This window comes from Salvelinus fontinalis, unplaced genomic scaffold (genome assembly GCF_029448725.1).
Source record: "Salvelinus fontinalis isolate EN_2023a unplaced genomic scaffold, ASM2944872v1 scaffold_0056, whole genome shotgun sequence".
In the NCBI taxonomy this organism is placed as follows: domain Eukaryota; kingdom Metazoa; phylum Chordata; class Actinopteri; order Salmoniformes; family Salmonidae; genus Salvelinus; species Salvelinus fontinalis.
In genome coordinates this window covers 567650-639738 of record NW_026600265.1, presented here as the reverse complement: position 1 = coordinate 639738, position 72089 = coordinate 567650, and the positions used below count along the sequence as shown (strand labels likewise).

At 43.4% G+C, this 72089-nt stretch overlaps 2 protein-coding genes and 1 long non-coding RNA gene across 4 annotated transcripts in view; all 3 read right to left on the bottom strand.

Annotated features, from left to right (window-relative positions):
- Positions 1-23573: 23573 nt before the first annotated feature.
- Positions 23574-28830, bottom strand: LOC129842607 (uncharacterized). The gene is made up of 2 exons (XR_008757643.1): positions 26634-28830; positions 23574-26501 (listed from the first exon to the last, which is right to left on the bottom strand). It is a non-coding gene; the product is annotated as an uncharacterized LOC129842607 (long non-coding RNA).
- A 2312-nt stretch (positions 28831-31142) lies between these two features.
- On the bottom strand, positions 31143-49448 carry LOC129842606 (protein NLRC3-like). 2 transcript variants are annotated; one of them, XM_055911236.1, is made up of 17 exons: positions 49295-49448; positions 47866-49166; positions 47192-47745; positions 46935-47108; positions 46682-46855; positions 46339-46512; positions 45293-45339; positions 44601-45156; positions 43104-43435; positions 40881-40918; positions 39986-40050; positions 39639-39853; positions 39191-39450; positions 38910-39035; positions 38550-38682; positions 38071-38100; positions 31143-35881 (listed from the first exon to the last, which is right to left on the bottom strand). In XM_055911236.1, exons 1-17 carry the CDS (start codon positions 49413-49415, stop codon positions 35547-35549), a joined length of 4635 nt encoding a protein of 1544 aa, XP_055767211.1. In that variant the 5' UTR covers positions 49416-49448; the 3' UTR covers positions 31143-35546. The 2 variants fall into 2 exon arrangements, with proteins under 2 accessions (XP_055767211.1, XP_055767210.1); XM_055911235.1 differs by lacking the exons at positions 31143-35881; positions 38071-38100; positions 38550-38682; ... (4 more) ...; positions 40881-40918; positions 43104-43435 and having other exon boundaries at positions 44597-45156; positions 47192-47699; positions 47859-49166.
- Positions 49449-57604: 8156 nt separating this feature from the next.
- Positions 57605-72089, bottom strand: part of LOC129842603 (NACHT, LRR and PYD domains-containing protein 3-like) — a 14674-nt gene continuing 189 nt past the window's right edge. Inside the window, exons 2-9 of the mRNA XM_055911233.1 lie at positions 70669-72062; positions 69995-70479; positions 69738-69911; positions 69485-69658; positions 66102-66275; positions 65864-65901; positions 60722-61268; positions 57605-60291 (exon numbers count right to left, since the gene is read on the bottom strand). Of these exons, the coding sequence (XP_055767208.1) occupies positions 60183-60291; positions 60722-61268; positions 65864-65901; positions 66102-66275; positions 69485-69658; positions 69738-69911; positions 69995-70479; positions 70669-72062 (3095 nt within the window). The 3' untranslated portion in view covers positions 57605-60182. The remainder of the gene's footprint in view (positions 60292-60721; positions 61269-65863; positions 65902-66101; positions 66276-69484; positions 69659-69737; positions 69912-69994; positions 70480-70668; positions 72063-72089) is intronic.

The window sequence follows — 72089 nt, the reverse complement described above, 5'->3', positions numbered from 1 at the left end:
TTGACAGGGATACTGGACATCAATAAATCCTTCTGTAAATGTACCAGATTATTCCACATAGACACACTCTATGTGTTGTAATCAAATCAACTATAGGTCTGTGCACTGAGCTTGTCTGATGCTTTAAGCGCACTGTTCAATAAAACAATTAAGACACTAATGACTCAAGAGGGAGCCAGAGATCAAGATAATCAGAAGAAAAGCTGTCATCAAGGAGAAGATTGGCTACTTTGAAGAATCTAAAATCTAAAACATATTTTGATTTGTTTAACACTTTTTCGGTTACTACATGATTCCATATGTGTTATTTCATAGTTTTGTCTTCACTACTATTCTACAATGTAGAAAATAGCAAAAAATAAAGAAAAACTGACTAACTAAATGACTAACGTTTGACTGGGACTGTATATAATTCATATTTACAAGACATACAGTACCAATCAAAGTACTCTCTCTCTCCATCAGTGCTCTCCCTACTTTTAACCTACTTCTGTCATTTCTCAATCTCTTTTTACTGTTAAACACTCAGCCTTGAGTCTCTGTCTGTCCCAAATGGTAATCTATTCCCTATGTAGGGCACTACTTTAGACCAGGACCCTATTCCCTATGTAGTGCACTACTTTTGACCAGGGCCCTATTCCCTATGTAGGGCACTACTTTAGACCAGGCCCCTATTCCCTATGTAGTGCACTACTTTTGACCAGGGCCCTATTCCCTATGTAGGGCACTACTTTTGACCAGGGCCCTATTCCCTATGTAGGGCACTACTTTTGACCAGGGCTCTATTCCCTATATAGTGCACTACTTTAGACCAGGGCTCTATTCCCTATATAGTGCACTACTTTAGACCAGGGCCCTATTCCCTATATAGTGCACTACTTTAGACCAGGGCCCTATTCCCTATCTAGTGCACTACTTTAGACCAGGGCTCTATTCCCTATATAGTGCACTACTTTAGACCAGGGCCCTATTCCCTATATAGTGCACTACTTTAGACCAGGGCCCTATTCCCTATCTAGTGCACTACTTTAGACCAGGACCCTATTCCCTATATAGTGCACTACTTTAGACCACGGCCCTATTCCCTATGTAGGGCACTACTTTAGACCTAAAACGCATAAGTCTCGTCAATAACAACGACGAGACAGCCTACAGACAGACAAGAAGCGCAGTGTCTAACAGCGATGTGCAGTGGAATCAACCTGGCGCTGAAATTAAAGGACGTCATAGAGGATTTTAGGAATGTTTTATTTGTTCTATGTGACTGTTATACTGTATACCTCTGTGTGCTATGTAGGCCTACTATATGTGAGAGAGCTACAAAGAATAATTCAAATGTATTACTTTTAAGAGGTACTTGCAAATGGCAAATATACTACTTGAATAAAATGGATTAAACTACTTGAATAAAACTTAGAAAAGCTTCTGATTGAGTTTGGAACTGTCAGATAATTTCTGTACCATAGAAATATAACGATAGTAAAATGTATATTGAAACAGGCAGGGAGCAGGCCTCGAACCCTCAACCTTGTAGCCCGAAGTCCAGCGCGCTATTGACTGTGCCACAAAAGTATGCTCAAGCGGAAGAGTCGCTATCCGCGCTTATAAACCCAGGGTCGTTACACTATATAATGATATTGTGTACGTACGATGATATTATGATATTTAAGAAAAGGGGACAGAGGACACTGGGACATGGTTATGCTAGTTGGATTAGTCTGCTGGTTTGACGCTCAAAAAGCGGCTTCACTCCGAGGAGCTGCTGTAGTGTTGCCGGCAGAGAAAATAGGCTGGGCTCTGTGAGGACGATGGCAGTCAGAGGCAGGAACACGGCTGCGTTACGACACCAGTCAAAACGATGAGCAGCTCTACTATCTCGCTTGTAGCTCGGCGGACGAGAGTCTTTCACATGTGAACATCCAACCACGTCTGTTTTATCCAACCACGGCTGAATTGTCCGACCAATGTTAAGTCTATGGGAGTTCAGAAACATTTTTCTTCGACCGATGGTGTCCATTTATTCAACTAATTCCGTATAAATGTACTTCCTGTTTCAACACAGTGGGCGGGTTCAACACGTATAAGTTTATATTATATATTCATATTTATGTCGTGTAAAGTCTCCCTACACTTCATGTAAGTATTCAGCCCATACAATATGAATTTCTGTTAAAAGTGGATTTAGGTCTTGTTTATTCTTACTGGCGGAACGGAGGTGAAGCGAAGTAACGGCACCATTGAGCTATAATAATAAGAGACCCTTTCCTCTGCTTCCTTATAAATGGACTTCCTGTTTCAACACAGTGGGCGGATTCAACACCTATAGGTTCATTTGTTGATATTTATGTCATGTTAAGTCTTCATACACTTAATACCAGTATTCAGCCTATAAATTAAGGTTATATCTATTAAATGTGCAATTAAATTAATTAATTTAATGATTTGATTTATTTAGGTGATGTTTTGCAGTGCTACCAGCAGAGGGCAGTGTGACACAACAACTAGGTCTGGCTGAAAGACCCTAGACCAGTGGTTCCCAACCTGTGGTCCCTGGGGGTGGTGCAGCTGGTCTGCAATTATTTAGAGATTGTTGTATTTTATTATTCAAAAATAATAACAGTTGGGAGTATTAATGGTAATTTTACATTCCTTTTCACAATGCAAATAGTTTCTAATAATAATAGACCTTTACAGGCCTTGTTACATCCACATGTATTGATAGGATTTGACCATCAATATATTTGATGTGAAAGAAATCAGCGACTCCGTGAATGGTGGTCGTCAAGAGCTTTTGACGATGATTTGATGGTCTCCAGAATGGGAAAGGTTGGGAACCGCTGAGCTAGACAGTCACATCTGTGTGGTAACATGACAGGATGGGAACCGCTGAGATAGACAGTCACATCTGTGAGGTAACATGATAGGATGGGAACCGCTGAGATAGACAGTCACATCTGTGAGGTAACATGATAGGATGGGAACCGCTGAGATAGACAGTCACATCTGTGAGGTAACATGATAGGATGGGAACCACTGAGATAGACAGTCACATCTGTGTGGTAACATGATAGGATGGGAACCGCTGAGCTAGACAGTCACATCTGTGTGGTAACATGATAGGATGGGAACCGCTGAGATAGACAGTCACATCTGTGAGGTAACATGATAGGATGGGAACCGCTGAGATAGACAGTCACATCTGTGAGGTAACATGATAGGATGGGAACCACTGAGATAGACAGTCACATCTGTGAGGTAACATGATAGGATGGGAACCACTGAGATAGACAGTCACATCTGTGAGGTAACATGATAGGATGGGAACCGCTGAGATAGACAGTCACATCTGTGTGGTAACATGATAGGATGGGAACCGCTGAGATAGACAGTCACATCTGTGAGGTAACATGATAGGATGGGAACCACTGAGATAGACAGTCACATCTGTGTGGTAACATGATAGGATGGGAACCACTGAGATAGACAGTCACATCTGTGTGGTAACATGACAGGATGGGTAACCAATGATATACAATGATTCTGCAAACCCAAAACAGACTGATTATTATGTATAGTATTTGACGTTACATTGAACTAATCACAGTAATCAGAGACCAACTCACATACACAGATAGACCCATACAGACAGACACACACACAGTATATACAAAGACACAGACACACACACACAGTATATACACACAAAACGCATTCCTTTTAATTGACATGTACTCCATGTATTTGACAGGGATACTGGACATCAATAAATCCTTCTGTAAATGTACCAGATTTTTCCACATAGACACACCCTATGTGTTGTAATCAAATCAACTATAGGTCTGTGCACTGAGCTTGTCTGATGCTTTAAGCGCACTGTTCAATAAAACAATTAAGACACTAATGACTCAAGAGGGAGCCAGAGATCAAGATAATCAGAAGAAAAGCTGTCATCGAGGCAAAGGTTGGCTACTTTGAAGAATCTAAAATATATTTTGATTTGTTTAACACTTTTTCGGTTACTACATGATTCCATATGTGTTATTTCATAGTTTTGTCTTCACTAGTATTCTACAATGTAGAAAATAGCCAAAAATTTAGAAAAACTGACAAACTAAATAACTAACGTTTGACTGGGACTGTATATAATTAATATTTACAAGACATACAGTACCAATCAAAGTACTCTCTCTCTCCATCAGTGCTCTCCCTACTTTTAACCTACTTCTGTCATTTCTCAATCTCTTTTTACTGTTAAACACTCAGCCTTGAGTCTCTGTCTGTCCCAAATGGTAATCTATTCCCTATGTAGGGCACTACTTTAGACCAGGACCCTATTCCCTATGTAGTGCACTACTTTTGACCAGGGCCCTATTCCCTATGTAGGGCACTACTTTTGACCAGGGCCCTATTCCCTATGTAGGGCACTACTTTTGACCAGGGCCCTATTCCCTATGTAGGGCACTACTTTTGACCAGGGCCCTATTCCCTATGTAGGGCACTACTTTTGACCAGGGTCCTATTCCCTGTGTAGTGCACTACTTTTGATTAGGGCCCTATTCCCTATGTAGTGCACTACTTTAGACCAGGGCCCTATTCCCTATATAGTGCACTACTTTAGACCAGGGCTCTATTCCCTATATAGTGCACTACTTTAGACCAGGGCCCTATTCCCTGTATAGTGCACTACTTTAGACCAGGGCCCTATTCCCTATCTAGTGCACTACTTTAGACCAGGGCCCTATTCCCTATATAGTGCACTACTTTAGACCAGGGCTCTATTCCCTATATAGTGCACTACTTTAGACCAGGGCCCTATTCCCTATATAGTGCACTACTTTAGACCAGGGCCCTATTCCCTATATAGTGCACTACTTTAGACCAGGGCTCTATTCCCTATATAGTGCACTACTTTAGACCAGGGCCCTATTCCCTATATAGTGCACTACTTTAGACCAGGGCCCTATTCCCTATCTAGTGCACTACTTTAGACCAGGACCCTATTCCCTATTTAGTGCACTACTTTAGACCAGGGCCCTATTCCCTATCTAGTGCACTACTTTAGACCAGGACCCTATTCCCTATATAGTGCACTACTTTAGACCAGGGCCCTATTCCCCATGTAGGGCACTACTTTAGACCTAAAACGCATAAGTCTCGTCAATAACAACGACGAGACAGCCTACAGACAGACAAGAAGCGCAGTGTCTAACAGCGATGTGCAGTGGAATCAACCTGGAGCTGAAATTAAAGGACGTCATAGAGGATTTTAGGAATGTTTTATTTGTTCCATGTGACTGTTATACTGTATACCTCTGTGTGCTATGTAGACCTACTATATGTGAGAGAGCTACAAAGAATAATTCAAATGTATTACTTTTAAGAGGTACTTGCAAATGGCAAATATACTACTTGAATAAAATGGATTAAACTACTTGAATACAACTTAGAAACGCTTCTGATTGAGTTTGGAACTGTCAGATAATTTCTGTAGCACAGAAATATAACGATAGTAAAATGTAACGTAATGAAACAGGCAGGGAGCAGGCCTCGAACCCTCAACCTTGTAGCCCGAAGTCCAGCGCGCTATCGACTGTGCCCCAAAACCATACTCAAGCGGAAGAGTCGCTATCCACGCTTATAAACCCAGGGTCGTTACACTATATAATAATATTGTGTACGTACGATGAGATTATGATATTTAAGAAAAGAGGATAGAGGACACAGGGACATGGTTATGCTAGTTGGATTAGTCTGCTGGTTTGACTCTCAAAAAGCGGCTTCACTCCGAGGAGCTGCTGTAGTGTTGCCGGTGCGGAGAAGATAGGCTGGGCTCTGTGAGGACGATGGCAGTCAGAGGCAGGAACACGGCTGCGTTACGACACCAGTCAAATCGATGAGCAGCTCTACTATCTCGGTTGTAGCTCGGCGGACGAGAGTCTTTCACATGTGAACATCCAACCACGGCTGTTTTATCCAACCACGGCTGAATTGTCCGACCAATGTTAAGTCTATGGGAGTTCAGAAACATTTTTCTTCGACCGATGGTGTCCATTTATTCAACTAATTCCGTATAAATGTACTTCCTGTTTCAACACGTATAAGTTTATATTATATATTCATATTTATGTCATGTAAAGTCTCCCTACACTTCATGTAAGTATTCAGCCCATACAATATGAATTTCTGTTAAAAGTGGATTTAGGTCTTGTTTATTCTTACTGGCGGAACGGAGGTGAAGCAAAGTAACGACACCATTGAGCTATAATAATAAGAGACCCTTTCCTCTGCTTCCTTATAAATGGACTTCCTGTTTCAACACAGTGGGCGGATTCAACACCTATAGGTTCATTTGTTGATATTTATGTCATGTAAAGTCTTCATACACTTAATACCAGTATTCAGCCTATAAATTAAGGTTATATCTATTAAATGTGCAATTAAATTAATTAATTTAATGATTTGATTTATTTAGGTGATGTTTTGCAGTGCTACCAGCAGAGGGCAGTGTGACACAACAACTAGGTCTGGCTGAAAGACCCTAGACCAGTGGTTCCCAACCTGTGGTCCCTGGGGGTGGTGCAGCTGGTCTGCAATTATTTAGAGATTGTAGTATTTTATTATTCAAAAATAATAACAGTTGGGAGTATTAATGGTAATTTTACATTCCTTTTCACAATGCAAATAGTTTCTAATAATAATAGACCTTTACAGGCCTTGTTACATCCACATGTATTGATAGGATTTGACCATCAATATATTTGATGTGAAAGAAATCAGCGACTCCGTGAATGGTGGTCGTCAAGAGCTTTTGACGATGATTTGATGGTCTCCAGAATGGGAAAGGTTGGGAACCACTGAGATAGACAGTCACATCTGTGTGGTAACATGACAGGATGGGAACCACTGAGATAGACAGTCACATCTGTGAGGTAACATGATAGGATGGGAACCACTGAGATAGACAGTCACATCTGTGAGGTAACATGACAGGATGGGAACCACTGAGATAGACAGTCACATCTGTGTGGTAACATGATAGGATGGGAACTGCTGAGCTAGTCAGTCACATCTGTAAGGTAACATGATAGGATGGGTAACCAATGATATACAATGATTCTGCAAACCCAAAACAGACTGATTATTATGTATAGTATTTGACGTTACATTGAACTAATCACAGTAATCAGAGACCAACTCACAGACACAGATAGACCCATACAGACAGACACACACACAGTATATACAAAGACACAGACACACACACACAGTATATACACACAAAACGCATTCCTTTTAATTGACATGTACTCCATGTATTTGACAGGGATACTGGACATCAATAAATCCTTCTGTAAATGTACCAGATTTTTCCACATAGACACACCCTATGTGTTGTAATCAAATCAACTATAGGTCTGTGCACTGAGCTTGTCTGATGCTTTAAGCGCACTGTTCAATAAAACAATTAAGACACTAATGACTCAAGAGGGAGCCAGAGATCAAGATAATCAGAAGAAAAGCTGTCATCAAGGAGAAGGTTGGCTACTTTGAAGAATCTAAAATCTAAAACATATTTTGATTTGTTTAACACTTTTTCGGTTACTACATGATTCCATATGTGGTATTTCATAGTTTTGTCTTCACTACTATTCTACAATGTAGAAAATAGCAAAAAATAAAGAAAAACTGACTAACTAAATGACTAACGTTTGACTGGGACTGTATATAATTCATATTTACAAGACATACAGTACCAATCAAAGGTACTCTCTCTCTCCATCAGTGCTCTCCCTACTTTTAACCTACTTCTGTCATTTCTCAATCTCTTTTTACTGTTAAACACTCAGCCTTGAGTCTCTGTCTGTCCCAAATGGTAATCTATTCCCTATGTAGGGCACTACTTTAGACCAGGACCCTATTCCCTATGTAGTGCACTACTTTTGACCAGGGCCCTATTCCCTATGTAGGGCACTACTTTAGACCAGGCCCCTATTCCCTATGTAGTGCACTACTTTTGACCAGGGCCCTATTCCCTATGTAGGGCACTACTTTTGACCAGGGCCCTATTCCCTATGTAGGGCACTACTTTTGACCAGGGTCCTATTCCCTGTGTAGTGCACTACTTTTGATTAGGGCCCTATTCCCTATGTAGTGCACTACTTTAGACCAGGGCCCTATTCCCTATATAGTGCACTACTTTAGACCAGGGCTCTATTCCCTATATAGTGCACTACTTTAGACCAGGGCCCTATTCCCTATATAGTGCACTACTTTAGACCAGGGCCCTATTCCCTATCTAGTGCACTACTTTAGACCAGGGCTCTATTCCCTATATAGTGCACTACTTTAGACCAGGGCCCTATTCCCTATATAGTGCACTACTTTAGACCAGGGCCCTATTCCCTATCTAGTGCACTACTTTAGACCAGGACCCTATTCCCTATATAGTGCACTACTTTAGACCAGGGCCCTATTCCCTATGTAGGGCACTACTTTAGACCTAAAACGCATAAGTCTCGTCAATAACAACGACGAGACAGCCTACAGACAGACAAGAAGCGCAGTGTCTAACAGCGATGTGCAGTGGAATCAACCTGGCGCTGAAATTAAAGGACGTCATAGAGGATTTTAGGAATGTTTTATTTGTTCTATGTGACTGTTATACTGTATACCTCTGTGTGCTATGTAGGCCTACTATATGTGAGAGAGCTACAAAGAATAATTCAAATGTATTACTTTTAAGAGGTACTTGCAAATGGCAAATATACTACTTGAATAAAATGGATTAAACTACTTGAATAAAACTTAGAAAAGCTTCTGATTGAGTTTGGAACTGTCAGATAATTTCTGTACCATAGAAATATAACGATAGTAAAATGTATATTGAAACAGGCAGGGAGCAGGCCTCGAACCCTCAACCTTGTAGCCCGAAGTCCAGCGCGCTATTGACTGTGCCCCAAAAGCATGCTCAAGCGGAAGAGTCGCTATCCGCGCTTATAAACCCAGGGTCGTTACACTATATAATAATATTGTGTACGTACGATGATATTATGATATTTAAGAAAAGGGGACAGAGGACACTGGGACATGGTTATGCTAGTTGGATTAGTCTGCTGGTTTGACGCTCAAAAAGCGGCTTCACTCCGAGGAGCTGCTGTAGTGTTGCCGGTGCAGAGAAAATAGGCTGGGCTCTGTGAGGACGATGGCAGTCAGAGGCAGGAACACGGCTGCGTTACGACACCAGTCAAATCGATGAGCAGCTCTACTATCTCGGTTGTAGCTCGGCGGACGAGAGTCTTTCACATGAGAACATCCAACCACGGCTGTTTTATCCAACCACGGCTGAATTGTCCGACAAATGTCAAGTCAGTCACTATAAAACCAAGCTGTACTGGATAGAAAATAATAGACAGTAAGTTATCCTACCCGGGCGAAGCATACAACTAATCTACTGGAGAAATGTATGTCTCACTTTTGTAAGTGAATGGAAATACAAGTCACTATAAAACAAGCACTGCCTCTCTACTCACTGACACTCTGAGCTGTAAAACGAAACCAGAAGGGAGCTGCCAGCCGCCATCATCATCAGAACAAATCAGCCAGAAGTCAGAAACACTCCGATTGACTGCTGCTAAGGCTTGAACACTGCCAGAGAGAACTGCCTTGATTATGAAGGGGAAAGGTGTAATGACTGTTTTCCTACTTGCACTTGTTGCAAAATCCTCTATGTCTCTTCCTATCACTATAACAGTGATGTTGAATCAACCAGTTACACCGCCCTGCTCTGGATCATGCCATGGTGGCAGAAATAAGACGGGAAGGAAAGAACCATAGAATAAATGGAACATTCTGCTATCACTCCGTGGATCCAAGACCAAGAAAACACATCTCCTCAGAAAAAAACCACTGGCATGCCACGCTCTGCTCTGTCGTCGCTGCCAGCCACCAGCATGACTGATACACACTTCATCGGCGTCTCTCTACTGGCACTGTGTGATAGTCTCGGCTCCCATTTACACACCGGCATAGCTGAGGGGGGAGAGAGATTCGGAAGAAATGCTGAGCTCCGCTGCAGCCCCGCCCACTGAAATCCTACGAGGCCGCCTTCAATTGACACGCCACATTGCCTCAACCAATGGTTGTGTGCCATGTCACTGACAATAATAAAATACATCTTTCATGCAGAACTCTCCGTCTTCAGTCTTTCAAATAATATGTTTAGATATTAAGGAGGCTGTATGTTTGTATTATCACAGCACTATAATAAAAAGGGTTCCTCAGAATCCATTGTGAGACTAAAAACGTCATAAGTCTCGTCAATAACAACGACGAGACAGCCCATAGACAGACACTAAGCGCAGTGTCTAACAGCGATGTGCAGTGGAATCAACCTGGTGCTGAAATTAAAGGACGTCATAGAGGATTTTAGGAATGTTTTATTTGTTCTATGTGACTGTTATACTGTATACCTCTGTGTGCTATGTAGACCTACTATATGTGAGAGAGCTACAAAGAATAATTCCTATATATTACTTTTAATAGGTACTTGCAAATGGCAAATATACTACTTGAATAAAATGGATTAAACTACTTCTGATTGAGTTTGGAACTGTTAGATCATTTCTGTACAACAGTCGCTATCCACGCTTATAAACCCAGGGTCGTTAGACTATATAATGATATTGTGTACGTACGATGAGATTATATTTAAGAAAAGAGGACAGAGGACACAGGGACATGGTTATGCTAGTTGGATTAGTCTGCTGGTTTGACGCTCAAAAAGCGGCTTCACTCCGAGGAGCTGCTGTAGTGTTGCCGATGCAGAGAAAATAGGCTGGGCTCTGTGAGGACGATGGCAGTCAGAGGCAGGAACACGGCTGCGTTACGACACCAGTCAAATCGATGAGCAGCTCTACTATCTCGCTTGTAGCTCGGCGGACGAGAGTCTTTCACATGTGAACATCCAACCACGTCTGTTTTATCCAACCACGGCTGAATTGTCCGACCAATGTTAAGTCTATGGGAGTTCAGAAACATTTTTCTTCGACCGATGGTGTCCATTTATTCAACTAATTCCGTATAAATGTACTTCCTGTTTCAACACAGTGGGCGGGTTCAACACGTATAAGTTTATATTATATATTCATATTTATGTCGTGTAAAGTCTCCCTACACTTCATGTAAGTATTCAGCCCATACAATATGAATTTCTGTTAAAAGTGGATTTAGGTCTTGTTTATTCTTACTGGCGGAACGGAGGTGAAGCGAAGTAACGGCACCATTGAGCTATAATAATAAGAGACCCTTTCCTCTGCTTCCTTATAAATGGACTTCCTGTTTCAACACAGTGGGCGGATCCAACACCTATAGGTTCATTTGTTGATATTTATGTCATGTTAAGTCTTCATACACTTAATACCAGTATTCAGCCTATAAATTAAGGTTATATCTATTAAATGTGCAATTAAATTAATTAATTTAATGATTTGATTTATTTAGGTGATGTTTTGCAGTGCTACCAGCAGAGGGCAGTGTGACACAACAACTAGGTCTGGCTGAAAGACCCTAGACCAGTGGTTCCCAACCTGTGGTCCCTGGGGGTGGTGCAGCTGGTCTGCAATTATTTAGAGATTGTAGTATTTTATTATTCAAAAATAATAACAGTTGGGAGTATTAATGGTAATTTTACATTCCTTTTCACAATGCAAATAGTTTCTAATAATAATAGACCTTTACAGGCCTTGTTACATCCACATGTATTGATAGGATTTGACCATCAATATATTTGATGTGAAAGAAATCAGCGACTCCGTGAATGGTGGTCGTCAAGAGCTTTTGACGATGATTTGATGGTCTCCAGAATGGGAAAGGTTGGGAACCACTGAGATAGACAGTCACATCTGTGTGGTAACATGACAGGATGGGAACCACTGAGATAGACAGTCACATCTGTGAGGTAACATGATAGGATGGGAACCACTGAGATAGACAGTCACATCTGTGAGGTAACATGACAGGATGGGAACCACTGAGATAGACAGTCACATCTGTGTGGTAACATGATAGGATGGGAACTGCTGAGCTAGTCAGTCACATCTGTAAGGTAACATGATAGGATGGGTAACCAATGATATACAATGATTCTGCAAACCCAAAACAGACTGATTATTATGTATAGTATTTGACGTTACATTGAACTAATCACAGTAATCAGAGACCAACTCACAGACACAGATAGACCCATACAGACAGACACACACACAGTATATACAAAGACACAGACACACACACACAGTATATACACACAAAACGCATTCCTTTTAATTGACATGTACTCCATGTATTTGACAGGGATACTGGACATCAATAAATCCTTCTGTAAATGTACCAGATTTTTCCACATAGACACACCCTATGTGTTGTAATCAAATCAACTATAGGTCTGTGCACTGAGCTTGTCTGATGCTTTAAGCGCACTGTTCAATAAAACAATTAAGACACTAATGACTCAAGAGGGAGCCAGAGATCAAGATAATCAGAAGAAAAGCTGTCATCAAGGAGAAGGTTGGCTACTTTGAAGAATCTAAAATCTAAAACATATTTTGATTTGTTTAACACTTTTTCGGTTACTACATGATTCCATATGTGGTATTTCATAGTTTTGTCTTCACTACTATTCTACAATGTAGAAAATAGCAAAAAATAAAGAAAAACTGACTAACTAAATGACTAACGTTTGACTGGGACTGTATATAATTCATATTTACAAGACATACAGTACCAATCAAAGGTACTCTCTCTCTCCATCAGTGCTCTCCCTACTTTTAACCTACTTCTGTCATTTCTCAATCTCTTTTTACTGTTAAACACTCAGCCTTGAGTCTCTGTCTGTCCCAAATGGTAATCTATTCCCTATGTAGGGCACTACTTTAGACCAGGACCCTATTCCCTATGTAGTGCACTACTTTTGACCAGGGCCCTATTCCCTATGTAGGGCACTACTTTAGACCAGGCCCCTATTCCCTATGTAGTGCACTACTTTTGACCAGGGCCCTATTCCCTATGTAGGGCACTACTTTTGACCAGGGCCCTATTCCCTATGTAGGGCACTACTTTTGACCAGGGTCCTATTCCCTGTGTAGTGCACTACTTTTGATTAGGGCCCTATTCCCTATGTAGTGCACTACTTTAGACCAGGGCCCTATTCCCTATATAGTGCACTACTTTAGACCAGGGCTCTATTCCCTATATAGTGCACTACTTTAGACCAGGGCCCTATTCCCTATATAGTGCACTACTTTAGACCAGGGCCCTATTCCCTATCTAGTGCACTACTTTAGACCAGGGCTCTATTCCCTATATAGTGCACTACTTTAGACCAGGGCCCTATTCCCTATATAGTGCACTACTTTAGACCAGGGCCCTATTCCCTATCTAGTGCACTACTTTAGACCAGGACCCTATTCCCTATATAGTGCACTACTTTAGACCAGGGCCCTATTCCCTATGTAGGGCACTACTTTAGACCTAAAACGCATAAGTCTCGTCAATAACAACGACGAGACAGCCTACAGACAGACAAGAAGCGCAGTGTCTAACAGCGATGTGCAGTGGAATCAACCTGGCGCTGAAATTAAAGGACGTCATAGAGGATTTTAGGAATGTTTTATTTGTTCTATGTGACTGTTATACTGTATACCTCTGTGTGCTATGTAGGCCTACTATATGTGAGAGAGCTACAAAGAATAATTCAAATGTATTACTTTTAAGAGGTACTTGCAAATGGCAAATATACTACTTGAATAAAATGGATTAAACTACTTGAATAAAACTTAGAAAAGCTTCTGATTGAGTTTGGAACTGTCAGATAATTTCTGTACCATAGAAATATAACGATAGTAAAATGTATATTGAAACAGGCAGGGAGCAGGCCTCGAACCCTCAACCTTGTAGCCCGAAGTCCAGCGCGCTATTGACTGTGCCCCAAAAGCATGCTCAAGCGGAAGAGTCGCTATCCGCGCTTATAAACCCAGGGTCGTTACACTACATAATGATATTGTGTACGTACGATGAGATTATATTTAAGAAAAGAGGACAGAGGACACAGGGACATGGTTATGCTAGTTGGATTAGTCTGCTGGTTTGACGCTCAAAAAGCGGCTTCACTCCGAGGAGCTGCTGTAGTGTTGCCGGTGCGGAGAAAATAGGCTGGGCTCTGTGAGGACGATGGCAGTCAGAGGCAGGAACACGGCTGCGTTACGACGCCAGTCAAATCGATGAGCAGCTCTACTATCTCGGTTGTAGCTCGGCGGACGAGAGTCTTTCACATGAGAACATCCAACCACGGCTGTTTTATCCAACCACGGCTGAATTGTCCGACAAATGTCAAGTCAGTCACTATAAAACCAAGCTGTACTGGATAGAAAATAATAGACAGTAAGTTATCCTACCCGGGCGAAGCATACAACTAATCTACTGGAGAAATGTATGTCTCACTTTTGTAAGTGAATGGAAATACAAGTCACTATAAAACAAGCACTGCCTCTCTACTCACTGACACTCTGAGCTGTAAAACGAAACCAGAAGGGAGCTGCCAGCCGCCATCATCATCAGAACAAATCAGCCAGAAGTCAGAAACACTCCGATTGACTGCTGCTAAGGCTTGAACACTGCCAGAGAGAACTGCCTTGATTATGAGGGGGAAAGGTGTAATGACTGTTTTCCTACTTGCACTTGTTGCAAAATCCTCTGTGTCTCTTCCTATCACTATAACAGTGATGTTGAATCAACCAGTTACACCGCCCTGCTCTGGATCATGCCATGGTGGCAGAAATAAGACGGGAAGGAAAGAACCATAGAATAAATGGAACATTCTGCTATCACTCCGTGGATCCAAGACCAAGAAAACACATCTCCTCAGAAAAAAACCACTGGCATGTCACGCTCTGCTCTGTCGTCGCTGCCAGCCACCAGCATGACTGATACACACTTCATCGGCGTCTCTCTACTGGCACTGTGTGATAGTCTCGGCTCCCATTTACACACCGGCATAGCTGAGGGGGGAGAGAGATTCGGAAGAAATGCTGAGCTCCGCTGCAGCCCCGCCCACTGAAATCCTACGAGGCCGTCTACAATTGACACGCAACATTGCCTCAACCAATGGTTGTGTGCCATGTCACTGACAATAATAAAATACATCTTTCATGCAGAACTCTCCGTCTTCAGTCTTTCAAATAATATGTTTAGATATTAAGGAGGCTGTATGTTTGTATTATCACAGCACTATAATAAAAAGGGTTCCTCAGAATCCATTGTGAGACTAAAAACGTCATAAGTCTCGTCAATAACAACGACGAGACAGCCCATAGACAGACACTAAGCGCAGTGTCTAACAGCGATGTGCAGTGGAATCAACCTGGTGCTGAAATTAAAAGACGTCATAGAGGATTTTAGGAATGTTTTATTTGTTCTATGTGACTGTTATACTGTATACCTCTGTGTGCTATGTAGACCTACTATATGTGAGAGAGCTACAAAGAATAATTCCTATATATTACTTTTAATAGGTACTTGCAAATGGCAAATATACTACTTGAATAAAATGGATTAAACTACTTCTGATTGAGTTTGGAACTGTTAGATCATTTCTGTACAACAGTCGCTATCCACGCTTATAAACCCAGGGTCGTTAGACTATATAATGATATTGTGTACGTACGATGAGATTATATTTAAGAAAAGAGGACAGAGGACACAGGGACATGGTTATGCTAGTTGGATTAGTCTGCTGGTTTGACGCTCAAAAAGCGGCTTCACTCCGAGGAGCTGCTGTAGTGTTGCCGGTGCAGAGAAAATAGGCTGGGCTCTGTGAGGACGATGGCAGTCAGAGGCAGGAACACGGCTGCGTTACGACACCAGTCAAATCGATGAGCAGCTCTACTATCTCGCTTGTAGCTCGGCGGACGAGAGTCTTTCACATGTGAACATCCAACCACGTCTGTTTTATCCAACCACGGCTGAATTGTCCGACCAATGTTAAGTCTATGGGAGTTCAGAAACATTTTTCTTCGACCGATGGTGTCCATTTATTCAACTAATTCCGTATAAATGTACTTCCTGTTTCAACACAGTGGGCGGGTTCAACACGTATAAGTTTATATTATATATTCATATTTATGTCGTGTAAAGTCTCCCTACACTTCATGTAAGTATTCAGCCCATACAATATGAATTTCTGTTAAAAGTGGATTTAGGTCTTGTTTATTCTTACTGGCGGAACGGAGGTGAAGCGAAGTAACGGCACCATTGAGCTATAATAATAAGAGACCCTTTCCTCTGCTTCCTTATAAATGGACTTCCTGTTTCAACACAGTGGGCGGATTCAACACCTATAGGTTCATTTGTTGATATTTATGTCATGTTAAGTCTTCATACACTTAATACCAGTATTCAGCCTATAAATTAAGGTTATATCTATTAAATGTGCAATTAAATTAATTAATTTAATGATTTGATTTATTTAGGTGATGTTTTGCAGTGCTACCAGCAGAGGGCAGTGTGACACAACAACTAGGTCTGGCTGAAAGACCCTAGACCAGTGGTTCCCAACCTGTGGTCCCTGGGGGTGGTGCAGCTGGTCTGCAATTATTTAGAGATTGTTGTATTTTATTATTCAAAAATAATAACAGTTGGGAGTATTAATGGTAATTTTACATTCCTTTTCACAATGCAAATAGTTTCTAATAATAATAGACCTTTACAGGCCTTGTTACATCCACATGTATTGATAGGATTTGACCATCAATATATTTGATGTGAAAGAAATCAGCGACTCCGTGAATGGTGGTCGTCAAGAGCTTTTGACGATGATTTGATGGTCTCCAGAATGGGAAAGGTTGGGAACCGCTGAGCTAGACAGTCACATCTGTGTGGTAACATGACAGGATGGGAACCGCTGAGATAGACAGTCACATCTGTGAGGTAACATGATAGGATGGGAACCGCTGAGATAGACAGTCACATCTGTGAGGTAACATGATAGGATGGGAACCGCTGAGATAGACAGTCACATCTGTGAGGTAACATGATAGGATGGGAACCACTGAGATAGACAGTCACATCTGTGTGGTAACATGATAGGATGGGAACCGCTGAGCTAGACAGTCACATCTGTGTGGTAACATGATAGGATGGGAACCGCTGAGATAGACAGTCACATCTGTGAGGTAACATGATAGGATGGGAACCGCTGAGATAGACAGTCACATCTGTGAGGTAACATGATAGGATGGGAACCACTGAGATAGACAGTCACATCTGTGAGGTAACATGATAGGATGGGAACCACTGAGATAGACAGTCACATCTGTGAGGTAACATGATAGGATGGGAACCGCTGAGATAGACAGTCACATCTGTGTGGTAACATGATAGGATGGGAACCGCTGAGATAGACAGTCACATCTGTGAGGTAACATGATAGGATGGGAACCACTGAGATAGACAGTCACATCTGTGTGGTAACATGATAGGATGGGAACCACTGAGATAGACAGTCACATCTGTGTGGTAACATGACAGGATGGGTAACCAATGATATACAATGATTCTGCAAACCCAAAACAGACTGATTATTATGTATAGTATTTGACGTTACATTGAACTAATCACAGTAATCAGAGACCAACTCACATACACAGATAGACCCATACAGACAGACACACACACAGTATATACAAAGACACAGACACACACACACAGTATATACACACAAAACGCATTCCTTTTAATTGACATGTACTCCATGTATTTGACAGGGATACTGGACATCAATAAATCCTTCTGTAAATGTACCAGATTTTTCCACATAGACACACCCTATGTGTTGTAATCAAATCAACTATAGGTCTGTGCACTGAGCTTGTCTGATGCTTTAAGCGCACTGTTCAATAAAACAATTAAGACACTAATGACTCAAGAGGGAGCCAGAGATCAAGATAATCAGAAGAAAAGCTGTCATCGAGGCAAAGGTTGGCTACTTTGAAGAATCTAAAATATATTTTGATTTGTTTAACACTTTTTCGGTTACTACATGATTCCATATGTGTTATTTCATAGTTTTGTCTTCACTAGTATTCTACAATGTAGAAAATAGCCAAAAATTTAGAAAAACTGACAAACTAAATAACTAACGTTTGACTGGGACTGTATATAATTAATATTTACAAGACATACAGTACCAATCAAAGTACTCTCTCTCTCCATCAGTGCTCTCCCTACTTTTAACCTACTTCTGTCATTTCTCAATCTCTTTTTACTGTTAAACACTCAGCCTTGAGTCTCTGTCTGTCCCAAATGGTAATCTATTCCCTATGTAGGGCACTACTTTAGACCAGGACCCTATTCCCTATGTAGTGCACTACTTTTGACCAGGGCCCTATTCCCTATGTAGGGCACTACTTTTGACCAGGGCCCTATTCCCTATGTAGGGCACTACTTTTGACCAGGGCCCTATTCCCTATGTAGGGCACTACTTTTGACCAGGGCCCTATTCCCTATGTAGGGCACTACTTTTGACCAGGGTCCTATTCCCTGTGTAGTGCACTACTTTTGATTAGGGCCCTATTCCCTATGTAGTGCACTACTTTAGACCAGGGCCCTATTCCCTATATAGTGCACTACTTTAGACCAGGGCTCTATTCCCTATATAGTGCACTACTTTAGACCAGGGCCCTATTCCCTGTATAGTGCACTACTTTAGACCAGGGCCCTATTCCCTATCTAGTGCACTACTTTAGACCAGGGCCCTATTCCCTATATAGTGCACTACTTTAGACCAGGGCTCTATTCCCTATATAGTGCACTACTTTAGACCAGGGCCCTATTCCCTATATAGTGCACTACTTTAGACCAGGGCCCTATTCCCTATATAGTGCACTACTTTAGACCAGGGCTCTATTCCCTATATAGTGCACTACTTTAGACCAGGGCCCTATTCCCTATATAGTGCACTACTTTAGACCAGGGCCCTATTCCCTATCTAGTGCACTACTTTAGACCAGGACCCTATTCCCTATTAAGTGCACTACTTTAGACCAGGGCCCTATTCCCTATCTAGTGCACTACTTTAGACCAGGACCCTATTCCCTATATAGTGCACTACTTTAGACCAGGACCCTATTCCCCATGTAGGGCACTACTTTAGACCTAAAACGCATAAGTCTCGTCAATAACAACGACGAGACAGCCTACAGACAGACAAGAAGCGCAGTGTCTAACAGCGATGTGCAGTGGAATCAACCTGGAGCTGAAATTAAAGGACGTCATAGAGGATTTTAGGAATGTTTTATTTGTTCCATGTGACTGTTATACTGTATACCTCTGTGTGCTATGTAGACCTACTATATGTGAGAGAGCTACAAAGAATAATTCAAATGTATTACTTTTAAGAGGTACTTGCAAATGGCAAATATACTACTTGAATAAAATGGATTAAACTACTTGAATAAAACTTAGAAAAGCTTCTGATTGAGTTTGGAACTGTCAGATAATTTCTGTAGCACAGAAATATAACGATAGTAAAATGTAACGTAATGAAACAGGTAGGGAGCAGGCCTTGAACCCTCAACCTTGTAGCCCGAAGTCCAGCGCGCTATTGACTGCGCCCCAAAAGCATGCTCAAGCGGAAGAGTCGCTATCCGCGCTTATAAACCCAGGGTCGTTACACTATATAATGATATTGTGTACGTACGATGATATTATATTTAAGAAAAGAGGACAGAGGACACAGGGACATGGTTATGCTAGTTGGATTAGTCTGCTGGTTTGACGCTCAAAAAGCGGCTTCACTCCGAGGAGCTGCTGTAGTGTTGCCGGTGCAGAGAAAATAGGCTGGGCTCTGTGAGGACGATGGCAGTCAGAGGCAGGAACACGGCTGCGTTACGACACCAGTCAAATCGATGAGCAGCTCTACTATCTCGGTTGTAGCTCGGCGGACGAGAGTCTTTCACATGAGAACATCCAACCACAGCTGTTTTATCCAACCACGGCTGAATTGTCCGACAAATGTCAAGTCAGTCACTATAAAACCAAGCTGTACTGGATAGAAAATAATAGACAGTAAGTTATCCTACCCGGGCGAAGCATACAACTAATCTACTGGAGAAATGTATGTCTCACTTTTGTAAGTGAATGGAAATACAAGTCACTATAAAACAAGCACTGCCTCTCTACTCACTGACACTCTGAGCTGTAAAACGAAACCAGAAGGGAGCTGCCAGCCGCCATCATCATCAGAACAAATCAGCCAGAAGTCAGAAACACTCCGATTGACTGCTGCTAAGGCTTGAACACTGCCAGAGAGAACTGCCTTGATTATGAGGGGGAAAGGTGTAATGACTGTTTTCCTACTTGCACTTGTTGCAAAATCCTCTGTGTCTCTTCCTATCACTATAACAGTGATGTTGAATCAACCAGTTACACCGCCCTGCTCTGGATCATGCCATGGTGATAGAAATAAGACGGGAAGGAAAGAACCATAGAATAAATGGAACATTCCGCTATCACTCCGTGGATCCAAGACCAAGAAAACACATCCCCTCAGGAAAAACCACTGGCATGTCACGCTCTGCTCTGTCGTCGCTGCCAGCCACCAGCATGACTGATACACACTTCATCGGCGTCTCTCTACTTGGCACTGTGTGATAGTCTCGGCTCCCATTGACAACTTCACCCCTTACACACCGGCATAGCCACGCTCTGCTCTGTCGTCGCTGCCAGCCACCAGCATGACTGATACACACTTCATCCGCGTCTCTCTACTTGGCACTGTGTGATAGTCTCGGCTCCCATTTACACACCGGCATAGCTGAGGGGGGAGAGAGATTCGGAAGAAATGCTGAGCTCCGCTGCAGCCCCGCCCACTGAAATCCTACGAGGCCGTCTACAATTGACACGCAACATTGCCTCAACCAATGGTTGTGTGCCATGTCACTGACAATAATAAAATACATCTTTCATGCAGAACTCTCCGTCTTCAGTCTTTCAAATAATATGTTTAGATATTAAGGAGGCTGTATGTTTGTATTATCACAGCACTATAATAAAAAGGGTTCCTCAGAATCCATTGTGAGACTAAAAACGTCATAAGTCTCGTCAATAACAACGACGAGACAGCCCATAGACAGACACTAAGCGCAGTGTCTAACAGCGATGTGCAGTGGAATCAACCTGGTGCTGAAATTAAAAGACGTCATAGAGGATTTTAGGAATGTTTTATTTGTTCTATGTGACTGTTATACTGTATACCTCTGTGTGCTATGTAGACCTACTATATGTGAGAGAGCTACAAAGAATAATTCCTATATATTACTTTTAATAGGTACTTGCAAATGGCAAATATACTACTTGAATAAAATGGATTAAACTACTTCTGATTGAGTTTGGAACTGTTAGATCATTTCTGTACAACAGTCGCTATCCACGCTTATAAACCCAGGGTCGTTAGACTATATAATGATATTGTGTACGTACGATGAGATTATATTTAAGAAAAGAGGACAGAGGACACAGGGACATGGTTATGCTAGTTGGATTAGTCTGCTGGTTTGACGCTCAAAAAGCGGCTTCACTCCGAGGAGCTGCTGTAGTGTTGCCGGTGCAGAGAAAATAGGCTGGGCTCTGTGAGGACGATGGCAGTCAGAGGCAGGAACACGGCTGCGTTACGACACCAGTCAAATCGATGAGCAGCTCTACTATCTCGCTTGTAGCTCGGCGGACGAGAGTCTTTCACATGTGAACATCCAACCACGTCTGTTTTATCCAACCACGGCTGAATTGTCCGACCAATGTTAAGTCTATGGGAGTTCAGAAACATTTTTCTTCGACCGATGGTGTCCATTTATTCAACTAATTCCGTATAAATGTACTTCCTGTTTCAACACAGTGGGCGGGTTCAACACGTATAAGTTTATATTATATATTCATATTTATGTCGTGTAAAGTCTCCCTACACTTCATGTAAGTATTCAGCCCATACAATATGAATTTCTGTTAAAAGTGGATTTAGGTCTTGTTTATTCTTACTGGCGGAACGGAGGTGAAGCGAAGTAACGGCACCATTGAGCTATAATAATAAGAGACCCTTTCCTCTGCTTCCTTATAAATGGACTTCCTGTTTCAACACAGTGGGCGGATTCAACACCTATAGGTTCATTTGTTGATATTTATGTCATGTTAAGTCTTCATACACTTAATACCAGTATTCAGCCTATAAATTAAGGTTATATCTATTAAATGTGCAATTAAATTAATTAATTTAATGATTTGATTTATTTAGGTGATGTTTTGCAGTGCTACCAGCAGAGGGCAGTGTGACACAACAACTAGGTCTGGCTGAAAGACCCTAGACCAGTGGTTCCCAACCTGTGGTCCCTGGGGGTGGTGCAGCTGGTCTGCAATTATTTAGAGATTGTTGTATTTTATTATTCAAAAATAATAACAGTTGGGAGTATTAATGGTAATTTTACATTCCTTTTCACAATGCAAATAGTTTCTAATAATAATAGACCTTTACAGGCCTTGTTACATCCACATGTATTGATAGGATTTGACCATCAATATATTTGATGTGAAAGAAATCAGCGACTCCGTGAATGGTGGTCGTCAAGAGCTTTTGACGATGATTTGATGGTCTCCAGAATGGGAAAGGTTGGGAACCGCTGAGCTAGACAGTCACATCTGTGTGGTAACATGACAGGATGGGAACCGCTGAGATAGACAGTCACATCTGTGAGGTAACATGATAGGATGGGAACCGCTGAGATAGACAGTCACATCTGTGAGGTAACATGATAGGATGGGAACCGCTGAGATAGACAGTCACATCTGTGAGGTAACATGATAGGATGGGAACCACTGAGATAGACAGTCACATCTGTGTGGTAACATGATAGGATGGGAACCGCTGAGCTAGACAGTCACATCTGTGTGGTAACATGATAGGATGGGAACCGCTGAGATAGACAGTCACATCTGTGAGGTAACATGATAGGATGGGAACCGCTGAGATAGACAGTCACATCTGTGAGGTAACATGATAGGATGGGAACCACTGAGATAGACAGTCACATCTGTGAGGTAACATGATAGGATGGGAACCACTGAGATAGACAGTCACATCTGTGAGGTAACATGATAGGATGGGAACCGCTGAGATAGACAGTCACATCTGTGTGGTAACATGATAGGATGGGAACCGCTGAGATAGACAGTCACATCTGTGAGGTAACATGATAGGATGGGAACCACTGAGATAGACAGTCACATCTGTGTGGTAACATGATAGGATGGGAACCACTGAGATAGACAGTCACATCTGTGTGGTAACATGACAGGATGGGTAACCAATGATATACAATGATTCTGCAAACCCAAAACAGACTGATTATTATGTATAGTATTTGACGTTACATTGAACTAATCACAGTAATCAGAGACCAACTCACATACACAGATAGACCCATACAGACAGACACACACACAGTATATACAAAGACACAGACACACACACACAGTATATACACACAAAACGCATTCCTTTTAATTGACATGTACTCCATGTATTTGACAGGGATACTGGACATCAATAAATCCTTCTGTAAATGTACCAGATTTTTCCACATAGACACACCCTATGTGTTGTAATCAAATCAACTATAGGTCTGTGCACTGAGCTTGTCTGATGCTTTAAGCGCACTGTTCAATAAAACAATTAAGACACTAATGACTCAAGAGGGAGCCAGAGATCAAGATAATCAGAAGAAAAGCTGTCATCGAGGCAAAGGTTGGCTACTTTGAAGAATCTAAAATATATTTTGATTTGTTTAACACTTTTTCGGTTACTACATGATTCCATATGTGTTATTTCATAGTTTTGTCTTCACTAGTATTCTACAATGTAGAAAATAGCCAAAAATTTAGAAAAACTGACAAACTAAATAACTAACGTTTGACTGGGACTGTATATAATTAATATTTACAAGACATACAGTACCAATCAAAGTACTCTCTCTCTCCATCAGTGCTCTCCCTACTTTTAACCTACTTCTGTCATTTCTCAATCTCTTTTTACTGTTAAACACTCAGCCTTGAGTCTCTGTCTGTCCCAAATGGTAATCTATTCCCTATGTAGGGCACTACTTTAGACCAGGACCCTATTCCCTATGTAGTGCACTACTTTTGACCAGGGCCCTATTCCCTATGTAGGGCACTACTTTTGACCAGGGCCCTATTCCCTATGTAGGGCACTACTTTTGACCAGGGCCCTATTCCCTATGTAGGGCACTACTTTTGACCAGGGCCCTATTCCCTATGTAGGGCACTACTTTTGACCAGGGTCCTATTCCCTGTGTAGTGCACTACTTTTGATTAGGGCCCTATTCCCTATGTAGTGCACTACTTTAGACCAGGGCCCTATTCCCTATATAGTGCACTACTTTAGACCAGGGCTCTATTCCCTATATAGTGCACTACTTTAGACCAGGGCCCTATTCCCTGTATAGTGCACTACTTTAGACCAGGGCCCTATTCCCTATCTAGTGCACTACTTTAGACCAGGGCCCTATTCCCTATATAGTGCACTACTTTAGACCAGGGCTCTATTCCCTATATAGTGCACTACTTTAGACCAGGGCCCTATTCCCTATATAGTGCACTACTTTAGACCAGGGCCCTATTCCCTATATAGTGCACTACTTTAGACCAGGGCTCTATTCCCTATATAGTGCACTACTTTAGACCAGGGCCCTATTCCCTATATAGTGCACTACTTTAGACCAGGGCCCTATTCCCTATCTAGTGCACTACTTTAGACCAGGACCCTATTCCCTATTAAGTGCACTACTTTAGACCAGGGCCCTATTCCCTATCTAGTGCACTACTTTAGACCAGGACCCTATTCCCTATATAGTGCACTACTTTAGACCAGGACCCTATTCCCCATGTAGGGCACTACTTTAGACCTAAAACGCATAAGTCTCGTCAATAACAACGACGAGACAGCCTACAGACAGACAAGAAGCGCAGTGTCTAACAGCGATGTGCAGTGGAATCAACCTGGAGCTGAAATTAAAGGACGTCATAGAGGATTTTAGGAATGTTTTATTTGTTCCATGTGACTGTTATACTGTATACCTCTGTGTGCTATGTAGACCTACTATATGTGAGAGAGCTACAAAGAATAATTCAAATGTATTACTTTTAAGAGGTACTTGCAAATGGCAAATATACTACTTGAATAAAATGGATTAAACTACTTGAATAAAACTTAGAAAAGCTTCTGATTGAGTTTGGAACTGTCAGATAATTTCTGTAGCACAGAAATATAACGATAGTAAAATGTAACGTAATGAAACAGGTAGGGAGCAGGCCTTGAACCCTCAACCTTGTAGCCCGAAGTCCAGCGCGCTATTGACTGCGCCCCAAAAGCATGCTCAAGCGGAAGAGTCGCTATCCGCGCTTATAAACCCAGGGTCGTTACACTATATAATGATATTGTGTACGTACGATGATATTATATTTAAGAAAAGAGGACAGAGGACACAGGGACATGGTTATGCTAGTTGGATTAGTCTGCTGGTTTGACGCTCAAAAAGCGGCTTCACTCCGAGGAGCTGCTGTAGTGTTGCCGGTGCAGAGAAAATAGGCTGGGCTCTGTGAGGACGATGGCAGTCAGAGGCAGGAACACGGCTGCGTTACGACACCAGTCAAATCGATGAGCAGCTCTACTATCTCGGTTGTAGCTCGGCGGACGAGAGTCTTTCACATGAGAACATCCAACCACAGCTGTTTTATCCAACCACGGCTGAATTGTCCGACAAATGTCAAGTCAGTCACTATAAAACCAAGCTGTACTGGATAGAAAATAATAGACAGTAAGTTATCCTACCCGGGCGAAGCATACAACTAATCTACTGGAGAAATGTATGTCTCACTTTTGTAAGTGAATGGAAATACAAGTCACTATAAAACAAGCACTGCCTCTCTACTCACTGACACTCTGAGCTGTAAAACGAAACCAGAAGGGAGCTGCCAGCCGCCATCATCATCAGAACAAATCAGCCAGAAGTCAGAAACACTCCGATTGACTGCTGCTAAGGCTTGAACACTGCCAGAGAGAACTGCCTTGATTATGAGGGGGAAAGGTGTAATGACTGTTTTCCTACTTGCACTTGTTGCAAAATCCTCTGTGTCTCTTCCTATCACTATAACAGTGATGTTGAATCAACCAGTTACACCGCCCTGCTCTGGATCATGCCATGGTGATAGAAATAAGACGGGAAGGAAAGAACCATAGAATAAATGGAACATTCCGCTATCACTCCGTGGATCCAAGACCAAGAAAACACATCCCCTCAGGAAAAACCACTGGCATGTCACGCTCTGCTCTGTCGTCGCTGCCAGCCACCAGCATGACTGATACACACTTCATCGGCGTCTCTCTACTTGGCACTGTGTGATAGTCTCGGCTCCCATTGACAACTTCACCCCTTACACACCGGCATAGCCACGCTCTGCTCTGTCGTCGCTGCCAGCCACCAGCATGACTGATACACACTTCATCCGCGTCTCTCTACTTGGCACTGTGTGATAGTCTCGGCTCCCATTTACACACCGGCATAGCTGAGGGGGGAGAGAGATTCGGAAGAAATGCTGAGCTCCGCTGCAGCCCCGCCCACTGAAATCCTACGAGGCCGTCTACAATTGACACGCAACATTGCCTCAACCAATGGTTGTGTGCCATGTCACTGACAATAATAAAATACATCTTTCATGCAGAACTCTCCGTCTTCAGTCTTTCAAATAATATGTTTAGATATTAAGGAGGCTGTATGTTTGTATTATCACAGCACTATAATAAAAAGGGTTCCTCAGAATCCATTGTGAGACTAAAAACGTCATAAGTCTCGTCAATAACAACGACGAGACAGCCTACAGACAGACAAGAAGCGCAGTGTCTAACAGCGATGTGCAGTGGAATCAACCTGGTGCTGAAATTAAAGGACGTCATAGAGGATTTTAGGAATGTTTTATTTGTTCTATGTGACTGTTATACTGTATACCTCTGTGTGCTATGTAGACCTACTATATGTGAGAGAGCTACAAAGAATAATTCCTATATATTACTTTTAATAGGTACTTGCAAATGGCAAATATACTACTTGAATAAAATGGATTAAACTACTTCTGATTGAGTTTGGAACTGTTAGATCATTTCTGTACAACAGTCGCTATCCACGCTTATAAACCCAGGGTCGTTAGACTATATAATGATATTGTGTACGTACGATGATATTATGATATATAAGAAAAGAGGACAGAGGACACAGGGACATGGTTATGCTAGTTGGATTAGTCTGCTGGTTTGACGCTCAAAAAGCGGCTTCACTCCGAGGAGCTGCTGTAGTGTTGCCGATGCAGAGAAAATAGGCTGGGCTCTGTGAGGACGATGGCAGTCAGAGGCAGGAACACGGCTGCGTTACGACACCAGTCAAATCGATGAGCAGCTCTACTATCTCGCTTGTAGCTCGGCGGACGAGAGTCTTTCACATGTGAACATCCAACCACGTCTGTTTTATCCAACCACGGCTGAATTGTCCGACCAATGTTAAGTCTATGGGAGTTCAGAAACATTTTTCTTCGACCGATGGTGTCCATTTATTCAACTAATTCCGTATAAATGTACTTCCTGTTTCAACACAGTGGGCGGGTTCAACACGTATAAGTTTATATTATATATTCATATTTATGTCGTGTAAAGTCTCCCTACACTTCATGTAAGTATTCAGCCCATACAATATGAATTTCTGTTAAAAGTGGATTTAGGTCTTGTTTATTCTTACTGGCGGAACGGAGGTGAAGCGAAGTAACGGCACCATTGAGCTATAATAATAAGAGACCCTTTCCTCTGCTTCCTTATAAATGGACTTCCTGTTTCAACACAGTGGGCGGATTCAACACCTATAGGTTCATTTGTTGATATTTATGTCATGTTAAGTCTTCATACACTTAATACCAGTATTCAGCCTATAAATTAAGGTTATATCTATTAAATGTGCAATTAAATTAATTAATTTAATGATTTGATTTATTTAGGTGATGTTTTGCAGTGCTACCAGCAGAGGGCAGTGTGACACAACAACTAGGTCTGGCTGAAAGACCCTAGACCAGTGGTTCCCAACCTGTGGTCCCTGGGGGTGGTGCAGCTGGTCTGCAATTATTTAGAGATTGTTGTATTTTATTATTCAAAAATAATAACAGTTGGGAGTATTAATGGTAATTTTACATTCCTTTTCACAATGCAAATAGTTTCTAATAATAATAGACCTTTACAGGCCTTGTTACATCCACATGTATTGATAGGATTTGACCATCAATATATTTGATGTGAAAGAAATCAGCGACTCCGTGAATGGTGGTCGTCAAGAGCTTTTGACGATGATTTGATGGTCTCCAGAATGGGAAAGGTTGGGAACCGCTGAGCTAGACAGTCACATCTGTGTGGTAACATGATAGAATGGGAACCGCTGAGATAGACAGTCACATCTGTGTGGTAACATGATAGGATGGGAACCACTGAGATAGACAGTCACATCTGTGTGGTAACATGATAGGATGGGAACCGCTGAGCTAGACAGTCACATCTGTGTGGTAACATGATAGGATGGGAACCGCTGAGATAGACAGTCACATCTGTGAGGTAACATGATAGGATGGGAACCGCTGAGATAGACAGTCACATCTGTGAGGTAACATGATAGGATGGGAACCACTGAGATAGACAGTCACATCTGTGAGGTAACATGATAGGATGGGAACCACTGAGATAGACAGTCACATCTGTGAGGTAACATGATAGGATGGGAACCGCTGAGATAGACAGTCACATCTGTGTGGTAACATGATAGGATGGGAACCGCTGAGATAGACAGTCACATCTGTGAGGTAACATGATAGGATGGGAACCACTGAGATAGACAGTCACATCTGTGTGGTAACATGACAGGATGGGTAACCAATGATATACAATGATTCTGCAAACCCAAAACAGACTGATTATTATGTATAGTATTTGACGTTACATTGAACTAATCACAGTAATCAGAGACCAACTCACATACACAGATAGACCCATACAGACAGACACACACACAGTATATACAAAGACACACACACACACACACACACACACACACACACACACACACACACACACACACACACACACACAGTATATACACACAAAACGCATTCCTTTTAATTGACATGTACTCCATGTATTTGACTGGGATACTGGACATCAATAAATCCTTCTGTAAATGTACCAGATTTTTCCACATAGACACACCCTATGTGTTGTAATCAAATCAACTATAGGTCTGTGCACTGAGCTTGTCTGATGCTTTAAGCGCACTGTTCAATAAAACAATTAAGACACTAATGACTCAAGAGGGAGCCAGAGATCAAGATAATCAGAAGAAAAGCTGTCATCAAGGAGAAGGTTGGCTACTTTGAAGAATCTAAAATCTAAAACATATTTTGATTTGTTTAACACTTTTTCGGTTACTACATGATTCCATATGTGTTATTTCATAGTTTTGTCTTCACTACTATTCTACAATGTAGAAAATAGCAAAAAATAAAGAAAAACTGACTAACTAAATGACTAACGTTTGACTGGGACTGTATATAATTAATATTTACAAGACATACAGTACCAATCAAAGTACTCTCTCTCTCCATCAGTGCTCTCCCTACTTTTAACCTACTTCTGTCATTTCTCAATCTCTTTTTACTGTTAAACACTCAGCCTTGAGTCTCTGTCTGTCCCAAATGGTACTCTCTTCCCTGTGTAGTGCACTACTTTAGACCAGGGCCCTATTCCCTATGCAGTGCACTACTTTTGACCAGGGCCCTATTCCCTATGTAGGGCACTACTTTTGACCAGGGCCCTATTCCCTATGTAGTGCACTACTTTAGACCAGTGCCCTATTCCCTATGTAGTGCACTACTTTTGACCAGGGCCCTATTCCCTATGTAGTGCACTACTTTAGACCAGGGCCCTATTCCCTATGTAGTGCACTACTTTTGACCAGGGCCCTATTCCCTATGTAGTGCACTACTTTAGACCAGGGCCCTATTCCCTGTGTAGTGCACTACTTTAGACCAGGGCCCTATTCCCTATGTAGTGCACTACTTTAGACCAGGGCCCTATTCCCTATGTAGGGCACTACTTTTGACCAGGGCCCTATTCCCTGTGTAGTGCACTACTTTTGATTAGGGCCCTATTCCCTATGTAGTGCACTACTTTTGACCAGGGCCCTATTCCCTATGTAGTGCACTACTTTAGACCAGGGCCCTATTCCCTGTGTAGTGCACTACTTTAGACCAGGGCCCTATTCCCTATGTAGTGCACTACTTTAGACCAGGGCCCTATTCCCTATGTAGGGCACTACTTTTGACCAGGGCCCTATTCCCTGTGTAGTGCACTACTTTTGATTAGGGCCCTATTCCCTATGTAGTGCACTACTTTAGACCAGGACCCATAGGGCTCTGTATAGGGAATAGGATGCCATTTGGTACAGCTTTGGCTGATCAGTAAAGGTCAAGGGTCATGATCAGGGGGTTACCATGGAGATAGAGGAATATGTTGAATTAAAACGGGACGGCCAAACCTACTCCTGGAGAGATACTACTGGCCGTGCAGGCTTTTGCTCCGACCCTGCTCTAACACCTGATTCTACTAATCAGTCTAATCAGAACCTTGACTGGCAGAATGAGGTGTGTTAGAGCAGGGCTGAAGCAAAAGCCTGCAGACCCAGTAGCTGTCTGGGAGGAGGGTTGGTATCACCAAGACCACTTAGGTTCATACGGCATAAACTAGCTTTCTGATTGGTTTACCGGCCATCAATTAGCTTTCTGATTGGTTACTTCACATACAGTTGAAGTCGGAAGTTTACATACACCTTGGCCAAATACATTTAAACTCAGTTTTTCACAATTCCTGACATTTAATCCTAGTAAAAATTCCCTGTCTTAGGTAATTTAGGATCACCACTTTATTTTAAGAATGTGAAATGTCAGAATAATAGTAGAGAATTATTTATTTCAGCTTTTATTTCTTTCATCACATTCCCATTGGGTCAGAAGTTTACATACACTCAATTAGTATTTGGTAGCATTAAATTATGTTTAACTTGGGTCAAACGTTGCGGGGAGCCTTCCATAAGCTTCCCACAATAAGTTGGGTGAATTTTGGCCAATTCCTTCTGACAGAGCTGGTGTAACTGAGTCAGGTTTTTAGGCCTCCTTGCTCACACACGCGAGTTCTGCCCACAAATTTTCTAGGTCAGGGCTTTGTGATGGTCACTCCAATACCTTGACTTTGTTGTCCTTAAGCCATTTTGCCACAACTTTGGAAGTATGCTTGGGGTCATTGTCCATCTGGAAGACCCATTTGTGACCAAGCTTTAACTTCCCGACTGGTGTCTTGAGAGAGAGCATTCAGTGTAAACCTAAACGTTGAGTAGGAGTGTCGATCTAGGATCAGGTATGTTTGAATAGGAGTATTACTATCCATTCTACCATTAGGTTGGTACCCCAACACTGTTACTATCCATTCTACCATTAGATTGGTACCCCAACACTGTTACTATCCATTCTACCATTAGGTTGGTACCCCAACACTGTTACTATCCATTCTACCATTAGGTTGGTACCCCAACACTGTTACTATCGATTCTACCATTAGGTTGGTACCCCAACACTGTTACTATCCATTCTACCATTAGGTTGGTACCCCAACACTGTTACTATCCATTAGGTTGGTACCCCAACACTGTTACTATCCATTCTACCATTAGGTTGGTACCCCAACACTGTTACTATCCATTCTACCATTAGGTTGGTACCCCAACACTGTTACTATCCATTCTACCATTAGGTTGGTACCCCAACACTGTTACTATCCATTCTACCATTAGGTTGGTACCCCAACACTGTTACTATCCATTCTACCATTAGGTTGGTACCCCAACACTGTTACTATCCATTCTACCATTAGGTTGGTACCCCAACACTGTTACTATCCATTCTACCATTAGGTTGGTACCCCAACACTGTTACTATCCATTCTACCATTAGGTTGGTACCCCAACACTGTTACTATCCATTAGGTTGGTACCCCAACACTGTTACTATCCATTCTACCATTAGGTTGGTACCCCAACACTGTTACTATCCATTAGGTTGGTACCCCAACACTGTTACTATCCATTCTACCATTAGGTTGGTACCCCAACACTGTTACTATCCATTCTACCATTAGGTTGGTACCCCAACACTGTTACTATCCATTAGGTTGGTACCCCAACACTGTTACTATCCATTCTACCATTAGGTTGGTACCCCAACACTGTTACTATCCATTCTACCATTAGGTTGGTACCCCAACACTGTTACTATCCATTCTACCATTAGGTTGGTACCCCAACACTGTTACTATCCATTAGGTTGGTACCCCAACACTGTTACTATCCATTCTACCATTAGGTTGGTACCCCAACACTGTTACTATCCATTAGGATGGTACCCCAACACTGTTACTATCCATTCTACCATTAGGTTGGTACCCCAACACTGTTACTATCCATTCTACCATTAGGTTGGTACCCCAACACTGTTACTATCCATTCTACCATTAGGTTGGTACCCCAACACTGTTACTATCCATTCTACCATTAGGTTGGTACCCCAACACTGTTACTATCCATTCTACCATTAGGTTGGTACCCCAACACTGTTACTATCCATTCTACCATTAGGTTGGTACCCCAACACTGTTACTATCCATTCTACCATTAGGTTGGTACCCCAACACTGTTACTATCCATTCTACCATTAGGTTGGTACCCCAACACTGTTACTATCCATTCTACCATTAGCTTGGTACCCCAACACTGTTACTATCCATTCTACCATTAGGTTGGTACCCCAACACTGTTACTATCCATTCTACCATTAGGTTGGTACCCCAACACTGTTACTATCCATTCTACCATTCGGTTGGTACCCCAACACTGTTACTATCCATTCTACCATTAGGTTGGTACCCCAACACTGTTACTATCCATTCTACCATTAGGTTGGTACCCCAACACTGTTACTATCCATTCTACCATTAGGTTGGTACCCCAACACTGTTACTATCCATTCTACCATTAGGATGGTACCCCAACACTGTTACTATCCATTCTACCATTAGGTTGGTACCCCAACACTGTTACTATCCGTTCTACCATTAGGTTGGTACCCCAACACTGTTACTATCCATTCTACCATTAGGTTGGTACCCCAACACTGTTACTATCCATTAGGTTGGTACCCCAACACTGTTACTATCCATTCTACCATTAGGTTGGTACCCCAACACTGTTACTATCCATTAGGTTGGTACCCCAACACTGTTACTATCCATTAGGTTGGTACCCCAACACTGTTACTATCCATTCTACCATTAGGTTGGTACCCCAACACTGTTACTATCCATTAGGTTGGTACCCCAACACTGTTACTATCCGTTCTACCATTAGGTTGGTACCCCAACACTGTTACTATCCATTCTACCATTAGGTTGGTACCCCAACACTGTTACTATCCATTCTACCATTAGGTTGGTACCCCAACACTGTTACTATCCATTAGGTTGGTACCCCAACACTGTTACTATCCGTTCTACCATTAGGTTGGTACCCCAACACTGTTACTATCCATTCTACCATTAGGTTGGTACCCCAACACTGTTACTATCCATTAGGTTGGTACCCCAACACTGTTACTATCCATTCTACCATTAGGTTGGTACCCCAACACTGTTACTATCCATTAGGTTGGTACCCCAACACTGTTACTATCCATTCTACCATTAGGTTGGTACCCCAACACTGTTACTATCCATTAGGTTGGTACCCCAACACTGTTACTATCCATTCTACCATTAGGTTGGTACCCCAACACTGTTACTATCCATTCTACCATTAGGTTGGTACCCCAACACTGTTACTATCCATTCTACCATTAGGTTGGTACCCCAACACTGTTACTATCCATTCTACCATTAGGTTGGTACCCCAACACTGTTACTATCCATTCTACCATTAGGATGGTACCCCAACACTGTTACTATCCATTCTACCATTAGGTTGGTACCCCAACACTGTTACTATCCATTCTACCATTAGGTTGGTACCCCAACACTGTTACTATCATTCTACCATTAGGATGGTACCCCAACACTGTTACTATCCATTCTACCATTAGGTTGGTACCCCAACACTGTTACTATCATTCTACCATTAGGATGGTACCCCAACACTGTTACTATCCATTCTACCATTAGGTTGGTACCCCAACACTGTTACTATCCATTCTACCATTAGGTTGGTACCCCAACACTGTTACTATCCATTCTACCATTAGGTTGGTACCCCAACACTGTTACTATCCATTCTACCATTAGGTTGGTACCCCAACACTGTTACTATCCATTCTACCATTAGGTTGGTACCCCAACACTGTTACTATCCATTCTACCATTAGGTTGGTACCCCAACACTGTTACTATCCATTAGGATGGTACCCCAACACTGTTACTATCCATTCTACCGTTAGGTTGGTACCCCAACACTGTTACTATCCATTCTACCATTAGGTTGGTACCCCAACACTGTTACTATCCATTAGGTTGGTACCCCAACACTGTTACTATCCATTCTACCATTAGGTTGGTACCCCAACACTGTTACTATCCATTCTACCATTAGGTTGGTACCCCAACACTGTTGCTATCCATTCTACCATTAGGTTGGTACCCCAACACTGTTACTATCCATTAGGTTGGTACCCCAACACTGTTACTATCCATTCTACCATTAGGTTGGTACCCCAACACTGTTACTATCCATTCTACCATTAGGTTGGTACCCCAACACTGTTACTATCCATTCTACCATTAGGTTGGTACCCCAACACTGTTACTATCCATTCTACCATTAGGTTGGTACCCCAACACTGTTACTATCCATTCTACCATTAGGTTGGTACCCCAACACTGTTACTATCCATTCTACCATTAGGTTGGTACCCCAACACTGTTACTATCCATTCTACCATTAGGTTGGTACCCCAACACTGTTACTATCCATTCTACCATTAGGATGGTACCCCAACACTGTTACTATCCATTCTACCATTAGGTTGGTACCCCAACACTGTTACTATCCATTCTACCATTAGGTTGGTACCCCAACACTGTTACTATCCATTCTACCATTAGGTTGGTACCCCAACACTGTTACTATCCATTCTACCATTAGGATGGTACCCCCAACACTGTTACTATCCATTCTACCATTAGGTTGGTACCCCAACACTGTTACTATCCATTCTACCATTAGGTTGGTACCCCAACACTGTTACTATCCATTCTACCATTAGGTTGGGACCCCAACACTGTTGATCTGAAGCTGTGAACAAAGACAGTGGTCCAGCTCCCCAAGAAGGTTGATCATCCTGGAACACGACTCAGTTCCTTTTCTCAACACCATGTCGATGATGTCACGTGCCTTCTCTGCCCTCTCAGCGATCACCTTCACTGACTCCATTTCCTCCTGGTTGATGACTGTGTGTTGCAGGAGTCCGTCCAGCAGTCCATTCAGGACAGCTTTTGACACTCGTTTCACAAACTTTGTCCGTACAGAACGCAGCTGCTGCTCTGCAGAACCAGTCAGACTGCTCTCAGCCGGACGCCCTGCCCCCGACACAGCACCTGAGAGAGTCAGGTTACAACATAACGACATTTGTACATTTACCATTTCAGTCATTTAGAAGCAGACTCCTAAAATAAAAGTACTGAGAAAACATTCTCTTTTACAATAATGACCTGAACATATCACATTGACATTTAGGACGGTTTCACAGACATAGAAAAACAGGCTGGGTCATTCAGAACCAGGCTAATCTACATCAAGTCCTGGAGGAGATGTCATTGGGTCATTCAGAACCAGGCTAATTTACATCACGTCCTGGAGGAGATGTCATTCAGAACCAGGCTGATCTACATCAAGTCCTGGAGGAGATGTCATTGGGTCATTCAGAAGAACCAGGCTAATCTACATCAAGTCCTGGAGGAGATGTCATTGGGTCATTCAGAACCAGGCTAATTTACATCAAGTCCTGGAGGAGATGTCATTCAGAACCAGGCTAATCTACATCAAGTCCTGGAGGAGATGTCATTGGGTCATTCAGAACCAGGCTATTCTACATCAAGTCCTGGAGGAGATGTCATTGGGTCATTCAGAACCAGGATAATTTACATCAAGTCCTGGAGGAGATGTCATTGGGTCATTCAGAACCAGGCTAATCTACATCAAGTCCTGGAGGAGATGTCATTGTTCTTGACTTCAGCCTTTTACTAATCTGCACTAGTCCAGGTCCAGACAGTAAACCATGTTGACTGGCCCTCATGCCATTGGTTTGTACAGTGCATTCAGAAAGTATTCAGACCCCTTGACTTTTTCCACATTTTCTTACGTTACAGCCTTATTCTAAAATTGATTAAATAAATGTTTTCCCTCATCAATCTACACACGACACCGCATACTGGCAAAGTGAAAACAGATTTTTGCAAATGTTTACAAATGTATTAAAAATAAACAGAACCTTATTTACATAACTATTCAGACTCTTTCCTATGAGACTCGAAATTGAGTTCAGGTGAATCCTGTTTCCATTGATCATCCTTCAGATGTTTCTACAACTTGATTGGGGTCCACCTGTGGTAAACTCAATTGATTGGACATGATTTGGAAAGGCACACACCTGTCTATATAAGGTCCCATAATTGACAGTGCATGTCAGAGCAAAAACCAAACCATGATGTTGAAGATATTGTCTGTAGAGGTCCGAGACAGGATTATGTCGAGGCCCAGATCTGGGGAAGGGTACCGAAAAATTTCTGCAGCATTGAAGGTCCCCAAGAACACAGTGGCCTCCATCATTCTTAAGTGGAAGGAGTTTGGAACCACCAAGACTCTTCCTAGAGCTGGCTGCACGGCCAAACTGAGCAATCAGAGGAGAAGGGCCTTGGTCAGGGAGGTGACCAAGTACCCAATGGTCACTCTGACAGAGCTCCAGAGTTCCTCTGTGGAGATGGGAGAACCTTCCAGAAAGACAACCATCTCTGCAGCACTCCACCAATCAGGCCTTTATGGTATTGGCCAGACTGAAGCCAATCCTCAGTAAAAGGCACATGACAGCCTGCTTCGAGTTAGCCAAAAGTTACCTAAAGGACTCTCAGACCATGTGAAACAAAATTCTCTGGTATGATGAAACCAAGATAGAACTCTTTGGCCTGAATGCCAAGCGTCACATCTGGAGGAAACCTGGCACCATCTCTACGGTGAAGCATGGTGGTGGAAGCATCATGCTGTGGGGATGTTTTTCAGCGGCAGGGAGACTAGTCAGGATCGAGGGAAAGATGAACGGAGAAAAGTACAGAAAGATCCTTGATGAAAACCTGCTCCAGAGAGCTCAGGACCTCAGACTGGGGTGAAGGTTCACCTTCCAACAGGACAACTACCCTAAGCACACAACCAAGACAATGCAGGAGTGGCTTCGGGACAAGTCTCAATGTCCTTGAGTGGCCCAGCCAGAGCCCGGACTTGAACCCGATCTAACATCTCTGGAGACCTGAAAATAGCTGTGCAGCGACGCTCCCCACCCTACCTGACAGAGCATGATAGGATCTGCAGAGAAGAATAGGAGAAACTCCCCAAATACAAGTGTGCCAAGCTTTCAGTTTTGTCTGTTTTTGCTTTGTCATTATGGGGTATTGTGTTGATGAGGTAAAAAAAACAATTGAATCAATTTTAGAATAAGGCTGTAATGTAACAAAATGTGGAAAAAGTCAAGGGGTCTGAATACTTTCCGAATGCCCTGTAACTCATGTTTACTTACTTGTTGAACGGGTGTCAGTGATGTACTCATCTGAAAGATAAACAACATGAGGTTATATCACTCTAAATAGCATCTGGTACTAAAGTACAAAGTGATGATTTACATAGCCCATCCAACTACCTCATCCCCATACTGTATTTATTTATTTATTTTGCTCCTTTGCACCCCAGTATCTCTACTACTTGCACATTCATCTTCTGCACATCTACCATTCCAGTGTTTAATTGCTATATTGTAATTATTTCGCCACTATGGCCTATTTATTTCCTTACCTCCCTTATCTTACCTCATTTGCACACACTGTATACAGACTTTTTCTATTGTATTATTGACTGTATGTTTGTTAATTCCATGTATAACTCTGTGTTGTTTGTGTCGCACTGCTTTGCTTTATCTTGGCCAGGTCGCAGTTGTAAATGAGAACTTGTTCTCAACTAGCTTACCTGGTTAAATAAATAAATAAATAAATATTCTCCTACCTCGTGATACATTTTCTTTCCATACTGTCCTCTCATCATCACTGAATAACTCCATCTCAATGTCAATCCCTGTCATTTTCACAACCGCCCTGAAAAAGCTTGGTGTGGTGTCTCTTTGTATGAGATGAATCCTCTGGAGAGAGAGATTATTTTGGCAATGTAATGTTTCCCATGCCAATATAGCCATTTGAATTTAATTGAAGGCGACAGCGAGAGACAGAGAGAGAGAGACAGCGAGAAGGCGACAGCGAGAGAGAGAGACAGAGAGAGAGAGACAGAGAGGAAAAGAGACAGAGAGATCAATGGATAGAACTGTGACTTAAATGTCAGATTCATGTTCTTAGTCTACTGAAACTGTACCTGTGGATTGATGGAGGTAGAACAGGGAATGTTCAGTCTGATGGAACTATTCAGTTTGAAGGACTGCTCTGGTCTTGAGATGAGAATCCTTGAAGACCCTTGAGACTTTTCCTGTTGTTCCACAGCCTGCGAAACGAGGCATGGAATACCCAGCCAGTCAATGTATAGTCTTATTCAAATATTATTCAGAAAACTAGCAACACACTTATCTTCATTTAATGAGTGTCAACAAACTGCACCACTGGTTAGCTAAGGTCATCTCTATAATAATGGTCCCTCACCTGTATCTGGCCGGGGTTCCAGGGGAACAGGTATAGGCGAGAAATTAATGTTTCCCTTTTCACTGTCAGATAGAGCATCAGCTCACAGTGGACATCTACGTTCCATGAAAAGATATAGCTCAGTATAACAGAGATAAGTGAGAACTTGGGATGGAGAATCTTAGCATGGAATCTGGTGACCTCATGCACTTCCTCTAAAGACACTCCATGTTCCTCTACATGAAGAATCTTCATCTCATTCCTCAGGGAAGGGTTGGTCCCTGAACAACACAATAAAAAGGAGACAGAAAGACAAATATTGTATTATTCATCCAACTAAAACACAAAGAATATGCAGTACCAGATCACAGTAAACTCAAACTCCCAGAATAGTTCATTCATTAATTCAGGAAGTGAAACTCAGTTACATGGAAATGTCTTTCTGAATACTATTTCTATATGGTTTTACCTAAACAGACAAAGTGTGGCAGATGAACTTCCTCCAGTTCACCTAACTCCATAGTGATGTCCAGCAATGGACCACCTTGTGTGTACTGCATGTCTTTCAGAAGTTGACTGTAGGGATCCCAGTTCCTGAAGTGATACTTCAGAATGACATCTCTCTCACACAGCCAGCGGAGCCCAGACACTGTGCACTCATAACTCCCTTTGGGTGTCCTGTGTCTGAGGGCAACAACAAGATATGGTAGAGAGGGTCAATGGTCAAATGGAGAGGTTGGATTAGAAGACTATTCCCAAAGGTAATGGGGAAATACACTAGCAGGTGGAAGGAAATGTTAAAAGTAGTTATTTTACCTGAACATTGTCACTCCCTGGACAGTGGAAGTCAAGGGTTCAATCTGAAGCCAGTGTGTGGAGTCCTGAACAAGGACAAGCATGTCAGTAATACATATGGGGCCTGTTTCCTGGACACAGGTCTAGTGCTGGACTAAAAAGCATGCTCAATGGAAGTTTCAATAGAAAGTTCTTTAAGGTCCAGGACTAGGCTTAATCTGTGTCCGGGAAACTGGCCCATTAAATAAACATTCATTTATCTAATGTATTTATTCAATATTACATGGAATGCTGGTGATTTATCAATTAAACTGTCTAATGACAAAATATGACAACAGCTAAAATCCTGCATGCCTACAAGCAGAACACAGGACTGTCTATATCCCAGTATGAATGGTTGGTCACTACACACCTGGCTTTGAGACTCGTGCTGTTTTCAACTCTCTAGAGACAGCAGGAGCGGTAGAGATACTCTGAATGATCGGTTATGAAAAGCCAACTGACATTTACTCCTGAGGTGCTGACCTGTTGCACCCTCGACAACCACTGTGATTATTATTATTTGACCCTGCTGGTCATCTATGAACACTTGAACATCTTGGCCATATTCTGTTATAATCTCCACCCGGCACAGCCAGAAAAGGACTGGCCACCCCTCATAGCCTGGTTCCTCTCCACCCAGTACAGCCAGGAGAGGACTGGCCACCCCTCATAGCCTGGTTCCTCTCTAGGTTTCTTCCTAGGTTCTGGCCTTTCTAGGGAGTTGTTCATAGCCACTGTGCTTCTACATCTGCATTGCTTGTTGTTTTGGGTTTTAGGCTGGGTTTCTGTACAGCACTTTGAGATATCAGCTGATGTAAGAAGGGCTTTATAAATACATTTGATTTGATGTAAAATAATTGACATTATGACTTACCTCAACATGGTCACAAGTCTTACAGCTCTGAGGAATCACTGAAGTCAAAAGTAGTTGTTATTTAAAACGGAAAATCTTATTGTAATACAAATTATTGTAAGTGAGCAACAGTCTCAATGGCCACGCATTAACATACCCTAATCTGACATTAGTGTTATATTAATGAATGTTTGTGGAAGCAGAAAACAACATCGTTCTGGTCCATGTTTTGTTAATGTTGAGGGTCTGATTTCTGCTAGATCCTAGGATGAGAGCTTAAAGGTAGAGTCAGCTAAATGATGATGTAGGAGCAGCACCACAGATATTGTGATGAGCAAGATGCCTGACTTCTCTCTCACACAGTATCTGTCCATGTGCAACGGTTCTCTTCACTCTCTTACAACGTGGTAACCACGGAAACAAAACAGTGGTCTAGCCTTGCGCTCCAACGCTCTTAGTTGTTGCAGAAATTGACCCACTATACGGACTTGTTCATGGTGGGTCACGACGTGTCAGAGTAAATGTATAATTATTTCATTAATTACTGGAATTGATTCGGCCAAGTGCATCTGCGCTCTCTGTTCAGTTTGGCAGCTGCGTGAGTAGGAGAGGGAGATGCCCGTGTGCTTCGCGGTTCACCGGATATTTTTCCTGCGGTTTTCTTGAAGATAACTCCGCGACACATCTGTCGTTCAGCAGCAGATGATGCCCTGTCAGCCACTGACTTGTCATTCCCACTCAACATCACTCACCAATGTCATCAAATGGACTCATGCTAGCCACAAGTTCTGACTGAGCTCAATTGTCATAAAACGGAAATACAGGGATGAGTTTCTCTCTCTTTAATACAAGCGTTGAGAAATAACGAGGAGCGCCCTCGGTGTGTTTTGTGCGGGGAAGTGCTTAACGTTAGTAATGAGTCTCTCTAAACGAACTAATTAATTAAACGACACGTCCTGACCAAACATCCACAGCATGATGGTAAACCCAGTGACTTCTTTCAGAACAAGGCAGAATGCTTCGACGGTGGAAAACTAAGTCAGCTAGCAAGACATTGTTGTCATTTTATAATAAGCAGAAATAAGGGAGTACTAACTCTCATAGTAGTAGATGTGAGTTTCTCTTTCAAACAATCCCCTGGCCTTGTACACAGCTAATAGCTACAATTAGCGAAAACAAGCTAGCTAGTTACTGATGGTGCAACCCTTAGTAACAGTACAGATGAATATTTAAACAAATATTATCAGGCCTACTGTACATATATCTTACTGTAGAAATGATTGTTGAAAACTAGTCTTGGTTGGAACTGCTGCTGTTTAAATACAAGTAATAATTAGTATTCTGAACTGGAATAAACTGAAGCAAGATGATTTTTGAGGCAAACACTCACCTACAGCAGGAAGCGGTCTCCTGCCTGACTGAGAAAGCAGTAGATGCTCTGACCCAGTTTGGCTCCACATACATACGTGAGTCTGGGTTCTCAACTCTGACATACTTCAAAAACAAGTGCAGAAACAGTCTCAAGGCTGAGTATGACCTCAGGGTTGCACTGTTAAACACGGAGCCCAGAACAGACCTGCTTGTTGAAAACTTCAACCAGACACACACCTCTCATTAGGACTGTGTGTGTTTTCTAGTCTACATCTGTGTGATGTGATCAATCAGTTTATTCCAATTAAGAATGAAAATTATTTATTGTATTTTAGCAGCAACAGTTCCAACCTAGACAGATGTGTAAGAATGTTTTTAATGGGGGAAAATTAACATGAATACATATTTATATGGGTATTTCATTTCATTGTTATTTGTTTTTGTCTATATTGCATTTGTTTTAGGCATAAGGGCAATGAAATGTTCCGATATTTACATATAGTTGCATATTTTCCTGAGCTTGGGTCCCAGAAAAACACAACATCTGTAATTTGTGTCCCAGGCTGAAAAAGTTTAAGAACCCCTGCACTATGTTGTTTACGTTGTGCATCTACGTCATAATCGCTGACTCTACCTTTAAGTCCTAGCCACCGTGCTTCTACACCTGCATTGCTTGCTGTTTGGGGTTTTAGGCTGGGTTTCTGTACAGCACTTTGAGATATTAGCTGATGTACGAAGGGCTATATAAAATAAACTTGATTTGAAGTTTGTTTTGACCAAATAGATCATGATTGTGTTCCTTGTCTGGGACTCAAGTATAATGAACGCTTTAATCATAGTTTGATTTAAAAACAATTATCAGTTAACACTCACATTTCTCAGGTCCAGGCTTGATCCAACTCTCTCCACCATGGTCTCTGGTGTCCCCAGGTCCAGGCTTGATCCAACACTCTCCACCATGGTCTCTGGTGTCCTCAGGTCTAGGCTTGATCCAACACTCTCCACCATGGTCTCTGGTGTCCTCAGGTCCAGGCTTGATCCAACACTCTCCACCATGGTCTCTGGTGTTCTCAGGTCCAGGCTTGATCCAACTCTCTCCACCATGGTCTCTGGTGTCCTCAGGTCCAGGCTTGATCCAACTCTCTCCACCATGGTCTCTGGTGTCCTCAGGTCCAGGCTTGATCCAACTCTCTCCATCATGGTCTCTGGTGTTGGTAAAGCAGAAGGCTAGACTGAGATTAAACTAAATACAACTTATAAAGGCTTGATATAGCATACATACAGTCTTCATAAGCAGTGCAAAGGGTGCATAAAGGGTGATAGAACAGCTCCCTGTGTACGGTGCATTGCCTAAATGTGACATAACCCACTATGTCACCTTCCATAAAGCCAATACTGATGGTGACATTACAGGTGACATTGTTTATCTTGATGAAAGCCCCTAGAGATGTGAAGTCACCAGGTATCATGAGTTACATTCCCCCCTAGAGATGTGAAGTTACCAGGTATCATGAGTTACATTCCCCCCTAGAGATGTGAAGTTACCAGGTATCATGAGTTACATTCCCCCCTAGAGATGTGAAGTTACCAGGTATCATGAGTTACATTCCCCACCTAGAGATGTGAAGTTACCAGGTATCATGAGTTACATTCCCCCCTAGAGATGTGATGTCACTAGGTATCATGAGTTACATTCCCCCCTAGAGATGTGAAGTCACCAGGTATCATGAGTTACATTCCCCCCCTAGAGATGTGAAGTCACCAGGTATCATGAGTTACATTCCCCCCCTAGAGATGTGAAGTCACCAGGTATCATGAGTTACATCCCCCCCTAGAGATGTGAAGTCACCAGGTATCATGAGTTACATTCCCCCCTAGAGATGTGATGTCACTAGGTATCATGAGTTACACACCCCCTAGAGATGTGAAGTCACCAGGTATCATGAGTTACATTCACCCCCTAGAGATGTGAAGTCACCAGGTATCATGAGTTACATTCCCCCCTAGAAATGTGAAGTCACCAGGTACTTGTCCTCCAGTGACAAACATTAATGAAATAAATGCTTTAAAATCATCATGTTACTCATCAGTCCTCACCTGTAAACACACCACTACTACTAATCTAACTGTCTGTAGGTCCAACAGAACACATTAAAACACACCACTACTACTAATCTAACTGTCTGTAGGTCCAACAGAACACATTAAAACACACTACTAATCTAACTGTCTGTAGGTCCAACAGAACACATTAAAACACACCACTACTACTAATCTAACTGTCTGTAGGTCCAACAGAACACATTAAAACACACCACTACTACTAATCTAACTGTCTGTAGGTCCAACAGAACACATTAAAACACTCACCTCTGAATGTGTTGGTCATCTATCTGACACAGGGTCACTGAGGTCACCGAGGACGACGCAACTCCAAACCCAGGATAGAGGGGTTCGGGGAATGTGGTGTGTTCTGTGTAAAGGTGTGTCAGTGTACCAGAGGAGGACACACTATAGAAGGACAAAGTACCAGCTGGCCAGTCCAGATACACTCCAACTCTGTTAGAAACAGGACCAGGGATGATTCTGTTGACTCCAGCATGGTAAAATTGATAACCTCTATGAGAACAGACTAAACTCCAGGACTCCCTATTGTGTCCAATCCTACTGTCCCCCTCATCTCTCTTCCTCTTCATTCCTTTGTACACCACACCAATGACAGCCATGCTACCATCCCTCTCCACCTCCCAGTAATAACGACACCCAGATAAGCCTTCTCTGCAGAGAACTTGGGGATGATAGTCAAATCTGTCTGGATGGTCTTCATAATGCTGCTCCTCTTTCACCCGTTTCACCTTCCTGTTCCCCTCAGACAGTACCAGGTGTGGGTTTGCTGTATCTGGGTCCAGGGTGAGATGACAGGCATCTGTAGACAAAAGGAGAGTTTAATCAAACCACATCTTCATATAAAATGTTGTTTTGTAGGTACAGAACAAGTATTGATTAGTTACTATGTTACTATAGTTCTGAATATACAGTTAATTAGGATTAAAGAGACTTACATTTCCTCAGCCCTGATTTCAGCCTGCACTCTCCACCATGATCCACACTGTAGGAGAAACAGGTTATTGACTGACAAAGACCTAATAAAGCAGTCAACATTTAAACCATATTGTTGTGTTCTGGTGCACTATCCAAGTTCATTACTAGAGACATACAGGTATTCTATCCTACCTACTGCATACAGAACGGAGTACAATTCATTACTAGAGACATACAGGTATTCTATCCTACCTACTGCATACAGAACGGAGTACAATTCATTACTAGAGACATACAGGTATTCTATCCTACCTACTGCATACAGAACGGAGTACAATTCATTACTAGAGACATACAGGTATTCTATCCTACCTACTGCATACAGAACAGAGTACAATTCATTACTAGAGACATACAGGTATTCTATCCTACCTACTGCATACAGAACAGAGTACAATTCATTACTAGAGACATACAGGTATTCTATCCTACCTACTGCATACAGAACGGAGTACAATTCATTACTAGAGACATACAGGTATTCTATCCTACCTACTGCATACAGAACGGAGTACAATTCATTACTAGAGACATACAGGTATTCTATCCTACCTACTGCATACAGAACGGAGTACAATTCATTACTAGAGACATACAGGTATTCTATCCTACCTACTGCATACAGAACGGAGTACAATTCATTACTAGAGACATACAGGTATTCTATCCTACCTACTGCATACAGAACGGAGTACAATTCATTACTAGAGACATACAGGTATTCTATCCTACCTACTGCATACAGAACAGAGTACAATTCATTACTAGAGACATACAGGTATTCTATCCTACCTACTGCATACAGAACGGAGTACAATTCCAACAGGATATCAGAGATGCAGAAGAAGAGTATTCATGTGGTGATGATGTATGCTGTGTTGGAGTGCTCAGCCTGCTGAGTAAACTTCCCCTTAATTCTACCATCATGTCCTCATGTTACTGACCCTACTACACGACATATGACACAACCGCTGCTCACACTATTAGGACATCTTTTCTGACTTACTTCAGCTTCATCAGTTTATATGTGGGATCCGGCAGAGCAGCTGAAAGCAGTCCCCCTGCAGAGTCTCCTGGGTGATTGTAGCTCAGGTCCAGCTCTTTCAGGTGGGAGGGGTTTGACCTCAGAGCTGAAGACAGAGCAGCACAGCCCTCCTCTGTGACCAGACAGCCAGACAGCCTACAGAGAGACACACAACAGCTGTCTAGGTTGGTGTACTGGTGTCAATCATCTTGTAGGACACCAATACATTTTGTCCATGACACAAACATTGTCATGAAACATCAGATTTTCAGAGTATTTGTTTTACTAAGCTCAGTACTGACCTGACTGAAACAGCTGTACTTACCCCAGTGTGTGTAGTTTACAGTTTGGATCCTCCAGTCCAGCAGACAGCAGTGTAACTCCTGAGTCCTGCAGGTCATTGTCTCTCAGCTCCAGATGTTTCAGTTGTGAGTTGGGTGAATTCAGGACTGAGGCCAGATCTGAACAGCAACCCTCTGTCAGACCACACTGACCCAGACTAGAGGGCAGAAGAACACATGATTAACACATGTTTAAAACATCCACATAATAACTCATACTGAAGATATTTAACTCACACTAGTGTCTGTATGTTGTAGAGTGGACTGGTTAGTCCAACACAGAGCAGCTCCACTCCTCTGTCTCCCAGGTTATTGTAGCTGAGGTCCAGTTCTCTCAGGGGGGAGTTTGGTGTCTGCAGAGCTGAGGCCAGAGTCTCACAGGATTTATATGTGACTTTACAGCCATCCAGTCTGGAGAGAGGATATAATCTGTTAGATATACAAAGCCTTCAGAATAATGATACTGTAAACATCAACTCAATAACAGAACTTACAGTGCTCTCTTGCAGGTTTTCACGACCGGCAGCAACCTCTGATAACCTTCCTCTGATGTGTTGTATGTCTTCAGGTCAAACTCCTCCAGCACCTCCTCTGACATCAGTAACAGGTAGGCCAGGGCTGAACATTGGTCAGGTTTTAGTATTGTTTCTGAAAGAGTTCCTGATCGAAGCGAGGTCTGCATGTCTTCAACTAGAGAGTTGGCACCAAGTTCATTCAGACAGTGGAACAGGTTGATGATCCTTTCTGGTGAGGATTCCTCCTCGAGCTTGTCTGAAAGGTACCTGACTGTTCTCTTAACTATTTCCTCATTGGTCTGTGTTGTACTTCCTGTCTGTGTCAGAAGGCCTCGTAACAGATTCTGATTGGACTCCAGTGAGAGACCCAGAAGGAAGCGGAGGAACAGGTCCAGGTTTCCATTCTCACTCTTCAAGGCCTGGACCACTGCTGTCCTGTGTAAGTCAGACAATTTGAATGACTCCTTCTCTTCATCATTGTCATCATCTTCCTCATCCTCTTCCTCATCGTCATCATCGTCGTTGTCGTCATCCTTCTCCTCCTCATAATTCTTCTCCTCATCTTCCTCCTCCTCCTCATCTCCCTCCTTCTCCTCCTCCTCCTCATCATTCTCCTCATCTTCCTCTTCATCATCATCATCAACACCAGTGACTGCTTTGGGGGAGAAAACATTTTTCTTCTTGTCCAGACATGATTCTAAAGCATGCACTGCTGCTAGAAACTCCTGAATGCTCAGATGCACAAAGCTGTAGACCTTGTCTTGGTACAGCCCAGATTCCTCTTTAAAGATCTCTGTACACAATGCTGAGTACTCTGATGCCTCTGTGACATCAAGGCCACACTCTCTCAGGTCCTCCTCATAGAAGATCAGGTTGCCCTTCTGCAGCTGTTGGAAAGCCAGCTTTGCCAGTTTCAGGATCATCTCTTTGTCTGACTGAGACAGTTCCCTTGGGTTTGTCTCTGTGGCTTTGTTGTACTTCCTGTTCTTCACAATGATTTGGATGAGTATGAAGTGTGAGTACATCTGGGTCAGAGTTTTGGGAACTTCATCCTTCTCTGCCTCTTTCAGTATCATCTCAAGGACCGTGGCTGATATCCAACAGAAGACTGGTATGTGGCACATGATGTGGAGGCTCCTTGATTTCTTCATGTGTTTGATGATTTCATTGGCCAGATTCTGATCTGTGATTTTCTTCCTGAAGTATTCCTTCTTCTGTGGATCATTGAACCCTCGTACCTCTGTCACCCGGTTAATACACTCAGGAGGGATCTGATTGGCTGCTGCAGGCCGTGAGGTTATCCAGAGATGAGCAGAGGGAAGCAGATTCCCCTCGATGAGGTTTGTCAGCAGCACGTCCACTGAGGTTGGCTTCGTGACATCACAGCACTTCTCCTTGTTTTTGAAGTCTAGAGGAAGTCGACACTCATCCAGACCATCAAAAATGAAAACAGTTTTGGTTTCACCATCTTCAATGCTGTCAATCTCTTTCAGCTCTGAGAAGTAGTGGGAAAGAAGTTGCATCAGACTGTATTGGTCCTTTTTCAGGTTCAGATCACGGAAAGGAAGAGGAAACATGAAATGAACGTCCTGATTTGATTTTCCCTCTGCCCAGTCAAGGATGACCTTCTGCACAGAGACTGTTTTTCCAATGCCAGCGATTCCTTTTGTCAGCACAGTTCTGATAGGTTTGTCTTGTCCAGGTAAAGGCTTGAAGATGTCGTTGCATTTGATTGGTGTCTCTTGTGTGGTTTGTTTCTTGGATGCCATCTCCATCTGTCTAACCTCATGTTCATTATTGAGCCCTCCACTTCCACCCTCTGTGATGTAGAGCTCTGTGTAGATGTCCTTGAACAGACTTTGGTTTCCATGGTGTCCAATTCCTTCAGATATGTGTTGATACTTGTGTTTCAGTTTAGCCTTAATGTCTTGTTGGACTGTCAGCAGAGTTTGACCTGTAGGAAAACAATGAGAGTTGGGACTCATAAGTAAGTTTGTTTGTTTGTTTGTTTGTTTGTGTGTTTGTGTGTGTGTGTGTGTGTGTGAACCCTTCTTTGTAATATTGTATGAAATACAGTCTTACTTCTTCTGTCCAGAAGGTTGTGTGTGATATTTAATACATCCTCACTGTCCAAACTCTCCACTTCCTTATTGTCATCTGGTAATGGTTCCTGGCAGAAAGCAGGTGGCTGATCACTCTTCATTGATAGCAGGCTGGTTGTAGGTGACTCTGCTCTGAGCTTCTGGACACTGAACAAAACAGGGAGACAAATCACCTCATCATTAGCACATCAATACCTCATCCACATCCTTTAAGCAACAGTATAGCGGAATTTCTAGAAGTCCTGATGTTTCTTTATAAAGCTACAGTCTGCATTTGGTCATTAGATTTTAGGACTTAAATTAACTTGGCAACACTTCTCAAAAATAAGTTTTATACCTTTAAAAGAACTGTACATTTGACAATTCATCACTTACCTCTCAGAACTGGTGTCTTGAGTCATTTTAGAGGCAGTAGTCTCCTCCTCTCTCTCCCCAGAGCGACTCATTTTAGAAGCAGTGGTCTCCTCCTCTCTCTCCCCAGAGAGACTCATTTTAGAGGCAGTGGTCTCCTCCTCTCTCTCCCCGCAGAGACTCATTTTAGAGGCAGTGGTCTCCTCCTCTCTCTCCCCGCAGAGACTCATTTTAGAGGCAGTGGTCTCCTCCTCTCTCTCCCCAGAGAGACTCATTTTAGAGGCAGTGGTCCCCTCCTCTCTCTCCCCAGAGAGACTCATTTTAGAGGCAGTGGTCGCCTCCTCTCTCTCCCCAGAGAGACTAATTTTAGAGGCAGTGGTCCCCTCCTCTCTCTCCCCACAGAGACTAATTTTAGAGGCAGTGGTCCCCTCCTCTCTCTCCCCACAGAGACTAATTTTAGAGGCAGTGGTCCCCTCCTCTCTCTCCCCACAGAGACTAATTTTAGAGGCAGTGGTCCCCTCCCCTCTCTCCCCACAGCGACTAATTTTAGAGGCAGTGGTCTCCTCCTCTCTCTCCCCAGAGAGACCAATTGTAGATGTAAATCACAGCTCTCTCAGCTACGAAAATAAATAACAGAACAGTCAATATTCCTGAGCATTGTTAGTAAGCACCCAGCACAAGCAGAGAACATGTCTAACTGACAGGCTGGTACCTTGGGCGAGATAAGCAGAACTTTATACCCTGATAAAACAGCAATACATGTTCTGTAAACATTAACCCTAGAGGCTTGTAGGGAGATAAACCAAAGACTTTGGCCTCTACAGAGTTAGAAACATCAGCTGCTACAGAGTAAAGAACAGTAATTAAATCAAAGAATCATCAGAATATCCTCAGTCCACTTTCTATAATCTGTCATTTCTTTACCTCCATTTAGACAATTACTGACAAACTAAGACAGTCTATAATCTGTCATGTCTTTACCTCCATTCAGACAGTTACTGACAAACTAAGACAGTCTATAATCTGTCATGTCTTTACCTACTCCTCCATTCAGACAGTTACTGACAAACTAAGACAGTCTATAATCTGTCATGTCTTTACCTACTCCTCCATTTAGACAGTTTCTGACAAACTAAGACAGTCTATAACCTGTCATGTCTTTATCTACTCCTCCATTTAGACAGTTACTGACAAACTAAGACAGTCCATAACCTGTCATGTCTTTACCTACTCCTCCATTCAGACAGTTTCTGACAAACTAAGACAGTCTATAATCTGCCATGTCTTTACCTCCATTCAGACAGTTACTGACAAACTAAGACAGTCTATAATCTGTCATGTCTTTACCTACTCCTCCATTCAGACAGTTTCTGACAAACTAAGACAGTCTATAATCTGTCATGTCTTTACCTACTCCTCCATTTAGACAGTTACTGACAAACTAAGACAGTCTATAATCTGTCATGTCTTTACCTACTCCTCCATTCAGACAGTTACTGACAAACTAAGACAGTCTATAATCTGTCATGTCTTTACCTCCATTCAGACAGTTACTGACAAACTAAGACAGTCTATAATCTGTCATGTCTTTACCTCCATTCAGACAGTTACTGACAAACTAAGACAGTCTATAATCTGTCATGTCTTTATCTACTCCTCCATTCAGACAGTTACTGACAAACTAAGACAGTCTATAATCTGTCATGTCTTTACCTACTCCTCCATTCAGACAGTTACTGACAAACTAAGACAGTCTATAATCTGTCATGTCTTTACCTACTCCTCCATTCAGACAGTTACTGACAAACTAAGACAGTCTATAACCTGCCATGTCTTTACCTACTCCTCCATTCAGACAGTTACTGACAAACTAAGACAGTCTATAATCTGTCATGTCTTTATCTACTCCTCCATTCAGACAGTTACTGACAAACTAAGACTTTCTGTAAAATGTTTCTTATGTGGAGGCAACATTATCTAATGTGATTGTATGTATGTTTCCATAGAATAAGCGATGTTATACACCAACCCTGTCAGGTTGTCAGTCTAACCTTATCTCATGTATCATAAAACAGACCGTGTGTCACGCCCTGGCCATAGAGAGGCTTTTATTCTCTATTTTGGTTATGCCAGGGTGTGACTAGGGTGGGCATTCTAGTTTCTTTATTTCTATGTTTTCTGTTTCTATGTTTTGGCCGGGTATGGTTCTCAATCAGGGACAGCTGTCTATCGTTGTCTCTGATTGGGAATCATACTTAGGCAGCCTGTTTTTCCACCTTAGTTGTGGGTAGTTGTCTTTGTTAGTGGCCTGTATAGCCCTAGTCAGCTTCACGTTCGTTTTTGTTGTTTCTTGTTTTGTTGGCGACATTTATAATAAAGGAAAATGTACGCTCACCACGCTGCACCTTGGTCCGGTCATTTCCCTGACGACGTTCGTGACACCTTGTCACACCCTGGTCTGTTTCACCTTTCTTTGTGCTTGTCTCGACCCCCTCCAGGTGTTTGCCGATCTGCCCCATTATCCCCAGTGTATTTATACCTGTGTTCTCTGTTTGTCTGTTGCCAGTTCATCTTGTTTCATCAAGCCTACCAGCAGTTTTTACCCCTACTCCTGTTTCCCGTTAGTTCCTGTTTTCTAGTTCTCCCGGTTTTTGACCATTCTTCCTGCCCTGACCCTGCCTGCCGTTCTGTACCTCTTGACACTGCCCTGGATTACTGACCTCTGCCTGCCCTTGACCTGTCGTTTGCCTGCCGCCCTGTTTTGTAAATAAACTTTTGTTATTTTCGAACTGTCTGCATCTGGGTCTTATCCTGAGGTCTAATAGACGTCTTCATTCCCTTTCTAACTAAAGCATTTTATGTAAATGCAACACCTGGATGCATTACTCTGGTGTAAGCGCCACGTTTCCAAGCCAACGCTCCACCCCATTGGCCAGCAGTTCCCCTGATAGCAAACTTGTCTGCACCGCCACGCCCACAGCTGAAGCCGGTCTGTTTACTTTCTGAAGAAGTGGGAGTTCCCTGGCAGAAGCCGCCCATTTCATTACCCATAGCCTGTCTGTTTGTGACATCACGCCGCTCCTTGTTATCCAATATGTTTGTTTCCTTTTAGTACAATTTCTGTCCAATTTTAGGTGAAATGTTAACTTTTTTATAAAGCATGATACTTGGTAAACTTGTACAGTTTGGAGCCCTGAACCTTTTTCCAGATATGGAGCCATTGCAAAAACACTTGCTGAACCAAACATGATAACACAGAGAAAAGGTGACGTCTATACCAATGTGTTGTGTCCCAAACTGTACAAGTGTACCAAGTTTCATTCTTTTATACAAAAGTGAACATCATTTTCGCATATCGCCTGGTCTATTTATAATCAGTGAAATTAAGTGAACAAGTGCACACTTTAGGAGGAAGGAGAGATGATTGGGACACAGGTCACTGGTTTATCTTATTGTTAGAAGAAGCAGACCAGCCTCATACCCTGCGAGGACGTTTTATTTTACACATTTCTGAATCCGTTGTTAGATCTATTAAGTTCCTTAATAGATAAACCAGTTCACACCGGTTTAAACCTGTTACTGTGTTGTGAGCCTGTCAATGTTCTGTCATCACTGCCCTCCTCTTAGCCACATGTAGCATTCTGTTACAACACACACACACACACAACACAAACACACATACAGGGTTCAATTCTCTGGCCGACTCTTTTCTCTGTATATATCAACGATGTCGCTCTTGCTGCTGGTGATTCCCTGATCCACCTCTACGCAGACGACACCATTCTGTATACATCTGGCCCTTGTTTCTCCCTTGTCGGTCCGTCTGCGGGAGAGTCAGTTCATCAGAGAGTCTCCGGTTAACTTCCCCAGAAGTCACAATGTCTTTCATGGTTGTCGCTTTCTCAGTAGCTCTGGATAGTGTCTGTTGTAATGGATACATACTAGGTTTACGTCATTTCTAGCTGCAGACTAGTCATTCTACATCTTCTACATCTACATTTTGCTCTTATTCTGTGGTGAATCCAGTTTAACCATGTCCAGCCGTGTAGTCAACACTGTTGGCTGTCTGGTCTAATGGTCTATAGAATTGTAGCCATTCCAACGTGGGGACTCCGTCCCAGCGTTCTCTGACTTAATGTACATTTTGTAGGATGTGGATTTTATACTGTGGAAGAAGGAGCGGTTCCATGATGCCTAATGTAATGTCTGGCCTCACGGGGGCATGGCCACTGACTAGTTAAAACTTTTATATGAGGAACAATTCTCATTTAGAAGGCTAACATTACATCTTTTCACAAATAGTTTCATATTTACTCCTTCAATTCAATGTACACATTAAGAGATATAGTTATGTGTGTTTCCTGTCCTTCATGAGATCACCAAATGAAACACAATCAACATGACTGTCCCTTAAGTGTCCACGGACCATTCCCACATTCTTAAAAATATAAATATTGTTTAGTTCTCCCATTTTGGGGATTATGAGTTTTGGCAAGAGAAGCTCTTTGTTCTGTAGGACTCTCTCCCTCAATACGGCATGGCAGTTTCTACCAGGTATTTATGACCGTTGTGAAACCTGACGTGGGAGAGAGAGAGAGAGAGAGAGAGAGAGAGAGAGAGAGAGAGAGAGAGAGAAGGAAGCCAGAGAGAGAGAGAGAGAGAGAGAGAAGGGAGCCAGAGAGAGAGAGAGAGAGAGAGAAGGGAGCCAGAGAGAGAGAGAGAGAGAGAAGAGAGCCAGAGAGAGAGAGAGAGAGAAGAGAGAGAGAGAGAGAGAGAAGAGAGAGAGAGAGAGAGAGAAGAGAGAGAGAGAGAGAGAGAAGGGAGCCAGAGAGAGAGAGAGAGAGAAGAGAGAGAGAGAGAAGGGAGCCAGAGAGAGAGAGAGAGAGAGAGAAGGGAGCCAGAGAGAGAGAGAGAGAGAGAAGGGAGCCAGAGAGAGAGAGAGAGAGAGAGAGAGAGAGAGAGAGAGAGAGAGAGAGAGAAGGGAGCGAGAGAGAGGAGAGAGAGAGAGAGATGGTAGGGAGCCAGGAGAGAGAGAGAGAGAGAGAGAGTAGGGAGCGAGAGAGAGAGAGAGAGAGAGAGAGAGAGTAGGGAGCCAGAGAGAGAGAGAGAGAGAGAAGGGAGCCAGAGAGAGAGAGATAGAGTAGGGAGCCAGAGAGAGAGAGAGAGAGAGAGAGAGAGAGAGGGAGCCAGAGAGAGAGAGAGAGAGAGAGAGAGAGAGAGAGAGAGAGAGAGAGAGAGAGAGAGAGAGAGGAGAGAGAGAGAGAGAGAGAGAGAGAGAGAGAGAGAGAGAGAGAGAGAGAGAGAGAGAGAAGGGAGCCAGAGAGAGAGAGAGAGAGAAGGGAGCCAGAGAGAGAGAGAGAGAGAGAGAGAGAGAGAGAGAGAGAGAGAGAGAGAAGGGAGCCAGAGAGAGAGAGAGAGAGAGAGAAGGGAGCCAGAGAGAGAGAGAGAGAGAGAGAAGGGAGCCAGAGAGAGAGAGAGAGAGAGAGAAGGGAGCCAGAGAGAGAGAGAGAGAGAGAGAGAGAGAGAGAGAAGGGAGCCAGAGAGAGAGAGAGAGAGAGAGAGAGAGAGAGAGAGATAGAGAGAGAGAAGGGAGCCAGAGAGAGAAAGAAGGGAGCCAGAGAGAGAGAGAGAGAGAGAGAGAAGGGGGCCAGAGAGAGAGAGAAGGGAGCCAGAGAGAGAGAGAGAGAAGGGAGCCAGAGAGAGAGAGAGAGAAGGGAGCCAGAGAGAGAGAGAGAGAAGGGAGCCAGAGAGAGAGAGAGAGAAGGGAGCCAGAGAGAGAGAGAGAGAAGGGAGCCAGAGAGAGAGAGAGAAGGGAGCCAGAGAGAGAGAGAGAGAAGGGAGCCAGAGAGAGAGAGAGAGAGAGAGAAGGGAGCCAGAGAGAGAGAGAGAAGGGAGCCAGAGAGAGAGAGAGAGAGAGAAGGGAGCCAGAGAGAGAGAGAGAGAGAGAAGGGAGCCAGAGAGAGAGAGAGAGAGAGAAGGGAGCCAGAGAGAGAGAGAGAGAAGGGAGCCAGAGAGAGAGAGAGAGAAGGGAGCCAGAGAGAGAGAGAGAGAAGGGAGCCAGAGAGAGAGAGAGAGAAGGGAGCCAGAGAGAGAGAGAGAGAGAGAGAGAGAGAGAGAGAGAGAGAGAAGGGAGCCAGAGAGAGAGAGAGAGAAGGGAGCCAGAGAGAGAGAGAGAGAGAGAGAGAGAGAGAGAGAAGGGAGCCAGAGAGAGAGAGAGAAGGGAGCCAGAGAGAGAGAGAGAGAGAGAGAGAAGGGAGCCAGAGAGAGAGAGAGAGAGAGAGAGAGAAGGGAGCCAGAGAGAGAGAGAGAGAGAGAGAGAAGGGAGCCAGAGAGAGAGAGAGAGAGAGAGAAGGGAGTCAGAGAGAGAGAGAGAGAAGGGAGCCAGAGAGAGAGAGAGAGAAGGGAGCCAGAGAGAGAGAGAGAGAGAGAGAGAGAGAGAAGGGAGCCAGAGAGAGAGAGAGAGAGAGAGAAGGGAGCCAGAGAGAGAGAGAGAGAAGGGAGCCAGAGAGAGAGAGAGAGAGAGAGAAGGGAGCCAGAGAGAGAGAGAGAAGGGAGCCAGAGAGAGAGAGAGAGAGAGAGAAGGGAGCCAGAGAGAGAGAGAGAAGGGAGCCAGAGATAGAGAACGGAGCCACGATATACGACCACGTCATGACAGTCCCTCTCTGGTGGGTTGAATTTTGTATTATCCTGCAAGTTGCAAACCAACATAAAAATAACAACCACGTGATGTCCTGGTTGTGGATCATCGTTGCAGTCCCCCTCTTATGGTTTACATTGGTAGGTTTCCTGGAAGCTGCAAAGTACCACAGGAATGGCCAGGGGATGTCCTGGTTGGTGATCGCCGTGGTAGGCTCTCTGAAAGCGGAGCAGTCCAACACAAGGATGGGTAGTGGATGTCCGGTTGGTGATCGCCGTGGTAGGCTCTCTGAAAGCGGAGCAGTCCAACACAAGGATGGGTAGTGGATGTCCGGTTGGTGATCGCCATTCCAGAATATAGTTATCACACAAAAATCATCTAATTGGACTGTATTCTCTATACGTCCAAGGTCCTGGAAAAATGACCCTATCATGGCATTGTCTAACTTCATATCTAGGGCGTTCCTAATTTGCGGTGTGTTGCTTGTGGCACTATCCTTAGTTGATAACTACATGAAAAGTCTACAGCCCTAAGGAACCAGCTTCAAGCAGTCTACAGCCCTAAGGAACCAGCTTCGGGCAGTCTACAGCCCTAAGGAACCAGCTTCAGGCAGTCTACAGCCCTAAGGAACCAGCTTCAGGCAGTCTACAGCCCTAAGGAACCAGCTTCAGGCAGTCTACAGCCCTAAGGAACCAGCTTCAGGCAGTCTACAGCCCTAAGGAACCAGCTTCGGGCAGTCTACAGCCCTAAGGAACCAGCTTCGGGCAGTCTACAGCCCTAAGGAACCAGCTTCGGGCAGTCTACAGCCCTAAGGAACCAGCTTCGGGCAGTCTACAGCCCTAAGGAACCAGCTTCGGGCAGTCTACAGCCCTAAGGAACCAGCTTCGGGCAGTCTACAGCCCTAAGGAACCAGCTTCGGGCAGTCTACAGGGATGACCTATGGACCTCTGTGGAGAAACTGGTGAATACTGTAGCTGTAGAGTCAAAGGCTGGTATTTTGTTCGGACCCTTAAGTTATCCGAGCATAAATCCTCATTAAATGTTCCGTTGTACGTGTGCATTTATGCTTACATAAGAGCACATGCCAAGGGAAAGAACCAAGTATCCTAGTAGGCTGCAACCTGACGTCATCAGATAATTTCCAGGTCGATGCCTGGAGGTCAGTAAGAATTGATGTCGACTGTTACGAATCCCTTTGGCCCGGCAGTCTAGGGGGGGATGGTAACGAGACCCGTAACATAACTCATGCAAAGTATAATAGTGAAAACGAAAAACCACAGACAACTAAATTACCGTCAAACACTCCTGGTTTATTTGTAAACACACGGTAAAGGGGGGCAGGAAAAGGGGCTGAGCTGGACCCAAGGAAAGAAATAATAAGTATCCAAAAACACCCCTAAGCTAGACTACGTGCTTTAAGAACAGCTAGCTAACTAACCAACAATACAGTGGGTGGTCCGCCCAGTTCTAACTAGTGTTTATATACAAAGTATTCCTACGGGTAGTGTATGCCTATGGGCGATTTGTCTTGGTACCCCCTTTTCCCACCATCAAACAAACAGTCAAACACCATAACAAAAACAATATTCACAGGTGGGGACAAAGTGACATGTAGTTGCAAAAACAAAAGACAGCTCAATCCAAAGAGAGAGATTTAGAGAACGAGATATAGCGAGATATAGCGAGATATAGCGAGAGATTGAGAGAGATTGAGAGAGATTGAGAGAACGAGATATAGCGAGATATAGCGAGATATAGCGAGAGATTGAGAGAGATTGAGAGAGATTGAGAGAGAGAGAGAGATTGAAACAAAGAGATCGAGCTCTAGAGAAAACAACTGAATGGGGTTTTAAACCAAGGGAAAGGGGATGTGATTGGGTAATGGAAACAGGAGGAGGTGTGTCTTCTGATTGATGACTGATTGGGGAATGATGATTGCCACCTGTGAGGGGAGAAGGAGAGAAAAGAAACACACAGAATACACACACACAGGATACCTGTATCCGTAACATCGACCTCAAGACTTGTGTTAAGGGGACCTGTAGTAGTTTTACTACCCGTCAATGTCTTACACCATTGTAGTGGTGATGGGTATGAAGGAGATGGAGGGAGGAGAGAGTGATAAAGAGATGGAGGGATGTATAGAGGGAAACAGAGGCAGAGATGGAGGAGAGAGAGACAGATGATCACTTCAAGGTGTCCTGGTTCTCCTGTTCTTCTCCCATGTCATCACTAGTGTTAGCAGTTGATGTTATTCTTCAATAACACAAAACCCAAAGCAAATCAGGGGGAGAAAAAGTAGTTTAGTAAAATAGAACGAATCATAGATGTTATGCTGAGAAGGGGAAGGTCGATGTTCATTCTTCATTCTTCCCTGTCCAAAGTTACAGGATGTAATTTATAACCCAACACTAGCCTGTGTTTGACCAATTATGATTCCTTGCAGTAAAATTGGGCCAATTGCCAGATAACAAGTATCAGGTTCAATGTACATTTAGACCAATGAGATATCTTGACACATGTACAGTTGATGTCGGAAGTTGACTTTGACTTTGTTGTCCTTAAGCCATTTTGCCACAACTTTGGAAGTATGCTTGGGGTCATTGTCCATTTGGAAGACCCATTTGCGACCAAGCGTTAACTTCCTGACTGTTGTCTTAAGATGTTGCTTCAATATATCCACATAATTTTCCTCGCTTATGTAGTCATCTATTATGTGAAGTGCACCAGTCCCTCCTGCAGCAAAGCACCTCCACAACATGATGCTGCCCACCCCATGCTTCACGGTTGGGATGGTGATTTTCGGCTTGCAAGCATCCCCCTTTTTCCTCCAAACATAACGATGATCATTATGGCCAAACAGTTCTATTTATGTTTCATCAGACCAGAGGACATGTCTCCAAAAAGTACAATCTTTGTCCCCATGTGCAGTTGCAAACTGTAGTCTGGCTTTTTTATGGCGGTTTTGGAGCAGTGGCTTCTTCCTTGCTGAGCGGCCTTTCAGGTTATGTGGATATAGGACTCGTTTTACTGTGGATATAGATACTTTGTACCTGTTTCCTCCAGCACCTTCACAAGGTTCTTTGCTGTTGTTCTGGGATTGATTTGCACTTTTCGCACCAAAGTACGTTCATCTCTAGGAGACAGAACGCGTCTCCTTCCTGAGCGGTATGACGGCTGCGTGGTCCCATGGTGTTTATACTTGTGTACTATTGTTTGTACAGATGAAAGTGGCACCTTCAGGTGTTTGGAAATTGCTCCCAAGGATGAACCAGACTTGTGGAGGTCTACCATTTTTTTTCTGAGGTCTTGGCTGATTTCTTTTGATTTTCCCAAGATGTCAAGCAAAGAGGAACTGAGTTTGAAGGTAGGCCTTAAAATACATCCACAGGTACACCTCCAATTGACTCAAAGGATGTAAATTAGCCTATCAGAAGCTTCTAAAGCCATGACATAATTTTCTGGAATTTTCCAAGCTGTTTAAAGGCACAGTCAACTTAGTGTATGTAAACTTCTGACCCACTGGAATTGTGATACAGTGAATTATAAGTGAAATAATCTGTCTGTAAACAACTGCTGGAAAAATTACTTTGCATGCACAAAGTAGATGTCCTAACCAACTTGCCAAAACTATAGTTTGTTAACAAGAAATTTGTGGAGTGGTTGAAAACTAGTTTTAATGACTCCAACCTAAGTGTATGTAAACTTCCGACTTCAACTGTGGCTATGAGTCCAAGGAGTGAAATTCATGACAAGTCTCTGACCTATTAATCATTAAGTCCCTATTACAGAAAAACAACTATTTCCATTGATCGTTAATTCCCTCTTGACCTCTAGAAGACTGTAGAGTACAGTAACACACCTCCAATGCGTTGTGTATTTATCTTCTAAACATTCTTACACTAGGACCTTTGCTTCTCTTGCTCTTCTTGTGTTTATGTGTCCTGTGACCATCTTCTTCTTCACTATTATGTCTCCTCCTGCTCCTCCTGAGAGAGAGACAGAGAGACAGAGAGAGACAGAGAGAGACAGAGAGAGACACAGACACAGAGAGACAGAGAGAGACACAGACACAGAGAGACAGAGAGAGACACAGAGAGACACAGAGACAGAGAGACAGAGAGACAGAGATTATCTTGTGTTTGTCTCCTGTGACCGTCTCCTTCTTCACTATCATGTCTCCTCCTGCTGCTACTGCTCAGAGTGAAAGAGAGGGGGAGAGAGAGGGGGAGAGACATCCAACAGAACCCATTAAAACACACCACTACTACTAATCTGTCTGTAGGTCCAACAGAACCCATTAAAACACACCACTACTATTAATCTAACTGTCTGTAGGTCCAACAGAACACATTAAAACACACCACTACTACTAATCTAACTGTCTGTAGGTCCAACAGAACACATTAAAACACTCACCTCTGAATGTGTTGGTCATCTATCTGACACAGAGTCACTGAGGAGTAAACCCCAAACCCAGGATAGAGGGGTTCAGTGAATGTGGTGCGTTCTGTGTAAAGGTGTGTCAGTGTACCAGAGGAGGACACACTATAGAAGGTCAAAGTACCAGCTGGCCAGTCCAGATACACTCCAACTCTGTTAGAAACAGGACCAGGGATGGATCTCCTACAGACTCCAGCATGGTCAAAGTAATAACCTCTATCAGAGCAGTACAAACACCAGGACTTCCTATTGGCTCCAATCCTACTGTCAACCTCCCCTCCCTTCCTCATCAGTCCTTTGTACACCACACCAATGTCAGCCATGTCACCATCCATCTCCACCTCCCAGTAATAACGAGATCCAGATAAGCCTTCTTTGCAGAGAATTTGGTAAAGATAGTCAAATCTGTCTGGATGGTCTTCATAATGCTGCTTCTCTTCCACCAATGTCACCTTCCTGTTCCCCTCAGACAGTACCAGGTTTGGGTTTGCTGTATTTGGGTCCAGGGTGAGATGACAGGCATCTGTAGACAAAAGGAGAGTTTAATCAAACCACATCTTCATATACAATGTTGTTTTGTAGTTACAGAACAAGTATTGATTAGTTACTATGTTGGATGTACCACTGGATATCATAAGGTGAATGCACCAATTTGTAAGTCGCTCTGGATAAGAGCGTCTGCTAAATGACTTAAATGTAAATGTAAAATGTTACTATCGTTCTGAATGTCAGTGCTGAGAGATTAGATTTTTGAGGTTCAGTTTCAGTTCGATTATTTAAAAAATAATCACGGTTTTTGATCTAATAAAAAAATAAATACATGAAATAAAGCTTTTTAATGGCAGTTCCAAAGCCCAACATATTTGACCTGTTCTCCCCAATTAAGGTGTCACCAATCTCCTGTGCTATGTGCTCCCCATACTGTACTGTCTTTAGTCATAGCCTGCCTAAGTAGTACCCTGCGCAGTTGTCTGATGACATCATTTTACTAGCTTTTCTGAGTAGATATGAACTGTTTCTGTACATTCCTCTCTCATGCGGTGTGTGTATCTAACCTAAAAGGCTCCGCATGGTCAATCCAACATCTGCAGTAGCCGTACAGCATTTACTGTGATACAAGGCAGTCATACACTATATATACACAAAAGTATGTGGACACCTGTTCAAATTAGTGGATTTGTTTATTTCAGCCACACCCGTTGCTGACAGGTGTATAAAATAGAGCACACAGCCATGCAATCTCCATAGACAAACATTGGCAGTAGAATGGCCTTGCTGAAGAGCTCAGTGACTTTCAACATGACAACATCATAGGATGCCACCTTTCCAACAAGTGAGTTTGTAAAATCTCTGCCCTGCTTGAGCTGCCCCCGGTCAACTGTAAGTGCTGTTATTGTGAAGTGGCAACGTCTAGGAGCAACAACGGCTCAGCCGCAAAGTGGTAGACCACACGAGCTCACAGAACTGGACCGCCGAGTGCTGAAGCGCGTAAAAATCGTCTGTCCTCGGTTGCAACACTGACCACCGAGTTCCAAACTGCCTTTGGAAGCAACGTCAGCACAAGAACTGTTCATCAGGAGCTTCATGAAATGGCCGAGCAGCCGCACACACAAGCCTAAAATCATCATGTGAAATGCCAAGCACCAACTGGAGTGGTGTAAAGATGTCCGCCATTGGACTCTGGAGCAGGGGAAACACGTTCTCTGGAGTGATGAATCACACTTCACCATCTGGCAGTCCGACGGATAAATCTGGGTTTGGCGGATGCCAGGAGAACGCTACCTGCCCCAAACACAATGACATTCTAAACGATTCTGTGCTTACAACTTTGTGGCAACAGTTTGGGGAAGGGCCTTTCCTGTTTCAGCTGTGCCATATAGATTGCAAAATAGTTGGGATGAGATTTTGGATGGGACTAAAAACAAACAAAAGATAACTATTGAAAAATATACTGTGTCCATAAAATGTATATAGTATGTATAAGATAGAAGTAGAGGCCTAACTGGTGTTGTCCATTAGTTTACTACAATTACGGGATGGGTGGTAGGGTTAGGGGACAATAATAAAGAGGGAAAATGTATACAGTATATATATAAAAAACAGCAGTCTCAACGTCAACAGTGAAGAGGCGACTCTGGGATGCTGGCCTTCTAGGCAGAGTTCCTCTGTCCAGTCTCAACGTCACCAGCGAAGAGGCGACTCCGGGATGCTGGCCTTCTAGGCAGAGTTGTAAAGAAAAAGCCATATCTCAGACTGGCCAATAAAAAGAAAAGATTAAAATGGGCAAAAGAACACAGACACTGGACAGAGGAACTCTGCCTAGAAGGCCAGCATCCCAGAGTGGCCTCTTCACTGTTGACGTTGGGACTGGACAGAGGAACTCTGCCTTGAAGGCCAGCATCCCGGAGTCGCCTCTTCACTGTTGACGTTGAGACTGGACAGAGGAACTCTGCCTAGAAGGCCAGCATCCCGGAGTCGCCTCTTCACTGTTGACGTTGAGACTGGACAGAGGAACTCTGCCTAGAAGGCCAGCCTCCCGGAGTCGCCTCTTCACTGTTGACATTGAGACTGGTGTTTTGCGGGTAGTATTTAATAAAGCTGCCATTTGAGGACTTGTGAGGTGTCTGTTTCTCAAACTAGACACTCTAATGTACTTGTCCTCTTTCTCAGTTGTGCACCGGGGCCTCCCACTCCTCTTTCTATTCTGGTTAGAGCCAGTTTGCGCTGTTCTGTGAAGGAAGTAGTTCACAGCCTTGTACGAGATCTTCAGTTTCTTGGCAATTTCTCACATGGAATATCCTTCATTTCTCAGAACAAGAATAGACTGACGAGTTTCAGAAGAAAGTCCTTTGTTTCTAGCCATTTTGAGCATGTAATCGAACCCACAAATGCTGATGCTCCAGATCCTCAACTAGTCTAAAGAAGGCCAGTTTTATTGCTTCTTTAATCAGAACAACAGTTTTCAGCTGTGCTAACATAATTGCAAAAGTGTTTTATAATGATCAATTAGCCTTTTAAAATGCTAAAGTTGGATTAGCTAACACAACGTGCCATTGGAACACAGGAGTGATGGTTGCTGATAATGGGTCTATGTAGATAATCCATAACAAATCAGCTGTTTCCAGCTGCAATGGTCATTTACAACATGAACAATGTCTACACTGTATTTATGATCAATTTGATGTTCTTTTAAATGGACAAAAATGTTTGCTTTTCTTTAAAAAACAAGGACATTTCTAAGTGGCCCCAAACTTTTGAACAATGGTGAGTGTATATATACACCAAAAATTATATGGGGGATTGGAAATGAAGACAATTACATTGATGGAAGCAACAATCTATCTGCAATATTAAAGCTGATCCACCCCCACCCCATGCCCCAGAAATGGTTTGTCAAGATCGGTGTGGAAGAACTTGACTGGCCTGCACAGAGCCCTGACCTCAACCCCATCGATCACCTTTGGGATGAATTGGAACACCGACTGCGAGCCAGGCCTAATCGCCCAACATCAGTGCCCGACCTCGCTAATGCTCATGGCTGAATGGAATCAAGTCCCTGCAGCAATGTTCCAACATCTAGTGGAAAGCCTTCCCAGAAGAGTGGAGGCTGTTATAGCAGCAATGTTCCAACATCTAGTGGAAAGCCTTCCCAGAAGACTGGAGGCTGTTATAGCAGCAATGTTCCAACATCTAGTGGAAAGCCTTCCCAGAAGACTGGAGGCTGTTATAGCAGCAATGTTCCAACATCTAGTGGAAAGCCTTCCCAGAAGACTGGAGGCTGTTATAGCAGCAATGTTCCAACATCTAGTGGAAAGCCTTCCCAGAAGACTGGAGGCTGTTATAGCAGCAATGTTCCAACATCTAGTGGAAAGCCTTCCCAGAAGACTGGAGGCTGTTATAGCAGCAATGTTCCAACATCTAGTGGAAAGCCTTCCCAGAAGACTGGAGGCTGTTATAGCAGCAATGTTCCAACATCTAGTGGAAAGCCTTCCCAGAAGACTGGAGGCTGTTATAGCAGCAATGTTCCAGCATCTAGTGGAAAGCCTTCCCAGAAGACTGGAGGCTGTTATAGCAGCAATGTTCCAACATCTAGTGGAAAGCCTTCCCAGAAGACTGGAGGCTGTTATAGCAGCAATGTTCCAACATCTAGTGGAAAGCCTTCCCAGAAGACTGGAGGCTGTTATAGCAGCAATGTTCCAACATCTAGTGGAAAGCCTTCCCAGAAGAGTGGAGGCTGTTATAGCAGCAATGTTCCAACATCTAGTGGAAAGCCTTCCCAGAAGAGTGGAGGCTGTTATAGCAGCAATGTTCCAACATCTAGTGGAAAGCCTTCCCAGAAGAGTGGAGGCTGTTATAGCAGCAATGTTCCAACATCTAGTGGAAAGCCGTCCCAGAAGAGTGGAGGCTGTTATAGCAGCAATGTTCCAACATCTAGTGGAAAGCCTTCCCAGAAGAGTGGAGGCTGTTATAGCAGCAATGTTCCAACATCTAGTGTAAAGCCTTCCCAGAAGAGTGGAGGCTGTTATAGCAGCAAAGAGGAGACCAACTCCATATTAATTAATGCCCATGATTTTGGAATGAGATGTTCGACGATCTGGTGTCCACATACTTTGAGTCATGTAGTGTACTTCTTGTGTTTTGCTGAGCAGAGCTGTTGTGAAGGAAGTTATCAAGGAAGTGAGTTTGTGTTTATACAGGACCTCCCGCCCCCACCTACCGTCAACCAATCATGTTAATGTGGAGCTATACGGAGCCCTCCGCATTGTTACAAGATTTGGCCTCCGCAAGCCCCTGGACACTTCATAATTGCGTCACAACCTCCATAAGTATCACATATCTGGAGCAAGCATAAATTGTCTTCAAAGTAGCTGGTGAAGGTTGAATATCTGCTTAGTGAAAACTACAACTCCTTTCAGCCCAGCTTCCCACAAAGTTCTTGACTTGATTTCTGTCGTGAATGATCTGATTTCTCGCTTGAAAAAAAAAACAAGCTAAATGGAATTCAAATAATTGAACCGAAGTCAGTCAATTAGTTGTTTAATAACTAAAACAATTAAAAAGAATCACTCAGCACTAAGCCACTAGGTTCTGAATATGTAGTTGATTGAAGAGACTTACATTTTGTCGGCCCTGATTTCAGCCTGCACTCTCCACCACTGTAGGAGAAACAGGATATCAGAACAGGTTAGCAGAAGAAGAGTATTCATGTGGTGATGATGTATGCTGTGTTGGAGTGCTCAGCCTGCTGAGTAAACTTCCCCTTAATTCTACCATCATGTCCTCATGTTACTGACCCTACTACACTACATATGACACAACCGCTGCTCACACTATTAGGACATCTATTCTGACTTACTTCAGCTTCATCAGTTTATATGTGGGATCCACCAGAGCAGCTGAAAGCAGTCCCCCTGCAGAGTCTCCTGGGTGATTGTAGCTCAGGTCCAGCTCTTTCAGGTGGGAGGGGTTTGACCTCAGAGCTGAAGACAGAGCAGCACAGCCCTCCTCTGTGACCAGACAGCCAGACAGCCTACAGAGAGACACACAACAGCTGTCTAGGTTGGTGTACTGGTGTCAATCATCTTGTAGGACACCCGTACATTTTGTCCATGACACAAACATTGTCATGAAACATCAGATTTTCAGAGTATTTGTTTTACTAAGCTCAGTACTGACCTGACTGTAACAGCTGTACTTACCCCAGTGTGTGTAGTTTACAGTCTGGATCCTCCAGTCCAGCAGACAGCAGTGTAACTCAGCTCAGTACAGACCTGACTGAAACAGCTGTACTTACCCCAGTGTGTGTAGTTTACAGTCTGGATCCTCCAGTCCAGCAGACAGCAGTGTAACTCCTGAGTCCTGCAGGTCATTGTCTCTCAGCTCCAGTTGGTTCAGTTGTGAGTTGGGTGAATTCAGGACTGAGGCCAGATCTGAACAGCAACCCTCTGTCAGACCACACTGACCCAGACTAGAGGGGAGAAGAGGACAAACTTGAACGCCAGCAACGCATGCACGCACACACACACACACACACACACACACACGAAAAAAACTTACTGTGTGTAGTTTACAGTCTGGATCCTCCAGTCCAGCAGACAGCAGTGTAACTCAGCTCAGTAATCAAATCAAATTTTATTGGTCACATACACATGGTTAGCAGATGTTAATGTGAGTGTAGTGAAATGCTTGTGCTTCTAGTTCCGACAGTGCAGTAATATCTAACAAGTAATCTAACAATTCCCCAACAACTACCTAATACACACAAACTAAAGGGGTGAATGAAATTATGTTCATATAAGTATATGGATGAGCGATGGCCGAGCGGCATAGGCAAGGTGCAATAGATGGTATAAAATACAGTATATACATATGAGATGAGTAATGTAAGATATGTAAACATTATTAAAGTGGCATTATTAAAGTGACATTGTTCAAAGTGACTAGTGATCCATTAATTAAAGTGTCCAGTGATCGGGTCTCAATGTGGGCAGCAACCTCTCTGAGTTAGTGATGGCTGTTTAACAGTCTGATGGCCTTGAGATAGAAGCTGTTTCTCAATCTTTGGGTCCCTGCTTTGATGCACCTGTACTGACCTCGCCTTCTGGATGGTAGCGGGGTGAACAGGCAGTGGCTCGGGTGGTTGTTGTCCTTGATGATCTTTATGGCCTTCCTGTGACATCGGGAGCTGTAGGTGTCCTGGAGGGCAGGTAGTTTGCCCCCGGTGATGCGTTGTGCAGACCGCACCACCCTCTGGAGAGCCTTGCTGTTGTGGGCGGAGCAGTTGCCGTACCAGGTGGTGATACAGCCCGACAGGATGCTCTCGATTGTGCATCTGTAGAAGTTTGTGAGTATTTTTGGTGAAAGGCTGAATTTCTTCAGTCTCCTGAGGTTGAAGAGGCGCTGCTGCGCCTTCTTTACAACGCTGTCTGCGTGGGTGGACCATTTCAGTTTGTCCGTGATGTGTACGCCGAGGAACTTAAAACTTTCCACCTTCTCCACTACTGTCCCGTCGATGGGGGGGGGGGGGGGGGGGAATTGCTCCCTCTGCTGTTTCCTGAAGTCCACAATCATCTCCTTTGTTTTGTTTTATTGACGTTGAGTGAGAGGTTATTTTCCTGACACCACACTCCGAGGGCCCTCACCTCCTCCCTGTAGGCCGTCTCGTCGTTGTTGATAATCAAGCCTACCACTGGGGTGTATTCTGCAAACTTGATGATTGAGTTGGAGGCCACGCGGTCATGGATGAACAGGGAGTACAGGAGGGGGCTGAGAACCCACCCTTGTGGGGCCCCAGTGTTGAGGATCAGCGAAGTGGAGATGTTGTTTCCTACCTTCACCACCTGGAGGCGGCCTGTCAGGAAGTCCAGGACCCAATTGCACAGGGTGAGGTTGAGACCAGGGCCTTAAGCTTAATGATGAGTTTGGAGGGTACTATGGTGTTGAATGCTGAGCTGTAGTCAATGAACAGCATCCTTACATAGATATTCCTCTTGTCCAGATGGGTTAGGGCAGTGTGCAGTGTGATGGCGATTGCGTCATCTGTGGGCCTGTTGGGGCGGTATGCAAATTGGAGTGGGTCTAGGGTGGCCGGTAAGGAGCCGGTGATATGATCCTTGACTAATCTCTCAAAGCACTTCATGATGACAGAAGTGAGTGCTACGGGGCGGTAGTCATTTAGTTCAGTTATCTTTGCCTTTTTAGGAACAGGAACAATGGTAGCCATCTTGAAACATGTGGGATGGTCTGCGCATGCTCTGAGGACACGGCTAGGGATGCCGTCTGGGCCTGCAGCCTTGCGAGGGTTAACATGTTTATCTCACGTCAGCCACTGAGAAGGAATTGAGGGGGGGCCGACAATCCTTGTTAGCAAGCCGCAACGGTGGCACTGTATTATCCTCAAAGGGGTCAAAGAAGGTGTTTAGTTTTTCTGGAAGCGTGACGTCGGTATCCGTGATGTGGCTGTTTCTGTTTATGTAGTCCGTGATTTCCTGTAGACCCTGCCACATACGTCTCGTGTCTGAGCTGTTGAGTTGCGACTCCAGTTTGTCCCTGTACCGGTATTTCACTTGTTTGATTGCCTTGCGGAGGGAATAACTACACTGTTTATATTCAGACATATCACCAGACCTCTTTCCAAGGTTAAATGAGGTGGATCGCGCTTTCAGTTTTGCGCAAATGCTGCCATCCACCCACAATTTCTGGTTAGGGTAGGTTTTAATAGTTACAGTGGGTACAACATCTCCAATGCACTTATTTATAAACATACTCCCCGAGTCAGCGTATAGATCAATGTCGTTCTCTGAGGCTGACCGGAACATATTCCGGTCCGCGTGAAAAAAATAAAACAACAGTACTGACCTGACTGAAACAGCTGTACTTACCCCAGTGTGTGTAGTTTACAGTCTGGATCCTTCAGTCCAGCAGACAGCAGTGTAACTCAGCTCAGTACCGACCTGACTGAAACAGCTGTACTTACCCCAGTGTGTGTAGTTTACAGTCTGGATCCTCCAGTCCAGCAGACAGCAGTGTAACTCCTGAGTCCTGCAGGTCATTGTCTCTCAGCTCCAGTTGGTTCAGTTGTGAGTTGGGTGAACTCAGGACTGAGGCCAGATCTGAACAGCAACCCTCTGTCAGACCACACTGACCCAGACTAGAGGGCAGAAGAGGACAAACTTGAACGCTAGCAACACACACACGCACACACACACACACACACACACACACACACACACAAAAAACCTTAGTGTGTGTAGTTTACAGTCTGGATCCTCCAGTCCAGCAGACAGCAGTGTAACTCCTGAGTCCTGCAGGTCATTGTTTCTCAGCTCCAGTTGGTTCAGTTGTGAGTTGGGTGAACTCAGGACTGAGGCCAGATCTGAACAGCAACCCTCTGTCAGACCACACTGACCCAGACTAGAGGTTAGAGGAGCACATGATTAACACATGATTAAAACATCCACATAATAACTCATGCTGAAGATATTTAACTCACACTAGTGTCTGTATGTTGCAGAGTGAACTGGCTAGTCCAACACAGAGCAGCTCCACTCCTCTGTCTCCCAGGTCATTGTAGCTGAGGTCCAGTTCTCTCAGGGGGGAGTTTGGTGTCTGCAGAGCTGAGGCCAGAGTCTCACAGGATTTATATGTGACTTTACAGCCATCCAGTCTGGAGAGAGGAGATAATCTGTTAGATATACAAATCCTTCATTATAATGATACTGTAAACATCAACTCAATAACAGAACTTACAGTGCTCTCTTGCAGGTTTTCACTACCGGCAGCAACCTCTGATAACCTTTCTCTGATGTGTTGTATGTCTTCAGGTCAAACTCCTCCAGCACCTCCTCTGACATCAGTAACAGGTAGGCCAGGGCTGAACATTGGTCAGGTTTTAGTCTTGTTTCTGAAAGAGTTCCTGATCGCAGGGAGGTCTGCATGTCTTCAACTAGAGAGTTGGAACCAAGTTCATTCAGACAATGGAACAGGTTGATGATCCTTTCTGGTGAGGATTCCCTTTTGATCTTGTCTGAAAGGTACCTGACTGTTCTCTTAACTGTTTCCTCATTGGTCTGTGTTGTACTTCCTGTCTGTGTCAGAAGGCCTCGTAACAGATTCTGATTGGACTCCAGTGAGAGACCCAGAAGGAAGCGGAGGAACAGGTCCAGGTTTCCATTCTCACTCTTCAAGGCCTGGACCACTGCTGTCCTGTGTAAGTCAGACAATTTGAATGACTCCTTCTCTTCATCATTGTCATCATCTTCCTCATCCTCTTCCTCATCGTCATCATCGTCGTTGTCGTCATCCCTCTCCTCCTCATAATTCTTCTCCTCCTCTTCCTTCTCCTCCTCATCCCCCTCCTTCTCCTCCTCCTCCTCATCATTCTCCTCATCTTCCTCCTCATCATCATCATCATTACCAGTGACTGCTTTGGAGGAGAAAACATTTTCCTTCTTGTCCAGACATGATTCTAAAGCATGCACTGCTGCTAGAAACTCCTGAATGCTCAGATGCACAAAGCTGTAGACCTTGTCTTGGTACAGCCCAGATTCTTCTTTAAAGATCTCTGTACACAACGCTGAGTACTCTGATGCCTCTGTGACATCAAGGCCACACTCTCTCAGGTCCTCCTCATAGAAGATCAGGTTGCCCTTCTGCAGCTGTTGGAAAGCCAGCTTTGCCAGTTTCAGGATCATCTCTTTGTCTGACTGAGACAGTTCCTTTGGGTTTGTCTCTGGGGCTTTGTTGTACTTCCTGTTCTTCACAATGATTTGGATGAGAATGAAGTGTGAGTACATCTGGGTCAGAGTTTTGGGGACTTCATCCTTCTCTGCCTCTTTCAGCATCATCTCAAGGACAGTGGCTGATATCCAACAGAAGACTGGTATGTGGCACATGATGTGGAGGCTCCTTGATATCTTCACGTGTTTGATGATTTCATTGGCCAAATTCTGATCTGTGATTTTCTTCCTGAAGTACTCCTCCTTCTGTGGATCATTGAACCCTCGTACCTCTGTCACCTGGTCAACACACTCAGGAGGGATCTGATTGGCTGCTGCAGGCCGTGTGGTTATCCAGAGATGAGCAGAGGGAAGCAGATTCCCCTTGATGAGGTTTGTCAGCAGCACGTCCACTGAGGTTGGCTTCGTGACATCACAGCACTTCTCCTTGTTTTTGAAGTCTAGAGGAAGTCGACACTCATCCAGACCATCCAAAATGAAAACAGTTTTGGTTTCACCATCTTCAATGCTGTCAATCTCTTTCAGCTCTGAGAAGTAGTGGGAAAGAAGTTGCATCAGACTGTATTGGTCCTTTTTCAGGTTCAGATCACGGAAAGGAAGAGGAAACATGAAATGAACGTCCTGATTTGCTTTTCCCTCTGCCCAGTCAAGGAGGAACTTCTGCACAGAGACTGTTTTTCCAATGCCAGCGATTCCTTTTGTCAGGTTTGTAAAACCTATCCTCTTGATATGGTTGTCTGACTCTCCGTTAAGGGAAGATTCAGTGTCACTCTCAGATGAAGAAGAAATTCTGCCTAATGGTTTAGACGGTTTCCTGAATATCTTTTTTTTATTCTGGAAGATGTCGTTGCATTTGATTGGTGTCTCTTGTGTGGTTTGTTTCTTGGATGCCATCTCTATCTGTCTCACCTCATGTTCATTATTGAGCCCTCCACTTCCACCCTCTGTGATGTAGAGCTCTGTGTAAATGTCATTTAACAGACTTTGGTTTCCATGGTGTCCAATTCCTTCAGATATGTGTTGATACTTATGTTTCAGTTTAGCCTTAATGTCTTGTTGGACTGTCAGCAGAGTTTGACCTGTAGGAAAACAATGAGAGTTGGGAA

What these genes read in the sequence shown, in the direction of transcription:
- LOC129842606 (XM_055911236.1), bottom strand. Translation starts at nt 49,415, where the DNA reads ATGAAGAGTGATCAGCCACCTGCTTTCTGCCAGGAACCATTACCAGAT. An exon ending in TACAACATACAGACACTAGT is followed by an intron (nt 46,856 to 46,934) that starts GTGAGTTAAATA and finishes TCTGCCCTCTAG; the next exon opens with TCTGGGTCAGTGTGGTCTGA. An exon ending in GATGACCAACACATTCAGAG is followed by an intron (nt 43,436 to 44,600) that starts GTGAGTGTTTTA and finishes TACCAACACCAG; the next exon opens with AGACCATGATGGAGAGAGTT.